The sequence below is a fragment of the Miniopterus natalensis genome, chromosome 2 (genome assembly GCF_054644295.1).
Source record: "Miniopterus natalensis isolate mMinNat1 chromosome 2, mMinNat1.hap1, whole genome shotgun sequence".
In the NCBI taxonomy this organism is placed as follows: Eukaryota; Metazoa; Chordata; class Mammalia; order Chiroptera; family Miniopteridae; genus Miniopterus; species Miniopterus natalensis.
Genome location: NC_142082.1, coordinates 165,718,343 through 165,790,431, shown reverse-complemented (window position 1 = coordinate 165,790,431; position 72,089 = coordinate 165,718,343). Strand labels below are relative to the sequence as shown.

The 72,089-nt window shown below is 36.0% G+C and overlaps 2 protein-coding genes across 3 annotated transcripts in view; both read right to left on the bottom strand.

Annotated features, from left to right (window-relative positions):
• Positions 1-7,441, bottom strand: part of KLRK1 (killer cell lectin like receptor K1) — a 13,490-nt gene extending 6,049 nt beyond the window's left edge. The window contains exons 1-2 of one of the 2 annotated variants that reach the window (XM_016221767.2): positions 7,387-7,441; positions 5,992-6,099 (exon numbers count right to left, since the gene is read on the bottom strand). In XM_016221767.2, coding sequence (XP_016077253.2) covers positions 5,992-6,099; positions 7,387-7,426 — 148 coding nt within the window. In that variant the 5' untranslated portion in view covers positions 7,427-7,441. Of the gene's footprint in view, positions 1-5,991; positions 6,100-7,386 lie in introns of those variants that run through there. The other variant, XM_087813952.1, reaches the window with a different exon arrangement.
• Positions 7,442-26,074: 18,633 nt separating this feature from the next.
• LOC107544001 (uncharacterized) lies at positions 26,075-62,288 on the bottom strand. The gene is made up of 13 exons (XM_087813788.1): positions 62,102-62,288; positions 61,638-61,733; positions 61,086-61,139; positions 60,536-60,708; positions 58,802-58,902; positions 37,914-38,225; positions 32,747-32,757; positions 30,057-30,134; positions 29,477-29,575; positions 28,921-28,974; positions 28,240-28,391; positions 26,504-26,604; positions 26,075-26,186 (listed from the first exon to the last, which is right to left on the bottom strand). Exons 1-13 carry the CDS (start codon positions 62,286-62,288, stop codon positions 26,075-26,077), a joined length of 1,530 nt encoding a protein of 509 aa, XP_087669914.1.
• Positions 62,289-72,089: the final 9,801 nt, after the last annotated feature.

Below are 72,089 nucleotides of genomic sequence, written 5' to 3'. Positions count from 1 at the left end.
CATTACTCTTTTTTTGATATTAATAAAAATGCTTTCCTTATTTTGGGTTTATAAAATAAATTATCCATCATAAGCTATATAGTTTCTTATTTTTATTGGATTTATTTGGTGTGTGTGTGCAATAAATGAGGCAGAAACTCAAATTTACAAAAAATTTTCTTTTCCAAATGGTTAATAAATTTTTCTATCACTGTTTAGTGAATAAATCACTGTATCTCATTGATATGAAATACTACCTGTAGCATATAATACACTCTTATATGTGTTTACATTTATTGCTATATTATCTAATCTGTCTTTCTACTCAAACTATATGTAAAATATCTCTACTTTTATAATATGCTTGAGTACTTATAGTGCCCATAATATTATATTACATTTCTTTTAAAAAATATTTTATTTATCATTACATTTCATTATGCCTTAAGAACTTAAAAATGAGCTTTACAAGAACCTGCCACATTTAAAATATACTACATTAGCCCGGCTGGGTGGCTCAGTTGGTTGAGCGTTGTTCTGCACACCAAAAAGCTTGTGGGTTCCATTCCCAATCGAAGTGAGTGCAGGAGGCAAGCAATTGATGTTTCTCTAGCACATCGATGTTTCTCTCTCTCTTTCCCCCTTCCTTTCTCTCTAAAATCAATTTTAAATATGTATATATATTTCAACAGAATCACATTAAATATATAAATATAGAGATATAACTTATATCTTTAAAATGTCTTATCATTGAATAGTTTCTTTTTCTATTATATATGTCTTATTTTATATTCATTAGTACAACTTTAAAGTAATAAAATTTTTTCCAACATCTTTAATTAGTTTATTTCTGAATTTTGGTATTATAAATATGGAATTTTCCTTTTATTACATTTTCCTTGCTTTTATGGTTTTGTAGATAGTTGATTATTACATACTGTTTTTAACCAAGTCCACGCATCAGATTTCCTTATTGTTTTGGGGAGTGAAGCTATTAAGGGTTTAAAAATATTTTAAATCACTTTGTGTATGATGTAAATTGGTGGTCCAGTTTCATTTTTTTGCATGTACCTGTCCAATTTTCCCATCACCATTTATTGAAGAGACTGTCTTTACTTCATTGTATGTTCTTGCCTCCTTTGTCAAATATTAATTGACCATAATAGCATGGGTCAATTTCTGGGTTTTCTGCTCTGCTCCACTGATCTATATGTCTGTTCTTGTGCCAGTACCAAGTGGCTTTGTAGTATAACTTGATATCTGGTATTGTGATCCCTCCAACTTTGTTCTTCTTTCTCAAGATTGCCATGGCTATTCGTGGTCTTTTTTGTTCCATATATATTTTCGAAGTGTTTGTTTTAGATCTGTGAAATACGCTATTAGTATTTTAATAGGGATTGCATTGAATTTATAGATTGCTTTGGATAGTATGGACATTTTAATGATGTTAATTTTTCCAATCCATGAACATGGTATATTTCCTCATTTGTTTATATCTTCTCCTATTTCTTTTTTCAGTGTCCTGTGGTTTTCCAAGTACAGGTCTTTTACATCTTTGGTTAAGTTTATTCCAAAGTATCTTATTTTTTTAGTTGCATTGGTAAATGTGATTTTTTTTTTTTAGTTTCTCTTTCTGAGAGTTCCTTATTGGTGTATAAAAATTCCATTGACTTTTGGGTGTTAATTTTGTATTCTGCTACCTTGCTGAATTCATTTATTAAATCTAGTGGTTTTTTGATGGAGTCTTTAGGATTTTCTATGTACAATATCATGTCATCTGCAAATAATGACAGTTTTGTTTCCTCCTTTCCAATTTGGATGCCTTTTATGTTTTCTTCTTGTCTGATAATTGTGGTTAGGCCTTCCACTACTATGTTGAATAAGAGTGGAGAAAGTGGACACCCCTCTCTTATTCCTGTTCTTAGGGAAAATGCTTTTAGTTTTTGCTCATTAAGTATGATGTTGGCTATAGGTTTGTCATATACGGCCCAAATTATGTTGAAGTATGATCCCTCTATTCCCACTTTGCTGAGAGTTTTTATAAAAAATGGGTGTTGGATTTTGTCAAATGCTTTTTCTGCATCTATTGATATGATCATGTGATTTTTGTCTTTCAATTTGTTTATGAGATGTATCATGTTTATTGCTTTGTGAATATTGTACCAGCCTTGCATTCCTGGAATAAATCCCACTTGTTCATGGTGTATGATCTTTTTAATATATTGCTGGATCCAATTTGCTAATATTTTGTTGAGGATTTCAGCGTCTATGTTCATCAGGGATATTGCTTGTAATTGTCTTTCTTTGTAGTGTCATTATCTGGTTTTGGAATTAAGTTAATGCTGACCTCATAAAAAGACCTTGGAAGTATTCCTTCCTTTTAGATTTTTTGGAATAGTTTGAGGAGGGTAGGTGTTATTTCTTCTTTGAATGTTTGGTAAAACTCCCCTGTGAAGCCATCCAGGCCAGGGCTTTTGTGTACTGGGAGCCCTTTGATTATTGCTTCAACTTCATCAGCAGTTATCTGCCTATTCAGGTTTTCTGACTCTTCCTGATTGAGTTTAGGAAAGTTGAATTTTTCTAGGAATTTGTCCATTTCATCCAGGTTATCCAGCTTGGTGGCATATAGTTGTTCATAGTATTTTCTTATAATCCTTTGTATTTCTGTTGGGTCAGTTGTTACTTCACCTCTTTCATTTCTGGTTTTGTTTATTTGGGTCCTCTCTCTTTGTTTCTTGATTAGTCATCAATCTTGTGTATCTCTTCAAAGAACTATGTCTTGGTTTCATTGATCTTTTGTATTGATTTTTTAGTCTCTATGTCATTTAGTTCTGCTCTGATCTTCATTATTTCCTTCCTTCTACTTACTCTGGGCTTTTCTTGTTGTTCTCTTTCTAAGTTTTTAAGTTGTAGGGTTAGAGAGCCTCTAAGAAGTTTTTCTTGTTTTTTTTCTTGTTTGTTTTTTGTGGTAGGCTTGTAGTGCTATGAAATTCCTGTCGGGACTGCTTTCATTGTGTACCACAGATTTGGAGTTGTATGTTCATTTTCATTTGTGTCCAGGAAGTTTTTGATTTCTTTCTTGGTCTCATTTGGTAACCTATTCTTTGTTTAATAACATGCTATTTAGCCTCCATGTGTTTGAATGTTTTTTAGTGTTTTACTGCAGTTTATTTCAAATTTCATGCCATTGTGGCATGAGAAGATGTTTGATATGATTTCAATCTTCTTGAACTTATAGAGACTTGTTTTGTGTCCTAACATGTGGTCTATCTTTGAGAATGACCATGTGCACTTGAGAGGAATGTATACTCTGCCACTTTGGGGTGAAGTGTTCTGTAAATATCATTTAAATCCATCTGACCTAGTGTCCCATTTAGCTGACGTAGTGTGCCATTTAGTCAATGTTTCTGTGTTGACTTTTTGTCTGGAAGATCTATCCAGTGAAGTCAGTGGGGTGTTCAAGTCCACAACCATGACTGTATTGCTGATGATCTCTCCCTTAACATCCTTAAGGTTATTATTGATAGGCCCTTATTTATTGCTATATTAATCCTTTTACCTATGTTTCTCTCTCTATTTCTTATTATTACAGCAGTCCCTTTAACATTTCTTGCAATGCTTCTATTTCTACTACTAATTACAGCAGTTCCTTTAATGTTTCCTGAGTTGCTGCTTTGGTGGTGGTAAACTCCTTTAGCCTTTTTTTTGTTTGGGAACTTCTTTATTTCACCACCTATTTTGAATGCTAGTCTTGTTGGATAGAGTAGTCTTGGTTTCAGATCCTTGTTCCGCATTATCTTGAATACTTCATGCCATTCCCTTCTGGCCTGTAGAGTTTCTGATGAGAAGTCAGCTGTCAGCCTTATGGGAGCTCCTTTGTAGGTAACAGGTTGCTTTTCTCTAGCTGCCTTTAGTATTCTTACTTTGTCATGAATTTTTGGCATTTTAATTATGCTGTGTCTGGGTGTGGGTCTCTGTGGATTCTTCTTGCTTGGGACTCTCTGTGCCTCCTGAACTTGTGTGACTTTTTCCTTGATCAGGTTAGGGAAGTTTTCTGCCATTATTTCTTCAAACAGGTTTTCTAATCCTTGCTTACTTTCAACCTCTTCTCACACCCTTATGATGCAAATATTGTTATGTTTCATGTTGTCCCACAGCTCCCTTAGACTGTCCTTCTGCTTTTTAATTGTTTTTTCTTTTTGAATATCTGATTGATTTTTTTTTTTTTTTTTTACCCTGTCTTCTAATTCTCTGATTCGATCCTTAGCTTCTTCTAATCTGCTGTTTATTCCTTTTAGTGTATTCTTTATTTCTGCCATGACAGTCTTCATTTCCTTCATAGTTTCCATTTCTTTTTTCATGCTGTTGAGCATCCTTACAATCAGTATTCTGAACTACATATCTGATGGATTGCTTATCTCTGTTTCATTTAGCTCTTTTTCTGCAGTCATCTTTTGTTCTTTCATTTTGGTCTTGTTTTTTTTGTCTCCCCATTTTGGCTGCCTGTTTGGGTTTGTTTCTATGTATTGGGTAGGCCTGATAGGAGTCTCGGTCTTTTTGGATGGTTTCTGGTTCGGGCCAATGTTAGTAGCTATTTGTGACTGGCTTTGTGTACTCTGTTTGGAGCTATCAACAACTCACAGCTTGAGGTTCCCTTTGCTGGGGCTGGGTGTGGTTGGACAGGGCCAACATGCACACCAAAGACTGTTTTACCAAGGCCCGAGTCTAGAGGCAGATCAGGTAAAGACTCAAAGCACTCTGAGGTCTGCCTCTGCCTGCAGGTGGATTAATCTGATTCTCTTAATGAGCCTCAGGCTGGAGAAACTCCTCTGGGTAGGGAGAGAGGTTTTCCAGGAGGATGGGGAAATTGTTTTCTCTCAAGCAAATGCTGCTTGGAAGGTAAATGTCTGCCTCTGTAGTTTGGTGGAATGACTCAGCACAGGAATCCAGAGGGGTGCCCTCTGAGCTCTATCTCCAGAGTCCACAACCCTAGATTCTTCTCAAACAGCTCCTATCCACTCTGTCCTTTGTCTGCTGGAGCCCAGGGTAGTGGCTGCACATGAAACTTTGTGTGTTGGCTCTTTAAATGGGTGCCTACATTTCCAGCTATCTCTCCCAGGCAGACAGAAACCATGCTGCTTTTCACAGCCAGTTGTTATGTGGGCACTTTTCTCAGTTCTGGTGCTCTTGGCTGGGAAGCCCAGACTGGGGTTTAGGCCCCAGAGTCCTCAGTGGGACCCCCCCTTCCCACAGCTGAGCTATCCCTCTGGACCTTCAGCTGCTACCTGTGGGAGCCCAGCTAGCCCTCTCACACCTCCACACTTCCTGCCAGTCTCAGTGTGTTCTCTGCTTTAGGTCCTTGGTTATGAGGGTGCTTGCTAGTTCGCCTTCAGTTGCAGTTATTTAGGATGGTTTTCCTATATTTTAGTTATAATTCCAGTTTTCCCCCGGGAGAGTGTCAGTGTAGCTTCCACTCAGTCCACCACAATCTTTCCATCTGAAACATTTTCATTTCCATATTTAACTCTTGAAATCTGTGCCATTTGATAATTATCTTTTTTTAACATTTAATCAAAATTTATAAGTGAGAGTAGTCTGTTTTTTTCCTTTTTGTTTAAACTATTCCAGGCCTCATTTTTAATCATATTCTGCATTGATAAAAGACAGAGAGCATATCCTCACTGCACGGACACCTTTCTGTGAGTAGCAGTCAAGTCATTGCTGCCAACTGTTTAAAAACATAACACTGAAGGATATTTTGTATTTCTTTTCTCTTCTATTTTCCATTTCTTACAGCTAGTTTTCAGTAACCCCTTAGAAACTGCAGTCTCAATTGTCATTATTATGATAATCTCATCATTTTTAGGGCATGAAAAGATTCTAAACTCAACAGTTTTAGAGTTAATCTCATTTCTGCTTTTCTTATAAAGGAAAAAGAAACTGAATGTTTATTGCTGATAATCATAGTTTCCAATTTTCACCTCATGATGACAAATGGAACATATTACTTACGTTTTTCTCCATGTATGTTTGTGGTTAATGTGGGTCTTTTTTTTTGCCATGGTGTAGAAGTAGCATCATTTATGAGTTTAGATTTGTAATTATGGGATTCAGACATATCTGGAGAAAAACAATTCAGGTCAGTATGAGTCACGGACTTTTTGCCATTTGGGTCATAAATTTTTAAACTTTAATTTGCCATTTCTTTTAAAGCATAAGATCAAGTTAGTTTTGTTTTATATTATTTCATTATTATGATTTTTACACTTTGTAGTATAAATAAAATTATATTTATTCTATAGCAACATATCTTTAGCAAGATCCTATATGCTAATTCTTAAAGTATAATAAAATCTATCATTAAAATAAAGACACTGTTCAGTGAAAAAGACAGGGCCTTACTTAGGGAGTTAGACATGTTTAACTTACAAAGCCACACTTACTAAGTTAATAACTTCACAAATTGAATAAAAATGTAAAAAGAAAGGAAAGAAATAATAAAGGATATCAATACAACCTGGCTATTTTTAAAAGTGAAATAAAAGAATATGCACTTAATATCAATAAAGTCAATCACATATTAAACACTTAGTAAAAGCTAGTGTGTCTAATTTTCTTCATAGTGAAGGATATACAAAGAATAAAGTAGTACAAGGTTTTATTTAGGATAATGACAGATAAAAAATCTTGTCTCTGAACAAAAAAGTAACTCTCCTTAAAATACTAAAAATTACTAAATATGTAAAAGCCTTTTACAAATGAAATGCTAAAGTTAATTACCTTTCACACCTAAAATTAAACTAAAATGTTGTTCAGACAATATGTAATTTAATTATTAAACATGTGAAGGGAGGTATTATTTTATGAATGAAGAAATGAATCTTAGAGGTGGCCAATGATATATTACTTACTTAATATAATGCTATAAACTGTGAATAATTTATAATACTTTTAGCTTTAGAAATACTTTCAAATATACGTCATTTTATTTGAATATCATAGAAATCCATTAAGATAAATATAACTTGTTTTATATCTCTACTTGACACGAAAGAGAACTTAAGTATGTAGAGGCTGGGAATTGCCCCAGATCTCAAAACTAGAGACTGGTAAAAGTTTAATTAAAATTCAATTCTTTTAACTCCAAATTCTGACGCTTTCACTATTTCAAGTTGCCTCAAATTGTGAGTTTACTTTAGGTAGTTAATGAAGTAAAGGGGAAAACACTTTCAAATTTTTTGAGACTTGATTTAAAATATAACATTAACATAATGTGAAATGAACATAAAATGAACATAAGTCAATTAGAATAAATTTATTTTCTAAGCCTTACATACTTGTATCAGATTCTAGGTATACTGAAATTATATACAGGCCAAACTACACATCTCTGTGGAAAGCACATACCCATGTTGCGAAGAGCCCACTGATCTTGGACTAACTCCATCTTACAGTTATGACTGCTTATCTACCACAAAGATGAATCCAAAGTCTTCATTTATAAATGTTCCTGAATAAAATACAATCACACACATTTATTTATTTATTTATTTATTTATTTATTTATTTATTTATTTATTTATTATTTTCTGTGTGGTGAGATGATCCATTTTTATCAGAAAAGTGAGAATACAGAAAAATTTTTCCCATGAATATATAAAAAAAGGAAAGAATGAAAGCAAGAATTCATATAAAGCCATGTAAAATTCTTTTTTAAAACATATTTTGATTATAAAAGAATAAACAATTATTTCAAAAGTGTAAAAATACATAATGAGTTCTTTTAAATTTACCTTCCTTAAGATCTTTAATCAAAAATGTTGCCATTACTGATATTGAATGACAATACATACAGTTTTGTATTATATTTTATTTTAGTTATATTTTATTTTATTTGGTGATAAGTACTTTCTTTGCAAGGTAAATTTGGGTAGATACATAGATGAATTTTTGTTGAATGTTTTTTCTTAGTGCATTTTAGTTCCACTTCTGTTCATATCATCCTCCTCCTCATTTACAAGTTATTATCAGCATTTTCATTAACAAAAATAATCTCACATTTGTTTATACAGTAACATTTTACCATGTCTAGCAGAGCTCCCAAAAAATAGCTATTTAATAAATATGCATAGTCCTTAGATTTTAAAAACAAAACCTGTTTCATATTTAAACATGACAGTTGAAAGCAACGGAGGTAATTTATTTATAAATAAGTTGTGTATCACATCAGATAAGTGCCTTGCATAAGAGCACAAAACTCATAAAGGTGAGAATTCAAATTGAAATTTAATTTTTTATTCCCAAATGTAGAGTCATTCTTCTGGTTTTGTTTAGAGAAAAGGTTCACCTTATAGCTACATCATAACTTCTGATTCTTTAAAAAGTTTATCCTAATTATCTATCAATGAAAAAAGTGAGAAAGAGCACACATCAAAAGTAATAAGCATTCCTTGCCTTCTATTCAAACACTTAAGAAACAGAATTATCTCACTTGTGTAAATATTTTTAGAAACTTTCTTGAGGTTCAAACCTCAAGAGTTCCTCATTTCTTAAATAACAGTGATTAGAAACACACACACAGACACACACCTGATCAGAGAAGGAATGTCCTGCTTCTTGTGAAAAATTTAGACGTGTCCTGAGTTTCCAATTTAGGATTGAAACAAGAGATCCTGGAGAAAAATATGACTGTAATTCTAATCTACTTCTTCTGTTGAAAAGACAGCACAAACCACAGTACTTCCTCCCACCTCTTTACTACGCAGTAGATTTTGCTAATTGGTGAAAGAACTGTTAGGTTCTAACATGATTTTATGACTTTAAAATGCTGAATTCAGTGATAAAAAGTGTCCCATTTGAGAAACAAATGGTAAGAGTGCATAAGCTCTTTCTGAATCAAAAGTAAAAAATTATTATAAAAAATGGCTGTAAGTACTGTGTAAAAATTAAAAAAATAAAAACAGAAAGGAAAATTAAATAAGCTTTTAAATTTTTTTTAAATTTTAAATTTTTATTTTTTTAAATTGTTCAAAATATTACAGATGTCTCTTTTTCTCCCCATTGACCCATTCCACCCCATCCCACAACCCTCCCCAGTTTCTCATCACACCATTGTCTGTGTCATTGGGTTATGCATATATGTTCTTTGGTTAATCTCTCCCTCTCCAGCCCTCTGAGATTCATCAGTATGATCCATGCTTCCATGTCATTGAGTCATTTCTTTTTTTTTTTTTTAAATATATATATATTTAAATATATCTTTATTGATTTTAGAGAGAGAAAGGGAGAGGGAGAGAGAGAAATAGAAACAACGACGAGAGCATCATTAATTGGCTGCCTTCTGCATGCCCTCAACTGGGGATGGAGCCCATAACCCCAGACATGTGCCCTGACCAGGAATTGAACCATGATCTCCTAGATCCTAGGCCAATACTCAACCGCTGAGCCACGCCTGGCTGGGCACAGAGTCATTTTTGCCCATCAGTTTATTAAGTTCCTCAGATTCCATATATAAGTAAGATCATGTGATATTTGTCTTTCTCTGCCTAGCTCATTTTGCTTAGCAAAATATTCTCCAGGTTTATCCATACTGTCCCAAAGGGTATGAGATCCTTCTTCTTTATAGTTGCATAGTATTCCATGGTGTAAATGTCCCATAGCTTTTTATCCACTCATCTACTGATGGTAAATAAACTTTTTAATCATCCTATGCACATGCTACTATAAGTTTGAGTGGAATCAAATATGCCGTATCAGGCAAGTTGAAATTATAGAAAGATTTTTTCAAGTATATAAACATACATACATATGCACACAAGCTTAAAAGTGGAACTCAGGACGTCTAAATTTTTCACAAGAAGTAGGGTGTTCCTTCTCTGATCAGGTGTGTGTGTGTGTGTGTGTGTGTGTGTGTGTATGTGTGTTTCTAACAATTATTATTCAGTAAATGAAGATATCTTGAAGTTTGAACCTCAAAAAAGTTTCTAAAAATATTTACACAAGAAGGTAATTGTTTGTTAAGTGTTTGATTAGAATTACTGAAGGCAAGGAATGTTTATTACTTCCAAAGTGTACTATTTCTCACTTTATTCAGTGATAGATAATTAGGTTGAACTTATTAAAGAATCAGACATTATTTATTATTTTTTATTGAGGTATAATTGACATATAGCATCATATTAGTTTTAGGTATATAACATGATTCTCTCTCTCTATATATATATAGAGAGAAATGATCACCACAGTAAATCTAGTTAACATTCAGTTTTAAGGATTCTGAAAGAGACATATTCTGAGTCTGGGATATTGAATTAAAAAAAGTTAAAAGGGAGGGGTGGAGATAAAAATAAACCTTACTTGTATAAAGAAATACTACATACAAAGAAATTCTAATTTCATTCTCAGTGGTGAGCATATACTCACTCTGCATCTGTCATAATGGAATATCTATTGAGGATTTGCTCAGCATTAGTGATGCTTCGGTGATACAAGAAATTGCAAAATGACATGACATAGCTTTCAGAAAACATACTTTCTAATAAATGCAATAAAATCAACAAAAATGAATTTACATAGAAACAATAATTTGACTGCAAAAATATATGTATGGGCCTCCTATGTGCATATTTATCTGACCTCTTATAACTACTGGAGAAAGAAAATTATGTTTTGCAAACAGCCTCAATTCAAGTTATTTGAGAACAACCATCACCACCTCAACAAAATATTTAGAAAATACTTTTCTTAAGTGAGAATACCACCAAGGTGTAATCAATTGGCCTTTGTGGCAAGTAAGATACAGGCTAACTTACATGGCTGAGCATGTGTTAAGTCCTTCCTGTTTATCCACCATAAGGGGAGGAGGTGACAAAACCACAGTGCAACTTTATAATGAGAGAGAGTCCTCCAGGCAGGATGGTCACTTCAAGTTGTGACACTAAAACTATGTGGTCAGAAGTGTTTATTGGATAGTTGACCAAAAATGAAAGCATAAGATGTATGGTATGAAAAAATTAAACTGTTGTAGCCTCAACTTTTCTGTAAATGTGTTTGAATTAATAAGGACATATCAAAAAGACAAATTCTAAAATTCATATGAGCAATTAAGTAAGTTAAATGGACTGGAAGAAACCGAGCTGAGTCTGGATATACATGGGCATACTGAAGCAGAAGTGACATGCTGAGAAATATAACAGTAAAAAATATGCAAACATACTTTAATAAATATGTATTTTGAATCTATTTATTCATAACCTAAACTATTTATTCAGAACATCCAGCTAGGTATAATGGACTGGGAGAGGGACATACAATGTCAACTAGAACATTGTAAGAAGATGAACACATGGCAGAGATCCTGTAAATCTTAAATGTATACTTTGGTGGGACAGGAGGAAGAACAGGTCACCATCTTGGCAACTAACTAATATTGCTTGGCACAGTTTCATGCACTAGTAATGGAGAAATAATTTCTTGGCCCCACCTCAGTTGAAAGTTTCTATATTTCTAAAAATAAGCAATATTATTGAGATGTCATTTCTTTCACGAAGAAATGTTTTCATTATATTAACTTAGCCCATGCTAGAAGACTTAATTTTTGTTTGTTTAATATCAATCTATGTCATATAGTGGAACAGAAAATAATTTTTTCCTCTATGGTGTTATCTTAGAATTTATAAAGAAACAGTCATATAAATAAAATAGTAAATCTTTTCAAAATAGCTCTGAAGTCACATTCATGACTTACAAATCCTTGAAAGCCACAGAATCACTAACAGTGATATTAAACACAGGCTCAGCTGCCTGCTGCCATAAAAGCCAATACCTGTGAGACAGGTGCTGATGACAAGGAAAGAGGTTTATTCAGGTGCCAGTGACCCCAGAAGATGGAGGGCTCCTGTCCTTAAAACCATCTTAACATCTCTGGTCAAGCCAGTGTCATTTATAAGAAGAGGGAAGGGAAGTGAGGATGTGCAGGCAACGTTCTTGTTAGTTCCAACAAAAATCTTGGTGTCAGCATATTGAACCCTTCTGCATCAGATGAATTCCTGCAGTCAATCAGCTCCTACCTGAACAGGAACTGGAACTGCTGGTCCCTGCAATGTATTAAAATAAAGGCTAAAATACAGGCTTTTAGCAAGAAATATGGTCCCTGTTTTTGTTCCAAGGGACTTGTTAGTTTGTTATTAAGTACATTTAATTCTGGTTAGTACAATATTGTATACAGATTATATGCTTTTCATTCTATGTTATAGGAGGAATAATGGAAGAGAATTCTCTCTCAGACAGTAAAGACTGGAGGAGCTCTTCTAGTCACAGGTGTTTTGGGAGTTGTGGGCTTTGGTGCAGGTATGGTCAAGTCCAAGAACCACACCACGCACAACCTGGACTCCATCAAGAAGCCTGCACATGAGACACTAGGAGTGTCTCATCTGTGGATCAACCCAAGCAGTCCATGGGAACCCCAAAGCAATCTATAGATTCAGTGCAAACCTATTAAAATTCTAATAGTACAGTACACTTAAGTAGAACAAACAATCTTAAATTTGTATGGAAACACAAAAGTCCTGAATAAAAAAAGCAATCTTGAGAAAGAAAAAGTGGGAAGCACCAATCTTTCTGATTTAAAAATATATTATAAAACTATAGTAATTAAAACATTTTGGTGTGGCATAACAGGAACTAAAATTAATGGAACAAAACGGAGAGTCAAGAAATAAAACCATGCATACATGCTCAAGGAATTTTCAACAAAGGATCAAAGAATATACAATGGGGGAAGAATAGTGTCTTCTTGAATGGTGCTGGGAAAACTGCATAGTCTCACACAAAGAATAAAATGAACTCTTATCTTATACCATACAAAAAAATAAATTCAAAATGGATTAAACACGTGAACATAAAAAGTGAAACCACAAAACTCTTTAAAGAAAGCATAGGGGCTAAACTCCTTGACATTGGTTTTGGCCCTGTTTTTTTTTTTTTTTTTTTTTTGACACCAAAAGCAAAGGCAACACAGTGGCAGGGCATTTGACTGCAAAAGAAAAGGCAACGAAATAAAAAATAAACAAGTGGAACTACATCAAACTAAAAAGCTTCTGTTTAATCCCTTCACCTTTTTCACCAGCCCTCCAAGCCCATTCCCTCTGACAGCTGTCCTCTGTATCCACGAGTCTGTTTCTATTTTGTTTGTTAGTTTGTTCATTGGATTCCACATGTAAGTGAAATCAGATATTTGTCTTTCTCTGACTGGCTTATGTCACTTAGCATAACACTCTCCAGGTCCATCCATGCAGTTGCAAAAGGTAAAATTTCCCTCATTTTTATGGCTGACTAGCATTCCATTGTGTAAATGTACCATAGCTTCAAAAAAACCAAAAACCCAAAAAACTCATAGACACAGACGACAGTATAGTGATCAGCAGAGGGAAAGGGGGTGGAGGAGGTAGAAGAGGGCGAAGGGGGGTAAATGGTGACAGAAGGAGATGACTTTGAGTGGTGAACACACAATACAGTATACAGATGATGTCTTATAGAATTGTACATTTGAAATCTATATAATTTTATTAATCTATGTCACCCCAATAAATTCAATAATTTTTTTAAAAATCAGGTATTAAAAAAAAGGTTCTGCTCAGCAAGGGTAACCACCAACAAAATAAAAGATAACCTACCAAATTAGAGAAAATATTTGCAGACCACATATATGAGGAGTTAATATCCAAAATATACAAGGAACTCATACAACTCAAAAGCATAAAAACAAAAAAGGGATATATCTGTAATACTTTCAACAATAAAGATAAATTTTTTTAAAGGGAGGGGAGAAAGGACCCAAATAGACATTTTACCAAAGAAGACATTCAAATAGATAAGAGGTTCATGAAGATGTACTCAACATCACTAATCATCAGGGAAATACAAATCAAAATCACAAGATAACACCTCACAAAAAGACAAAAGATAACAAATGCTCATGAGGAAGAGGGGAAAGAGAAACCCTTGGGCACTGTTGGTAGGAATTTAAACTAGTACAGCTATTATGGAAACCAGTATGGAGACTCCTCAAAAAATTAAAAATAGAACTATCCGAACTTCTGAAAATGTGCTCAAATTAAATGAAAATAGGATACCTGTACTCCCATGTTCATTACAGCATTATTCGCAATAGCCAAGATAAAAAAACAGCCTAAGGGTCTATCAACAATAAAATGGATTAAGAAAATGTGGGATATTTAAATGTATACAATGGATTATCATTTGGCAGTGAGAAAAAAGAAATCCTGTCATTTTTGTTTTTATCTTATTCTTTAAGTGTAACTTATAAAATCCCTGCAAACAAATGCATTACCCATTACCTGTTGTATTCTGAGAAGTATAAAAATATGTGATAAAAAATAGGGTCTTTAAACTTGTAATTCAATAACACAGAAGAACAGAAAAGCCAACACAAATAATTTTCCCTACATGATAATATGTTTGTTCATTTGTAAAAAGGGTAAGCAGAAAATTTCATATTTTGGGAGAAAAACAATGATTTTTAAAGTTGTAAGCTTGATTTTCATGCCATCAATTTTTAGTTTTCTTTACTAGATAGAATGAAAAAATGTGGTTATGGCATCAAGGAGATTATTTCCTTTGCAACATTGGAGAGAGAAATAATAATCTGACTAATGTTTTTACTTTTTCAGTTGGCTTAGCTGTGTAAATTAGTAAAAAATGAGTTATCTGGGAAGTACTGACTACAAAAATTTATGTAATCTCAAGTATCATGTTCACCCATTGTGTATTTTGCCTTTTTAAAAACTTTTTTATAGTTACTTTTGAAGTAAATAACAAGCAAAAATATTCTCCTAATATGATGGCAAAATAAATTAATTTTCAAGAAATTTTTTTAAATGTAGGGGATTAAATAGCCAGCAACTTTAACTAAAAGAAATATTTAAGAATCTTCTAAAAATGAAACACTGAAACAATCAGAAAGAATATATGCACCCCTATGCTCATAGCAGTGCTATTTATAATAGCTAAGATCTGGAAATAGCCCAAGTGCCCATCAGTAGATGAGTGGATTAAAAAAACCCTGTGGTACATTTACACCATGGAATACTATGCAGCTGTAACAAAGAAGGATTTCTTACCCTTTGACACGGCGTGGAGGGACCTGAAGAGTATTATGCTAAGTGAAATAAGCCAGGCAGAGAAAGACAAGTATCATATAATCTCACTTTTATGTGTAATCTAATGAACAAAATAAACTAATGAACAAAATAGACTCAGAGACAATGAAGCATGCAACAGACTGACATATAGCAGAGGGAAGGGGTGGGGAGAGATTAACCAAAGAATTTATATGCATATTTGCATAACCCATGGACACAGACAATAGTGTGGTGAAAGCCTGGGGAGGGTGCAGGAGGAGGGTGGAGGGGATCAATGGAAGGGAGAATAGGGGATATCCATAAAACTTTCAACAATAAATAAAAATTTAAAAGAAAAGATGAAACATTTATACTGGCTGAAAAGTTGGATTTACAGAAAAGAAAGAGTTGAAGAAAAGAAATTACATGGATATGTTTAAATAAATACTGAATGGGTAAAATGTTAATGGTAAAGTTTCAAATTTTAAAATATATATTTGCATTAGAATTCAAGGAAGCAAATATGGTATAAATAGTCAATAAAAGTAGATATTACTTAGGTCTTTTCCCTGTTTGAAAAAGGGTAGAACTACTAGTTCATTAGACTTTCATGAGTAAAGAATATATGCTATAAAATGTACCACACTAATAAAAATATTTAAAGCATGTTAAATTAATAAGTTCCTAAAGGAAAATTAAAATAAAAACACTTATTTTGAAAGATAAGAAAACAAAGAAAAAGTAGAGTTCAAAGACATGGCAATGTTAATCCCAAATTAAATGTCTTATGCTTAATCATTAATTATAACGATATATTTTCACACATCTATAAAATATATATGATACTATATTATAGTTATTTAATAACTACATTAAACATAAATAGAATAATTTTCAATTTAAATTTGAAGTATATCAATATTTAAAGTAACTTTGCTCTCAATAAGGCACTCTTTAATATAAGCATAAAGATCACAGTAAAAAGATGAAAAGAAATATACCATGCACTAAGAGTAATGATATCTGTACTTTTAAATGTGTATATTATTTTCCAAGAATTGTTATGGAAATTATTTCATTATTAGAACAAATAATATAATTCATTTGAAGACTTATGTGATCATAATATTATTTCCATTTCATGAAAAGTAAAGTTATCCAACAGAATCCAAACTCAGGTGTGTTAAATCTAAAGCTTATGCTTGCAGCTATATATTTTTGAAGATCCCCAATTCCATGATGTGGAGCCATATGGGTTTAGCAGAGCACAGTCACCTTTACCAGCTGATAATTCTGCTATCCTGTAATGAAGAAAGATGCATACTTTTGTTGTTACATCGTATGGGCAATCGATGAAGTGATAAATAGCAGTTTCCATGTAACTGCAATAGGAGAATATTTTAAAAAGAGTAATGACATTTTTCATACAAAGTTAGTAAGAGTTGGTTATAGAAAAAGTGGATAGCCGTTCCTTAATATTTATATCAACATTGCATTAACTTTGAACATCATTCTTCATGTATATAAATCAACTTAAACAAAAGCATTAATAATGCTCTTATGAATTTGTCTTTTTTGTATTTTCTTTTTATAAAGCATTTTAAAAACAACTTACTTCAGTTTGAAAGTTGAACCATTTATCCACATCCAAGGATGATCCCTGCTTTTATGAAAACCTCCAACCCATGATGGAGGTGACACGGGACTCAGAAATTTCTACCACAAAATAAACAATTTTTATTTAAATAATCATCATGAAAGTTTATAGTATTTTTTAAATGCAAGTAGTGTATTCTTTCATAGGATCCTTCATTTTCAGAACAATATAATGTATTGGATCCGAATCAATGTTAAACATAAAGTCATAAACCAAAAATTTATATTGCCAAAATTTTCAGCAATGATTGTACTTTGTCACACTAAACTTATTCAAAACCTAAAAAATATTGACACCAAAACAACAATGAAAGTTTTAAAGTACTTATGTAACACAAGAAATTGGCAATTGAGTTAATGGCAAAGATATAAAACTATAAAATGATTTAAAAAAATGTGAAGATCATTTATATTAGAACACTGTTGTTTCAAATTTCCAAAAATGTCCCATGGCTGTCAAAGTCAGCAAGGGTGCCTTTAGTTGTGTAAGCAATAGTAATGAATCAAACAATGTAACTTAATAATTCAATCAATGGGCTCTGTGGTCAGTGAGTTCTAGAATTAATTCTGGCTTTGAAGTTTACAATGTGTGATGTTTACACAGCTACTTAGTGCCTAGGAAGTGAGTTTACTAATATAAAGTGGGAATAAAAATATGCAGATGTAATGAATGTAAAACATTTAATATTTAACCTTGCATTTATAAGCTCTCAATAATATGTTAGTTATGCTAATTATTTTTTGAACATATCCATGTTGTTTCTGATTCACATTAGTTAAATGCTGTAACATAATTCATTAACCAAGAGTCTCCTTACCAATGTGGTAGAGTTTCTTGCAATGTTTGTTTGTTCAGTTTTTTAAAAAGTCTTTTTTTTTTTTAAATTTATCTTTATTGTTGAGAGTATTACAGGTGTCCCATTTTTTTCCCCCAATTGAACCCCTCCACTTCGCTCCCACCCCCTCCCAGGCCTTCACCCCATTGTTGACTGTGTCCATGGGTTCTGCATATATGCAGATCACTTTGGTTAATTTCTTCCCACGCTTCACTCCCCTTCCCTCTTTCCTCTGAGATATGATTGTCTGTTGCATGTGTCAATATCTCTGGATGTATTTTGTTCATCAGATTCTTTTGTTCATTAGCTTCTGCTTAAAGAAGACTCTTCAACTTTTCCTGTAGTGCTGGTCTGGTGGTGATGAACTCATTTAGCTTTTTCTTATCTGTGAGGCTCTTTATCTGACCTTCAGTTCTAAATGATAGCTTTGCTGGGTAGAGCAATCTTGGTTGTAGTTCCATGTTTTTCATCACTTTGAATATTTCTCGCCACTCCCTTCTGGCCTGCAAGGTTTCTGTTGAGAAATAAGCTGGCAGTCATATGGGTGCTCCTTGTAGGTAACTAATTGCCTTTGTCTTGCTGCTTTTAAGATTCTCTCTTTGTCTTTAACCTTTGACATTTTAATTATGATGTGTCTTTGTGTGGGCCTCTTTGGGTTCCTCTTGTTCTTCCCCGAGTGTCCCAGGTCCTTTCAGGCTGCTGCCCGGCGCTGGGCTCAAAGGGAGCATCCGAGTGAGTCCGTGCCGGGCCCTTTAGGAGGAGCTGCTGGGGCTCCCGCAGCCTCCGTGACCCTCAGGGACAGTCCCTGCTGGTTTCACAGCCCACAGTTGTGGGGACGTCTCTTCCCGGCCTGGAGCCCTGGGTTGGGGGCCTGTTGTGGGGCTGGGCCCCCTGCCTCCTCCGGGAAACCTCCGCCACCGAGATTCCCTCCTGGGTTTACCCCATGGCACCGGGTGTGGGCCCGCGGCATGTCTTTGTGATTCAGCCCCGATCCGCCCGCGTCCCCGCCCCTCCTCCCGGTCTCGGTGCTTCTTCAGCTCCCTGGTTGCGGGGCTTCTGTGCAGCCGGATCTCAGGAGGTGAGTGATGGTGGTTCTGTGTTTTAGTTGTAATTTTGATGTGGTTGCGGGAGGCGGCGGGCACAGCTGCTATCTATTCGGCCATCTTGTTTCTCTCCAAAATTGCTTTTATTTCTAAAAAAGGCTTTTGCTTGCTTATAATTAACCTTAAATTCACATATCATGGGAGCTGTTTCATCCTGATTTTTATGAAAAGCTAACTGCTTTTATTTAATCTAAGTAAGTGTATAAGGTATTGTGTTTGACTTTCATAATTTAAAGAATTTATTTAAAACATTTAATTTTAAAGGCTGAGCTAAATTATATATACCTATAACGATTTTAAAATAAAAAAAGAAACTCTTCCTTGTCCTGATTCTTACAGGATTTTACTTTAAATTGCTTTCATTGACACACTCAATTATGCATGTGTATATGCACTTGAGCAATTCTTCACAGGCAAGAATTTGAATAGTTTAAGATATCTTCCAACATATTTCATATTTTATTCTTGCTTTTTGTTTTCACCCTGAATTACTTAAACAAACATACGAATATTCTCTTTGATTTGATTGTATATCAGTTGACTTCACTTGCATCACACCTAGCATTTGTAAGCTCCCACTACATGAGATGGGCTAATAGAGACGCAGGAGAATCAAGACACACCTTCTGCAGGCCAGAAAGCCTGCATCCCTTAGTGGGAGACCAGGTCACCCTTGTCAACAATGTCTGTGGTCTTCACAGACCGCCCTCAGTGAAGACTGAGACTGAAGCATGAGTGGAAAAAGCAGATTTCTCATTAATGTGTCACTTAAAGTTTGCACAGGAAATTCTTACACCTGGGCTATTTTGAAGATGCTTTATCTCATCAAACACCTCCAGCATGTAGGATGCTTTGGGCTGGCAGTGTGTCCTTTAGTTTATCCATGGGCAGATGCTCTGAGAAGTTGTTTTATTATTCTAGAAGGTATCAGGGGACAAAAGACATGACCATCCATGCTGCTCGCTCACTTCTATCTTAATCACAAACTCTGCAAACTCAGGCTTTGTTAAGAAGTATCTCAGATGTTTAAATTCTACTCTTAGGCAGGGTTACTAAATCCTGGCATTACACACCTCTTGTCCTCATACTCTCATTATGGCATTTTTACCATAATGGGGAAAATTCTAAAATCATAGTCCCATTAGCAACAGGTATTTAATGATACTTATCGCCAACAGCCTGAAGAATTACTACATTCTCACGTCATGATAACTGTCACAGCCGCCACTAATTCCCAAACATAGCTTCTCAATTTCTCTGCCCTCGTTCTTAAAATTTCTTCTTTCATTTTATGATTCTTTAATGTTATTTAGACTTCCCTCGGCAAGAATAATGTCTCTGTGAGCATAGGACATTAAATAATATTGAACTATATCACCAAGGCAGAGATTACATTATTACATAACTACTAATTATATTTTTGGTTGATTCATTTTTCAGTCATGACTATTTGTATTTTAATAGAATTATGTGCTGTAAATGGCAAAGCCCAGTTCTAGCTATGTAGGGGAGAAACAAAGGCAATTAAAAAAATGTTTCCCTTATTAAAAAAATGGGAAGGGCAGAAAAATTAGACTTTAAAGGACAAGTTAAATGACACATAAGCATTGAAATAACGAAACTTTACAGTGTGATGGTTTGATTTACATATATTGTGACATGATTGCAACAGGTTCAGCTACATCCATCCTCTCAATTAGGGAAACTAAAACGACAATGAAGAAGGCACAGCGAATCCGCCCTGTGCATGCTGCCCGCCTGTTAACCACATCGCGGCCCCGGGCTCAGACAGGCTGTGCGGCAGAGCAGGGCTTGAGCTCAATAACCCTCGTTTTGCAAAACTTATGCATAAGATCACCCGATGGGATGCAGCGTTCAAGTTCCCCATCCGGTCACCAAGGATTCCCACTTTGCAGCGACACACTGGAGAGCTGAAGAGAAAGGCACAGCAGCTCCCAGTAATGTTCTTCCAAAGGCTCTGGGCAGCGACAGCTCCAGGTGGGTGCGTGGCGACAATGCAGGGCCGGGCAGGCGTCGGGGAACTTAGACCGACGGGGGTCGCTTTGGGCCCCGGGGGCCCTCATCTGGCCCCAGTGCGGGGATGATCCCCACAGGGGAGGCGGGTGTGCGGGGACCTGGAGACTATTTCTACCCCCGTCCGTGTGGTAACTTCTGCATCACCAGGGCAGACATGGAGACTGGGGAGGACTGGCAACGTGTCCCAGCCGCTGTCCTGGTAAAGCGGCTCAGGGCCCGGGCAGGGTGGCTCATTGGTTGCAGTGTGGTCCTGTAGGCCAGAGGCTGCAGGGTGGTTCCCGGGTCGGGGCACACGCCTGGGAAACTGGTTCAGTCCCTGCCTCAGTGCGTCTGAGAGGCAACGATGATGTCTCTCTCTCCCTCTCCTTTCTCTCTCAAAAACTCAATAAAAACATACCCTCACGTGAAGGATAAAAAAAACAAAAACAGGTTTGTGACCTGATCTTGCCCGCCAGCAGCCTGGCTCTGTGTAGCCATTAGCTGAGACATAAAATAAATCACCAAAAATGTGTGTGGGAAGTATCTGGCACATCATATTTTTATCGGAGAAAACGGGGTGTCCTTCCCCACTGGGTGCTGCTGGGGTGGAGTTCTTGTGATTCCCAAGGAAAGGAATTTTCTGAGACTCGCCTGGGAGAATGAGGGGTTTTTATTTGCACAGAAGTAAATCCCTGTGTTTCTAGTCCCATGTTCCTTAGTCAGTCGTGGAAGAAGTGTAGCTGGGGTTTCAGTAAAGCTGGAAGCAAAGCCAGTGCCCGGCGTCCCCTCTCCAGGCACCGACGGCATCGGGCTAGTTGTAGCCATTAGTCCATCGTGTGTGGGGATCTGCGTGGCTGGGGGCCGCACAGGAGGCCAGGAAACCAAGCACGAGCCAAGAGCCAAGTGTGCCAAGAGGGCTCAAGAGAGCCTAAAGCACAAGACAGGGAACTTCTTTATTCAGACTTAAGTATTCCAAACCTTTGTGGACGTGCAGTGGCCACACCCATTCTGGCAAATGACCTCTGTTCCCGGGTGTGGCTGACAGCAAACACCTTCCCTATGTCCCCCCAACTTTCCTGGGCATGCAATAGCTTCCCTTTCCTGGTTCCCTTACCCCAGTGCTTTGCAGGGAACATGCCTATAATGTCTGGGTCTGGCCTTTCCTTTCCTCCTTTTCTATTATTAATAATCAGCTAAATACAATGGTATCAATATATGACATATTCGTGATGTGATGAGAAATGTCATTACTGTTTGGGACACTGATGCCCCAGAAGTAATCCACACTTGCTCTGGAATCAGAGATGGATCAGGTGAATAGAGCAGGTGCTTGCTCTGTTAGAAATGAGCTACAGAGAGAAACAAGCTGCCCCATGTGCAAATGTTGGTGACTGTAGACATCGATGATGTTAGCTCCTGTGGTTAATGATAAGCTTCAGTCAAGAGCAGGGACTTTTGATATAGGCCTGTGAGCCCAGAAGAGCAGGAAGAAAAGTGGCCCGAGTCCAAACATCTCAGGAGAAAAGAAGCATAAAGGGCAATGGGTGATCAGTGATAAGCTGCAATCATGGGAATGATTTTGTTTCCAAGGCCACTTTCAGACATGACTAGAGTTCTGTGTGACATCTGTGCCTTGTTTAACTCAACAGACATTTCTGGAGCACCTCTGAGAACTGATTTGTAATCCAGCCTGTCTTTTACCAGCTTTGTCATGTTTGGCAAGGCCATTGGATTCTTTATCTGTACACTTAGGAGACTGGATCAGGTGAGTTTTAAACTGTCAGTTCAGGCTTCATAACATGCAGGAGCTGAAATGGTCACTGGAACCTTTGTAAACTCAAAACTATCTAAATCATGAAAGAGACTCCATTCTTCTTTGGTCACTTGATGTTCCCACATTTCTAGTTTGAAAATTATAGAGCCAACTGTAAATGATTCTGCATATCCTTTACACATCCAGAAGCATTTTCTTAGAAAGCACTAAATGTTTTTGTAGCTATATATATTAATTTATTACCAAAATAATTGTATTGGCATACTCAAGAAAGTAAGAAAATTCAAACACACACACACACACACACACACACACACAAACCCCCCCCCCCCCCCCAGAAAAGTATTTGGCAAAATACTCTTCAATTGTGGATCCCTAACCACTGACATGGTCTTCTCCTGACATCCAACCATTGACATCATCATGAGTTGATGATCCAGCATCATCCTACACAGATGATCCTCCATCCGACACACTGACAGATGGCCAACAGTAGCCTAGTGCTGTGTCACAGTACCTACATCATTCACCTCCTTTCATGTTATCATGTAGGCATTTTATCATCTCACATCATCACAAGAAAAAAGAAGGCGAGTAGAGGACAGTAAGATATTCTGAGAGAGAGACCACATTCACGAAACTTTTATTACAGTGTATTGTTATAATTGTTCCATTTTATTATTAGGCATTATTGTTAATCTCTTAGTGTGCCTAATTTATAAGTAAAACTTTATCATAGGTATGTACATACAGGAAAAAACATAGTATATGCCGGATTCGGCACTCCTCAGTGTTTCGGGCATCCACTGGGGGTCTTGTAATGAAGCAGACACCCAGCAGACACGAGGGGAACTGCTGTATCACCTACAGCAGTGTTCGCTATAGTCGCGTGCACATTACATCCCTAGTGCTTACTTATCTCATAGCTGAACTTTGTAGCTTTTGACCACCTTCCTTTAATACTTCTCTCCCCCAACCCACCACCTTTGGCAACCACAAGTCTGATCTCTTTTTTCTAGGAGTTTGGTTTTGTTGTTGTTGTTTTTAGATACCACTTATGAGATCATACAGTATTTGAGGACAATAGCTTTATAGTAAGCTTGACATCAGGCAGTGTGATACCTCCTGCTTAGTTTTCCCCCTTCAGATTTCTTTGACTACTCAAGGTCTTTTGTGGTTGCGTGTAAGTAGGAGTGCTTTTTCTACCATTGGAATCTTGATAGGGCCGACACTGAATCTATAGATGGTTTTTGGTCATATTGGCAATTTAACAATATTAATTCTTCCCATACATGAGCATGGAATACCTTTTCATTTATTTGTGTCTTCAACAAAATAGTGTGACTAACAAAATGGGTGCCAAGGCATGGATGCATGGAACATAATGACAGATGTCAGAGGAGAGTTGAGGGGAAGGGACAAGATGAGATTAACGAAAAGACACATATGCATAGATGCATAGCCTGAGGACACAGGCCATAGTGTGGGGACTGCCTGGGGAGGGTGGGGAAGAGGGGCCTGGAGGGCTGGGTGGAGGTGGGCCAAGGTAAGGAAAGCCGGGACACCTGTAGTAGTGTCAACGATAAAAAATAAGTTTGAAAAAAGAGACATCCAAGCATGCATCTCAAGAAACTAAAAATGGAAAAGCTAGGATTATGGGAAATTAAATCCAAATGAAGATGGACAAACACAAAAAATTCCAAATCAAGAAAAAGAAGAAAATTACAGCAGAGAGGATGAGCAGATCAAAGAGATTCTCAGTGAAAATTGTGAAATTGATAAGCGACTTTTGAAAAAACTGAGAAGACACAAATCTTTTCTATCTAGAGTAAACATGGGAATAGCATTATCGTATATACAGATACTAAGCAGATAATAAAGCCATACAGGGGGGACCAAAAGTAAGTTTACAGTTGTGTGTACTCGAAACGCAGAGCTTATTTTTGTATTATTATTTATTAATTATTATATCATTTTCCACATGGACAACTGTAAACCTCTTTTTGCCCCACCCTGTATTATGAATACATTTAAATTTTCATATTACATAGAAATTTATGCAAATGCAGCACAACAAATGGAAACCTCTGTATATCTTGTGGGTAGTACAGGAATCAAGTTCATTTTATAAACTTTCCTACAAAAGAATTCTTCAAACTCCAATGGCATCAGTAGCAACAATCACATTAAAACTGTAACACTACTCTTATCCAAAGGCTTCCAGGTAAAAGGAAAAGGGGAATGCTTTCCACATAGCCTTAAAGCAACAACCTGGCACTAGTTCTAAACTCTGTGAACATGAATGAAGATAAGCCACTTAATCTAAGTGTAGTGTATGCACTGAATTTTAAAGGACAATACAAAATAACCATTATTTCAGAAATGCAAGATTGGTTTACCATTTGAAAGAAATAAATGTAGTTTACTTCATAGACATTATGTAGAGAAAACGTCATTCCAACTGATGCAAAAGTCATAAAAATGTAACATCAATTGATTACAAAAATCTATTAGAAAAATTGCAATATTATGGAATTGCTTTAATATGAGAAAGGTATGACAAAAAAACTTTAAAACAAACCTCATACTTAAGGATGAAATATTTAAATATGTTCCCCTAAAATAGAGAATGATACATATAGAACTTTTACTGTCCTTAGTATTCAACATTGGAAATAAAACCCTAGCTTATGAAATAAGTCAAGAAGAGAAAATAATTGCACCATGGAAAAAGAAATAAAATAACTCTTTATATAAACTATACAGAAAAACATATATTTGAAATGATAGAATTAATACAAAGAATCAATAGTTCACCTCAATTGTTTTTATGTTTAAAGCAGCTAAAATCACTAAAGTTTTTAAATAAGTATGCCATTTAGAAAAATCATGACTATAGAATGCCCATATTTATTTAAGACTTCAATATAGAAAAATTTAAAATATAGTAGAGAAATGAAAGGAAACCTAATACATGGACGGATAAAGCATGATATTGGTTGGAAGAATCAATCCTGTAAAGTGACTGATCTTTATACATTACTTATGCAGTCCCAAACACAGCCCAAAATGTTTATTAACAGCTTCATCAAGGTATAACTTACAAAGCATAAAATTCACCCATTTAGAGTATATATATCAGTGATTTCCAGTAATTCACAGAGTTTGCAACCATCACCACTAACAAAATTGAGGAAGTATCCAGCCCTCAAAAGAAGCAGTGAACCAACTGGCAGTTGTTTCTCATTCCCACCTCCCTTCAGCCTTTGGCAGCCACTAACCTACTTTCTCCCCCTGTGGGTCTAGCTATGCCTGATATTACATGTAAATTGACTCACACAACATGTGGTCTTTTAGAAAAGCTGAATGTCACAAACATAACATAGAGCAAAAAACACCAGCCGTTAAAAGTAATGATATCCGTACTTTTGGATGTGTATATTATTTTCTAATAATTGTTATGGAAAGTATTTCATTATTAGAACAATAATATGATTCATTTGAAGGTTTACACGATCATAATATTATTTCCATTTCATGAAAATAAAGCCACCTGACAGAACCCCAACTCTAAAGCTTATGCTTGCAGATGTATAGTTTTGAAGATCCACAGCTCTCCGATGAGAGGCCATATGGGTGCATCACACTACAGTTACCTTTACCAGTTGAAAAATGTGCTTCACTGTAATGGAGAAAAATACACAATTTTGTTGCTATAGTGTATGGGGCCAACCCATGAGACAATAAATAGCATTTTCCATGTAACTGCAATAGGAGAATGTTTTGAAAATGGATACTGATATTTTTCACATAATATCAGTATGAGTTGGTTATTAGGAAAACTGGGCAGCCATTCTTTAATATTTGTATCAATGTTTCACTAACTTTGAATATCATTCTTCATGTATGTAAATCAGCTTGAACAAAAGAATTAATAATACTCTTCTGAATTTTTCTTTTTGTATTTTTCTTTTATAAAGCATTTTAAAAACAACTTACTTCAGTTTGAAAGTTGAACCATTTATCCACATCCAAGGATGATCCCTGCTTTTACGTAAAGCTCCAACCCATGATGGAGGTGACATGGAACTCAGAAATTTCTACGGCAAAATAAACAATTTTTATTTAAATAATCATCATGAAATTTTGTATTATTTGTAAATGCAAATAGTGTATTCTTTCATAAAATCCTTCACTTTGAGAAGAAAATGAGAGTGTTGGATCCTAATCTAACACTAAGGGTATATTCAAGACTTTTATAAAAGATATATTCAAATCATTTTTATATTCTCAGACTTGAAGCAATGTTTGTACATTTGATTTAATGTTTTCATTAAATGTTTCAACATTTGTTTAATGTTTTCATTCTTCTTCTTAGTTTAATAAGGAAAATTCTGATTCATGTACTTTAGTAGTTACGCATGTTGACAAAACTAACAAAACTTTAAATAAGTTTCCAAATACTTATTTAAAGTATTTGATAGCATGACTAAATCAATGTACTTTTCTACTGTTTCTCAGATACCAGGTTTTTGGTTTTTTGGTTTTTGTTTTTTAAAAAGGGGGAGGATTGTAATTAAGAAAATAAATGACATGAAAACCAAAAATTTGGTTTTCTGTGTCCCATACCATTCTTTAACCAGATAAGCCCCAAACTGATCTGTCTCTGTGTTGGTGGAATCCAGTGGTCCAGGTGTCAGAGACTCATCTCCCTGCTGATTACAACTATAAATTCCAGAACTAGTGGACGATACAAGTGAAGGAGAGCTCTGAAAGGCGGAAAGAGAAAGGGGAAATGCTTTGGGGCCCGCATTAGGGGACAGCAGAATGACAGGGTACCTCGTATCTTCACCCAACAGAAGAAAGTGGCCTAGGCCTGATGCTTCCCAAAACCCAGCCTAGCAATAGGAGGCGGCTGAAGGAGCCGTTCCCCCCAGGCTCTGGGGAGGGGATCCAGCCCAGCACCACCAGGCAAGCCTCCGAGGGTGATCCCTCAGGACACCTGCTGACGAAGCCACCAAAGGAATCGGGGTGGGGCTGTCGGAGGTGGGACCAGCAAAAGAGATCCTCTGACTAAAAGTAATGGACCCAACAAGGCTCTTTACCCCTGAGGCCATGACACTCATCCCCAATGAAAGACATCAGACAGAATGGATTTTAAAAGGTCACATTCATCTAGCTCAGCAGTGAAAATTAACAAACTGCAGACAAATACTATATAGATGAAATGCAACAATATCATATGGGAGCCAAAAGAGACAGGAAGAAAACATTACTGTATGATTTCATTGATATGAGGTTCAAAGACAAGCCAAGACGCTGTATAATATTACAAGTCAGCAGAGTGGGTAAGTGATGAGGGATCATGCAGGAGCAGGGCTGCGGAAGGCTGCAGATTCTGTTTTGTGGTCTGATTTGCAATTCTGTGGTTCTGGTGCCCTTGTCGTCAATGTGCTCAATTATATGTTTAGTGTCTTTGATATAAAGTAAAATTAAATAGCAAAGTTTATTTTGGAAACCAACCATTTAAGAAGTACAGTTTTCTATGAAAAGCAAGATCGAAAATTAGCAGATGTGCATTAGTGGTATAAAAATATAAAATATTATAAAGTCAAACAGTGGAATATTATACAGACTTAAAATGACTACAAGTATGTACAAAAATATGAATTCTACAAATATACTATTGACTGGAACAAGCCTTAATAAAGTATATGAAATGTTTAGCACCTTACCCTTTCTTCTTCATCATCTATACGAAGCAAGCTAGAGTTCTTGGAAGCACAGGCCATCAAACTCTCACGCCATGTTTTATTTTCAGTACTAATGTTATAGCAATTGTTGGAATATGTAAACCACTCCAGGGGACAACGACCACAATTATGTGCTAAAGAAAAATTATAAATTTTTAACTTAACACAATTTGATCTAAAAGATTACATATATGTCCACTTACATACACATATGTGCACAATATCTATGTACCTTCACAGGCTGATACATATAAAACAAAAGACACTCAGACACACACTCAGGGAGAAGGGTCACTTCTCATTGCCTAACTTATGTGCTCAAATAAAGAAAACACACAAACAAAATATTCAATTTCTAATGTCCCGGAAGCCAATGAAAGAAACCACCTTTTTTACAATAGCAATGTGATTTTTCCTCATCATAACAGAGTAGTAGGAAATTTGAGCTAATTGGCAACAGTGGGCACAGAGATTTTACATAAATACTTCTTCATATTGTTGCATAAGAAGAAACACTCTCCTATAATTATTATTTATAAATATCTCTCATTTTATAATTTATATTCTCTCCTCTCAAAAAAGTCTATTATCATTTCTGCCTAACCTAAGATAGAGACAACATATAAACTTGGTTAATATCAGAACTTTGAAAATTTCATGTACCTTTCTGGATCCTTGTTTTGGGGGATGAATTGGTCTTCTCCAGTATTACAGTACCTAAAAACATGAAGGTAATTCTTAAAAAATTAATTAACCTAAATAAATAATAATTTTTGTTTTTAAGTTTGAAGTTTTTTTTGCATTGTCTATTATGAGAATTATCTGTAATAAAACTGATTTTACCAAGAAAAATTAATAAAGCAATAAAGATTTAGGGGAAAAGCATTTAGGGGAAAAATATTTTAAAAGCCTAAAGGACAAAACTTTACCATCTCTTAAAGTATTGGTTTAACCAATACCAAGAATTAATTTATATTTCTCATAAGGTCTTTTGGGTTCCTAAACTATGTGTTTGAGTTATGAAACCAGAATATATAAATATATGTAAAATATTCTCTACAGTGATTATGTTAGGCATTTGACAAATTCAGAATAACATGACACATTTATCTAAATGCACACATTAAAATGAGAGTTCTGTTCATAATATTATGAAGTGTTTAGAGACACTGAGATTCATTGAAGTAAGTAGTTGCCTTAAAATCTTTCAAAAACTTACAAGGCATAAAATGTATCACTCTTACTATGCTGTACATCAAGATGAGGCAGATGACTCCCAGGATCCCAGCAATGACCTTCTCTGGAGGCGATGGTGAATCTGCAGGAAGAGAAAGGAGAGATGGGGACATTGTTTAGATAGTTTACATACAAGAGAACCCACAACACAAGGAATCATATATATAAACTGGAACCCCGAAACCTATCCAACACTGGACTCTTCCTCTCAGAATATACTATTGTATTTTCAGGAAATAAAGTGCTCCATGAGTTTTTGGTCAAAGACTACACCTTACAACAATGCCTGCATAAAATTTGTCCTCGATTTCATATTAGAATACTGTATTCCAGCTTTAAGCTCTGACCCTCAGATGGAAAATATGTGAGCGAAGCCCCCACTCTTTCCCGCTCCTCTGGGCCCCCGCAGCACATCCCAGAGTTGCACTGTGTGTCTATTAAACGCGTTACCTTTGCAGGGGTCATTCTTGTCATCCCATTGAAGATCCTGAGAGGCGTCTGAGCCTATCCCCACAGAGGGTATTCGCTGTTCAGTGACTAAACGGAGCTTCTCACGCCCTTACCTTTCACTTGCTGTCTTCTCGAGTCCTTGGCCAGGTTCGGTTCCGAGCCGTTTTCTCCCTGGGTATCCATCTCGGCCCCTGCGTAATGTCAGGGATGGGGCCTAGGCTAACGGTACGCAAGGAGTTAATAAATGATGCGAGTGACAAAATCACCGGGAGAGTCAATGTGGCTGGAGTTGAAGTAAGGAGCAGGGCTCACTTCGCGCTTGACCGATGTGAAGTCCTGTGCTAACTTACTTAGAGGTTTCAATGTGTTTTATGACAGAATAATAGTTCTTCAAATGATACACCATGTTTGACATGACATTATTGGCTGAAGCCATGAAAAGTGAGAAGTTAGGGAAGAATAAAGCAGCTCAGAATAATGATATCATTATTAAAGTCATATTCCACTGAAACATTTTAACACTGGTAGGATAACTGAAAATTAAAATGCTGTATAGAAGAAAAAAAAGTGATTCGCCAATTTTTGTGACAATTTTTAAATCCACTAATGATTAAATCTTGAGTATTCTAAAGTTGGGAGAATAGTAGTATTAGCATATATAGTAATTCCTGCAATACATTAATTTTATTTAGTCACACTTATTATGAAAAGGGCAGATGAGGTGCTCTCAAATGATATTTTATTTTGAATAATTGTGGAGTTCTGAGAAATCATTAAAATTTAATGAAGTATTTTATATGTTGAAAAATGTTACATGACACGCTAAAGTTATCCAAAACATACAAATAATAAAAGCAATAGAACATTAAAGGATTTTAAAAAATATTAACTATAAACAAGTAACTTATAATTTATTTAATGGTTAAGATATAAAACCATAAATGATAAATAAATGTGTAGATCTTTTATGGAGAAACATTGTTGGAGCAAACTTCCAGAAAGACCCTCTGGCTATCAAAGTAGTGTGTAGGCAAATACAATAAATCAGATAACACTTAATTCAGTCAATAGGCTCTACAGTCAGTGAGATCTAAAATAAATTGTGACTTTCAAATTTGTAATGTATGACCTTTAAAACTTATGTAATGTCTAACAACCTAGTTTACTAATCTAAGGTGGGAATGAAAGTATATAAGCTACAATGCATGTGAAACACTTACCATTCAATCTGACATTTCTAAACTCTCAGTATGTCACTTCTTTTAATGGTTTTAACACAACTGCCGTGCACTATTTCTGATTCACATCAGACAATGCAACATAATTCATTAGACAGGAGTCTCTTATCAGTGTGGCATCTCTTTTGGCAATGTGTTGTTCAATTTGTAAAAAGTCTTTCCATTGTTTGTAATTAAGTTTAAATAGACATTTTACAGAGGCTACTAAATCCTGATTTTTATTGCAAGTCACAATGCTTTCATTTCATCAAAGTGCGTGTATGAGGAATTATGTTTGACCTTCATGATTTGATGAATTCATTTTAAGAATCTATTTTTAAAGTCTGTGTTAAATATAAAATAATATACATATATACTTAAATCTATTAATTACAAAATCCAAAGTTGACTGTTCTTTTCTTGCTGCTTATGGGATTTTAAGCCCAAATATGCATGTGTATGCTCTTTAGCAATTCTGCACAGGTAAAAATTTGAATATTTTAAGATAGCCACCAACGTATTTCATATTTTATTCTTTTTACCCTAAATTGTACAAATAAGCATACCAATGTTTCCTTTGATTTGATTGTATATAAATTGTACTTCATTAATATCACGGCTAGCATTTGTAATTTCCCATTAAATGAATTAGGCCAGTAGAGAGACAGGAGAGTGCACATACCTCTGGAAGCCAGAAGGTCAAGAATCCTTTAGTGGGAGACCAGGTTACTCCTGTATACAAATAACGTCTGTGGTTTTCACAGACTACTCTGTGAAGACTGAGAGAGAAGCAATAGTAGAAAAAAGTAGATTTCTCATTAATGTGTCACTTAAAGTTTGCACAGGAAATTCTTACACTTGGGCAATTTTGAAGATGCTTCATTTCATCAAACACCTCCAGAGTATAGGAGACTTTGAGCTTGTAGTGTGTCATTTAGTTTGTCCATTGGTTAGTGTCTTGGAGAAATTATTTTCATATTCTAAATGGTTTCTGGGACAAAAACTTGACCACCCATGCTGTCAACTTATCTCATCTTAAAATCACAAACAGTGAAAACTTAGGCTTTGTTAAGAGTGTTTTAGATGCATAAGTTGTATTCTTAGACAAGGTTGCCAAATACGGGCATTACCTAATTTTAGTTATACTCTTATTATGTTATTTTTATTACAATGGAAAACATTTAAAATCATAATCCCATTAACAATTGGTACTTAATGATATTTGTCACTAATATTCCGAAGAATTACTACATTTTCAACTTATAGTAACTGTCACAAGTATTAATTCTCAGCCTCTCTGCCCTAGTTCTTAAAACTGCTGCATTAATTTAATTTTTTTATATAAGTAACCTATATTTCTCCTCATAAAAATAAATGTCTCTGTCAAGGAAAAACATTAAACAACATTTAACTATACCATAATGTAAGAGATTGGAATATTAAATTACTACCCATTATATTATTCATTAATTTATCTGCCAATCATAATTAGTTGTCTGTATTTTAATAGAAATGTTTGTTGTAAATGACAAAAGCCCAAGTCTAACTATGTAGGAGGAAAACAATTGTAGTGAAAAACAATTTACCTTCATCCAAACTGGAGAGGGCAGAAAAAGTAGACTTTGAAAACACATGCCAAATGACACCTGAATACCAGAAGAAATAAAACATTAAATTAGATGGAATTCTTTTTATCTTATATTATATCAAGAAAGGGGGAAATGTTTACCTATTATTGGTAAGTAAACTAAAATTAGAAGTACCATATGGTCCAGCAAACCCACTTCTGGGTATATATACAAAGAAAAAGACACAATTATGTTTGAAGAGATATTTGTACTCCCACGGTCACTGAAGCACTAGTCACCATAATTACGGGATAAAAGCAACCTAAGTGTCTTCAATGGATGAATGGATTAAAAAAATATTATACACACACACGCAGTGAATTACTATTCAGCCATGAGAAAAAGGAAATTTCTGTCACTTGCTTAGTGAATGAAGTAAGCCAACAGAGAAAGACAAATAGTGCATGCTATACTTTTTCTGTGGATTTAAAAAGATCAGGTTTGTAGAAAAGTGGTTGCCGGGGCTGGGTGGCGAAAGTAAGGGGAGGCTGGGAAAAGCATACGAAATTTCCGTTCTAAGTTGAATGAGGCCTAGAAATCTCATGTATTCCATGGTGACTACAGTCAGTAACACTGTATTGTATAATTGAAATTTACTAAGAGAAAGAACTTAAGTGTTCTCACCAAAAGGGAACAGAAGGTAACAAAATAAGCCACAGATTGTAAAAGTTTCCATTGATATGTAACCCTGCTGAATAAGAGAATTTCTAAAAAAATTCTGTATCTTGGCAGTTACCAAATTGTCATGGGGATGTAAAGCATAGTGGACACAGACAATAATATTGAAATAACTAGATATGGTGCAAGGTGGGTACTAGATTTACTTGGGGATCACTTCATAAATTATATAAAGGCCTAACCACTATGCTGTATATCTAAAACTCATATAGAATAATATTAAATGTCAATGTAATAGAAAAATAAAGCAAAATTGCATTTGCAAAAGATAAAAGAGATTCTATAATATGGCTTTATGCCATTTCCCAACGGCAATTTTTGAAAGCCCTGTGAACAGTGTCATTACTCACTACCTGTTATATTCTGAGAAGTATCATTGAAGTCAGAGATTATGGGATGAAAGTACGGTCTTCAAAACATGCACTTCATTCCCACAAAAGAACAGAAAAGCCAACACAAACAACTTGCCCCAAGAATATGATAAGCTTGTTCATTTTGGGAGCAAAAAAATGTTGGCAGAAGTTTTCCTCTTTTATGGGAAAAAGGCTAAATTATGTAAAGTTGAAAGCTTAATATTTATGCCATCAGTTTTTTGAGTTTTTTTAAAAAATTTTATTATTGTTTAAAATATTACAGATGTCCCTTTTTCTCCCCAATGACCCGTTCCACCCTGTCCCTTCCCCCTCCCCAGGCCCTCTCCCCACCATTGTCCATGTCCTTGGGTTGTGCATATATGCACATAAATTCTTTGGTTACTCTCTCCCCCTCCCCCCACCGCCTCCTCCAAGGAAGTAATGTGATTATGACATCAAGATTATTTCCATTACAGCATTGGAGAGATAAATAATAATCTGACTGATGTTTTTACTTTGTAACCAATTGGCTTAGCTGTGTGAATTAGTCTAAAATAAGTTATCTGGGAAATGTTCACTCAAAAGACAGTTACCTAGGGATCACATAGATTGCCATTCATTTTGTAGTTATTTTTCCTCCCTGCTTTCTCACTCTGTCCCTCAACTGTCAGAATCAGTAAATGTTATAGGATAGTGAAAACATGGCCTTTTGAACTCAAGCATTAATAGGTAAAGCGTCACCACTGGTCTGATCTCTCCACTTTTCAGGGGGTTAGTACAAAAGTATCTTTTAAACAAATCTTATCATCGACAGGTACTGAATGTTATGAAGACACTGTGAAAAGAGTAGCTGGGTTATATTAGGAAGGAAATAAAACAAACACATTGTAAACTATATAAATTGTGAGCCTATGCCTTTGAAAAATGAGGTATATTAAAGATAAGCTTTGCCTGTAAATCAAATTAAAATTATGACATTTTCTAATCTGAGGCCGACTCAAGTTAAGGAAATCACAGTGTGCTTAAGGAAATTCATACTGCAGTCTTTTGTATTAATAATAAAACAGCTGGATAACCTATGTGCAGATGAGCTCCTGTAAGTATACATCATCGGATATCTTGTGGATTTTTACATTTCTTGTAGATTTTCCCACCCCTTTATGGTAGCAATTCTACTTAACTGGTCTCTATTACCATTCATCTTTTGTGATGTGTTTATATATTGGTTTGTGTCACTTAAATTTTATATACAGTACTCTGTCTTATTGACCCCTAAAAGAATGAAAGAATTTAATTTGTAGAAAGAATTATACAATGTTGATAAAATTAAGGAATTTAAGTGTCATGCAAAATGTGATATATGTGTACCTGTATATGAGGTAATTATTTCAAAATCATTATTGTTACTCTCTAATAAAATCAGTTTATTTGGGGTTTTGGTTGCTATGTTTTAAAGTGTTAAGAATGTTGAAAGATTTGAAATGTCATGGGGAGATGAATTCTAAGTGAACTGTTGCTTCTGATTTTAGGCCAGGACATCCCCCCCCCCCCCCCCTTCTGAGAGCCTTCACATCACACTGCCAACCTTTCATATACACATGGTTGAAATTGAGTTTTCACAAACACCAAACCAAAAACTATTTCCAGTTACAGTGATACCCAGACAAAAGATATGGACATTTACCTGCTATTTTTAGTAATTTTCTAGCATAACATGCCCACATTCCTCCTACTCCAAATTTATGTCAACTAGAGCCCATGAATGTGGCCTTATTTGGTAATAGGGCCTTTGCAAATGTAATCAAGTTAAGATGAGATCATACTGGTGTAGGATGGGACTTAATTAGTCATATGATATTCTGTAAGAAGAGGGACATGTGGACACAGAGACAGAGACATACAGGGAGAACAATGAATTTCTGAGGCAGAGATTGGGGTAACATGTCTGTAGGCCAAGGAATGCCAAGCATTCAGTGCCAAACCCCAAACTAAGAGAAATACATGCTACAGACTCTTCCCTAGAGTCTTCAAAGTGGACATAGCTTGTTGACACCTTGATTTCAGACTTCAGCCTACAGAACTGTGAGAGAATAAATATTTCTGGTGTAAGACAACATTAGACTGTATGATGTTAGGAGGTAATAAATGTTACGTGAAAAACATTTTGAACAAAGCAAGAGGAATTGGAAGTACCATCTGTGAGAGGGAACTGGAATTCCATTGGGATCTACTGAGAATGTAATATTTGGACAAAGACATGAAGTTGGTGTGAAAACCAGCAGTGCTGATAAATTTGTCCCTAATCGTCACAAAATATCAGTCTTCCTTATGGTCTCAAGAAGATTTTCCATCTCTCATCCATTGTTTGAATTTCTCTTTTTGTTATTTATGCTGAATAACTGTGAAGGGGAGAGTGGTTCAGACAAACTCTTCAGTCACCGTGACTCTCCTTGTCGTAGTCATTTTATGTAAGAGAAGTAGCTGTTGAGATGAACGGGGGTGTCACTACTTACACAAAAGTCACTATTTGCCAAAGACCATCCCAGAAGTCGGGTTACTTTTATTTGGAAATATTGGCTTTGATCATCTAATTTCTTATTCAGAATTATTCTCCGGATTATTTAATTTGGTGACTTGTCCTCAAAATTTGATGATTTCTGTTTGTCTCTCCATATTGATCATTTGTACTTTAAATTTGAGAAATCTTCTCTATCAAGAAATAATATTTCTATTAATTTGTTAATTAATGTAGTTAAAATACAAAGAAACATATCTGGTAATACTGAAGTTATGTGAGGAACCATGTGGCTGTGCAAACCATGTGAGTATTTTACATTGTGGCCTCTGGGATTTCCTTAACTCCTACAGGCGGTCATACTGCTCGTACACTCCTCTCTTCCCCACATCTTCCTATCCTTATTATTGTAGATGAGATTATCTTGGGGCGAATCTACATTTCTTCCCTCTGACCAACATGAGAAGAGTACACTTTGCAGATAATTAATAAGGTGGCCATGTGACTTGTTTTCATAATACACTGTGATTGGAAAAATGACACTTTACGAGTTCTGAGCACAGGCTTGAAGAAGCACGTTTCTGATAGACCAGCTGAGAGTTGCTGTCGCTGCTATGAGAAGGTCATGTTCCAGGTAGCTCCCTGTTCAGAGAACCAAAGATTTAAAAGAGATATGAACTGAATCTGTGGTCTGAAGCTGAGCCCCCATATGCCCAGCCCGTATCAACTGAAAGGCGACCAAACCGCAAGTGGGTAAATGAGAGATAAATGACTAAAATAAATGCTTGCTGAAATTGTCAAGGCTACTGGGTTGTTTGCAACACAACTTCAGCGATTAGATACAGCTACAACATATGCATGATATGAAATTTATTATGAATATTGACATGTTTCCTCTATGGGAATCTAAGGAATAAATGTATACAAGAGAAAGACTGCACCTATATTCAAAGAGATAAATGTATACAGTAACTCATTTTGTAAGTAATAAGCACATATAGGGTCTCTCCCACTTATAATTGAATTACAGTAAAATTATCACTGAATGGTTGTCAAATTGCTAAAGTTTATCCCACATTCTGTCAAATAACTAACAGTTGGACTCACATGGATATTTTATCCTTTTAATTGTTATTTTCTTCATTACTTAACACTGTTTTCCCCAATCAAAGCATGCTTCTAAGCATAGTAATTAAGAGTTTCAAAAGGGGGAGATAGAGAATTTAATAAAACAAGGTACCTTCCAAAATATCTAAAATCCAGTAGGGAAAAAACCGAAAGGGTAAAAAACACCAAAGGGCACTGATTATTACCCAGTGTAATCACCAGCTGCACCAAAAAATGCAGCTAATCATTGCTAATGCTGCAGCAAAATAGATTTAGAAGATATATGTGTTGCTTCCATTCTCTGAGCAAGCGAGGCATATTTAAAAGTCTTTTATGTAGAAATCTTGGGGCTGTGGATAGTAACCTTGAGTGCCAATTAGGAATTTCTTCCTCTGGGCTCCAAATCCACCTTTAATGCCCTTGGTGAGATAATGGTGCCACATCCCATACAACCTTTTCCCTTTTAGCTCACTTGATGTTTGGCCAGTAAAAGGCACTAGAGAGGTCGGCCAGAGAAAGGGCTCTGCTGGGTTTCACGGGGCGTTTGCTTCGTGGGCCCCAGCGCTGTGGCCGATAGCCGCATGCCTGCAGGAAGCGCTTGTGGTGTTCACCCTGCAGCAAGTCCCTGTGGCCTGTCACAGTCAGTTTCCTCTCCTGCGGCCTCTGCCTGCACACACTTAGGCAGGGTGGCTTCCCTCTGGCAGCCACAGCACGAGAGTCAGCCTCACCAGTACTGGCCAGAGACCTGGAACCGCTCTGTCCTAGTGCCATCCGGTGAACACACCTGCCATAGAGTTTTCTGTAGTGACACTGTCTTCAGTGAAGTCCAAAAGCCATCCTGAGGAAGCAGACCTGGCACCCATGTGATTCCACATTTTGGTAACCTTCTTTAACCCAAGGGTACATTTAAAAAATTTCTACTATTCCCGTCTCTGCAGGCTAACCCCAACAAATAGCTAATAATTCTATAAATCAAACTTCCCCTGTTTTTTTCTCTCCTGACTCAACTGACTTACTCACCTTGCGATCCTGGGATGTTCAGTCCCCATTTTCCACATTCAAGGGCTAGGTCAAATCAATGAACTTGAAATATGTGTGAAGTTATTCACATTATTATAGGCTTACAAATAACAGTTCTTGATATTATAACTCATAACTTATACATAATTTATGTTCATGAATAGCAGAAGTTTTAGTGTATAATATGTACCTGGATATATATATTTTTTAATTAACATAAATATAGAGTTAAAAAAAATTCTGCAAGAACAAGGGTGAAGCCTCAGATAAACTATGGACTTTAAGTGACAATGATGTGTCAATGCAGACTCATCCTCAGTTACAAATGTACCACCCCGTTGGTAACAGGGAGGCTGCTGATAATAGGGAGGCTCTGCGCTGGTGGGGGCAGGAGGAACATAGGAAATCTCAGTACCTTCTTAATTTTGTTGTGAACCTAAAACTCGTCTCAAAACAATACCTTAAAAGATAACTCTACAAAAATAATTGCAGTGTTTTTGAAGAAACTAGAACTGTTTCTTTATAGATGGTAAGAGTACCATTATACCAAATTTAGGTAAGCTAATGTGCCTGGTGCTTACAAACATGCTTTTTTTTCTAAACAGGATTCAGAAGAGAAGTAGTGTTTGTCAGGCACTGCAAATGTACCATTTTTGTCTAACCCTGAAGTTACTGAGAATCTCAAGTACAGAAATAATATATCATTAATCTAATCATATATAACTTAACACTTTAATGAATAAACAATTTATTTAGAGTAATATTTACATATCTAAGTCAGAATATTTCTCATAAGTTTTCAGTAGAAACAGTTTAAGGTAAACCCTTGATTTCGCAGACCTCAATTTAATGGACTTTGGATTTTATGGACAAAATTTCTGGTCCATATGTCATATGTGAAAATTAACACCCTGCTAATTTTAAAATGATTTTAACAAAGATCTACTTATAAGTAAATTAACAGGCTCTTTTTTTGATATTAATTCACTGTTATTCTTAACAAATTTTAACAAATAGACCATATGTGGGAAAAAACACTGTAGTAATTTTGCCAACATAAATAAATATTACATATCTACAGCTAGAGTGTACATATTTAAGTCCCTGGGGTGCTGCTCCCACAGTGCTCCGGGGATGATTAGCGTGTGGTCACAGCGCCCAGCTCTGGGCTATTGGTTCTGTTGGCCTCGGAGTGACTTTCTGGGGCAGTTTTCTCACCTGCCGGCTGATGTTCCCGCAGCACTAAGCGCACCCCAGCCTGTCATTTGTTTCCTCCTGGTGACTGGCGAATGCGTGCATTGACTAGAGCTATTCAGTATACATTTCAAATTACAATAACACATATAGAAAAGTTTTCTGTGAAATTAAACTTTTCATACATACTTAATTTTAGTTACACAAACGTGTCCACATAAGTAAAAACAGGCAAACTAACTAATTTGTCAATCATTTAACATACACATTCAGAAAACCTACTTTATTATGTGACAGACTTTTGGCTTTACTGGATCACCCCTTGCCTGAATTAGTTCATTATATCAAAGTCTTACTATGTTCATATAATTGTTCACACATTTATTTTTATTTCTAAGATTAACTCCTGACTTAGAAAGCATGAAGGCCTGAAATACATGAGCCTTCAGGCCACACCAAAAATTATCCTTGTTTCTGTGGGAGAGTCAATCCCTGGACATTTACCAAAAATGCTCAAAAATTCTATGAGAAACACATTTTATAAGAGATTAAGCAAAAGCTTGTATACTCCCTTGAATCTGTAACAGCCAGTGAAGTTGGCCTGCGGCGCTGAGGGGGTCCGGGTGGCGGCTGAGTTAAGTGCACAGGCCCAGCGTCTGCTGCGCTTAGTGACCGAGCAACTTAACCATGTCTCGCGCTCCGGGGACCCCCGGGGACCCTACCCCGGCCCAGCATGTCCAACATCCACAGGAATTGAGGCAACAGCTGCAACAGAAGCAGCAGTGCCCTAACCAGCTGGGCAAAGGTACAGAAAAGGGCCTGAGAGCTCGGATCTCTCCCCAACCCGCAGGGAACAGCATCAAAGGCAAATACACAGGGATCGCCTAGTGGCTGAGTCACAACTTCACGGCCAAAGGTCCAGGGGCAAGCTGCCGGGAAAGAGCCCCTGTTGCTGGAGCGGGAGCCAGTTCCAGGGGATCTGGTGGTTTTCCTGCGGAGAGCTCAAGAGAAAGGAATTCAGTTTCCCGGGAAAGCCCCCTCAACCTCAAGAGCAGGTGCAGGGTGAGGAAATTACTGAGCATCACCTCCCCTTATTCATGAAAGACAGTCTTCTGTTAGGCAACTTGAAGCCGATATTATGGGTATTAGTGACTTATTTAAAGATCTGGGAATGATAACTCATGAGCGAGGGGATGTGACAGCATAGAAGACAAAGTTGAAAATGCGGGGTGCACGGCCAACGAGCCAACGGGCCAAACTGTCAAGGGCAGCGGGATATCAGGAAAAGGGTCCCTGCATGTTGCTGTGAGACGCACAAGCCTTAAAGAAATGTAGACATCTACAAGTGGGCTAGCAATGAAGAATGGAACAAAACTCTCCACCCTTATATTTTAGACGAGTATAGTATAATTATTTTACCTCTGGTTTTAATTTGTATGTTGAGATTTTGGATGTAGTTTTTGGTAATATTAAACACTTAGAATGATTTTGAAAACTAATAAATTTGCCTTAGAAAAAAAATGCCAAATTGATACTTTTAGACAACTCATTTTGAAGAGCAACTTAAAAAAAATTGCTGGTTACAGTTGATAGTCAATGGTGTTTTGGTTTCAGGCATACAGCGTGTTGATTGGACCTATGTATACCTTAAAAGGTGATCACTTCAGTGGGTCCGGCGCCCATCTGACACCATGCAGGGTTATTAGAACATTGTGGACTATATTCTCTATGCTGTGCTTTGCATTGTCATGACTGTTTTTATAACTGGCAATTTAAAGAATACCTTTTGGATAAGAGTTTCAAAATGTACAAGCTTGTGAGCCGGTCTTCATTTTCAGGCATAGGTAACCGTTTTGTACCATTCTTCATTAAAAAAGGAATTACATGTTTGTCAATTAACTCACTCGCCTTTTTAATCAATCTTGTTTGAATGCGCTAGTCTGAATACTGTAAAGAGAATTATTTTAGTTCATAGTTCCTATTTCATCGTATTCTTATATAGCAGGTTGATCGTGAAGGCAATGTTTTATATGGCAAGCTATGAGACTTCAAATGGAAGCAAATATAGTATTGAGTAACTAAGTAAATTGTATATTTGCAACCAAACTAATGATGATTTAAAAAAAAAACAAAAAAAACACAAGTAAACTTAATTCTAATTTATAGTTTTTCAATTTACATTACATTGCTACACATTGGACACATTAGGAAAATGTATTAGCACCATTAAGTGAAGAAAACAAATGGACAAAAATACCAATTTCACAGCTCTGAGAGTTGATTGAAAACTAATAATAACTTATGATTATTAATTATTGGAAAAGCTGCTAGAGATTTCAGGTTAAGAACAGAGTAAATTTGTAGTCTTCCCGTCTAGGACTGCTCCATGTCTCCCCAACCCCCATCTCAGCATGGTGAGTAAGAATTGTAATTTTTACAATTCGCAGAAGTCTTGATTAGCAGTGGAAGGGGTTGTTAGATTGCCTGCTACTTTTTCAGCTCAAAGTGCTGAATTTACTAGGTAATAAATGAGGAAAACCATCCTTTTTCTAGTTTGAGGTTGTGTCTCCTTGTGTCAGGTGCAGTGCCAGCCATAAATCTAAGAGGAAGGCACTAAAAATAAGAGTGCAATGAAGAGATGACACTGGCTCTCTGCACAGGCTTGACTGATGGGGGGGAAATGTGCGCATGTGTAGAAGAAACAAAGATATTCCAGTAAAAAAATAAAAGCCAAAGGGGACTTGAGTACTGATTTCAAACTCCCTGCACACACTCACACTCACACACACACACACAATTATATCAAATAGCAGAGGGTGGAAGCCATACCGACTTGAGGTATTTGAATACATTTTACAAAAATTATTGGTTGTCAGCTAAGCTATGCATACACAAGGATAATCCCTAGTAAGCCAGGCTAAATATAAAAATAAATAAAAAGAATTTTTAACTGGGTAAGCACACTTCCAAAGAAAAGATTCTACAGTAAAGCTCATTAAACTTAAAGAAATACCTAAGGAAGATGAAGCAGAATCCATATTTACTATATTATATTATCAAAAATATGTACTTAAAAAATATTAGAGAGCATGCAAAGAAATTGAAAAATGTCTCCCATACTTGGTGGGAGGAATGTATGGAGATCAGTATAATGAACCTAATTTATACTGGGATATGATGTTGGATGTATTAGAAAAATATTTTAAAGCAATTATTATAAATGCATTTATGAATAGGTTATAAAAATACTATGTTTAAATTACTATATGAAAATATGATGGCAGCTAGTGATGCTCAATTGGTTGGAGCATATCCCTAGCACCAGAAGGTTGTGAGTTCCATTCCCTGTGAGAGCACATATGGGAGGCAAACAATGGATGTCTCTCTCACATCACTGTTTCTCTCTCTCTCTCTCTCTCAATCTCTCTCTCTCCCCTTCCCTCTCTAAAACAAAAACAACAACAACAAAAAAATATATGATGGCAGTGACAGAACAATTCAAGAAATAAAAACTATATGAATGAACAAAATTAAAATTCTGAGTTGAAAAATACATGGATTACTTTGAAAAATTCAGTATATTTACTTAAATTTTGAGATGCAGAAGAAAGAATGGACTCAATTAAAGATGGAGTAATGAAATTATTATTTTATTTTTTAAACTTACTTTTCTTGTTGAGAGTATTATAGATATCCCTCCTTTTTTTCCATATTGATGCCCTCCACATCACATCCAGCCCACAATGCAGGCATTCACCACACTATTGTCTGTGTCCATGGGTTATGCATATGCATATATGCATATAAGTTCTTGGATTAATCTCTCCCCACCCACTCCACCACCCCCACCTTCCCACTGAGACTCGTCTGTTCCATGCTTCAATGGCTCTGGATCTATTCAGTTCCTCAGTCTATTTTGTTTATTAGATTCCACATATGAGTGAGATCATGTAAAACTGAATCAGGAAGAATCAGAAAACCTGAATAGGCCAATAACAACTGATAAAATTAAAGCAGTAATAAAAAAACTCTCAGCAAACAAAATCCCTGGTGTGGATGGCTTCACAGGGGAGCTTTCTAATTCTTTAGGTTGTAGGGTTAGATAGTTTACTAAAACTTTTTCTTGCTTTTTGAGGTAGGTCTGTAGTGCTATGAACTTTCCTCCCTGGACTGCTTTCGCTGTGTCCCATAGATTTTCGGTTGGTGTGTTCACTTTCATTTGTTTCCAGGAAGTTTTTGATTTCTTTCTTGATCTTATGGGTAACCCATTCATTGTTTAATAACATACTATTTAGCTTCCATGTGTTTGAATGTTTTTGAGTGTTTTTACTGTAGTTGATTTCTAATTTTATGCCATTGTAATCTGAGATGCTTGATATTATTTCAGTCTTCTTGAACTAGTAGACTGGTTTTGTGTCCTAACATGTGGTCTATCTTAGAGCAGTACCATGTGCATTTGAGAGGAATGTATATTCTGTAGCTTGGGGTGAAATGTCCTGTAAATATCAATTAAATCTATCTGATCTAGTGTGCCATTTAGAGTCACTGTTTCTATGTTGACTTTTCGTCTGGAAGATCTATCCAGTGAAGTCAGTGGGGTGTTCAAGTCCATGACTATGACTGTATTGCTGTTGGTATCTCCCTTAAAGTCCTTAAGATTATTATTGATACGTCCTTATTTATTGCTATTTTAATCCTTTATGCCTATGTTTCTCTCATTATTTCTTCCTATTATTACAGCAGCCCCTTTAACATTTCTTGCAATGCTGGTTTGATAGTGATAAACTCCTTTAGCCTTTTTTAGTCTGGAAACTCTTTATTTCATTTCCTATTTTGAATGATAGCCTTGCTGGATAGAGTAGTCTTGGTTTCAGATCCTTGTTTTGCATTATCTTGAATAATTCATGCCATTCCCTTCTGGCCTGTAGAGTTTCTAATGAGATGTCAGCTGACAGCCATATGGAAGCTCCCTTGGAGATAACAGGTTGCTTTTCTCTAGATGCCTTTATGATTCCCTCTGTCTTGAATTTTTGGCATTTTAATCATGATGTGTTTGGGGTGGGCCTCTGGGTTTTTCTTGCTTGGAACTCTCTGTGCCTCCTGAACTTGTGTGACTTTTTCCTTGACCAGGTTAGGGAAGTTTTCTGCCATTATTTCTTCAAACAGGTTCTCTAACCCTTGTTCACCTTCAACCTCTTCTGGCACTCCTATGATGTGAATATTGTTATGTTCATGTTGTCCCACAGCTCTCTTAGACTGTTGTCCTGTTTTTTAATTGTTTTTTCCTTTTGGATCTCTGAATGAGTGCTTTTTTCTACCCTGTCTTCTAATTTGCTGATCTAATCCTCAGCTTCCTCTAATATGCTATTTATTCCTTCCAATGTATTCTTTATTTCTTCTATTTCATTCTTCATTTCTGACTGGTTATTTTTCATAGTTTCCATATCTTTTTTCATGCTGTTGAGCATCCTTACAATCAGTATTCTTAACTCTATATCTGATAGGTTGCCTATCTCCATTTTATTTAGCTCTTTTTCTGGAGACTTCTCTTTTTCCTTCATGTGGGGCTTTTTTTTTTTTTTTTTTTTTTTTTTTTGTCCTCCCATTTTGGCTGCCTATTTGGGTTTGTTTCTATGTATTAGGCCGGCCTCCTAAGACTCTTTTTTGGAGGGTCTCTGGTTCATACCAAAGTCAGATGGTCTTTGTGGCTGTCCTTGAGTACCCTGTTTGGAGCTATCAACAACCCACAGCTTGAGGTCCCCTCTGTTGGGGCTGGGTGCATTTGGACAGGACAGAGATGCACACCAAAGTCTGCTTTTCCAAAGCCCGGGTCCAGAAGCAGGTCAGGCAAAGACTCAAAGCACTCTGAGGTCTGCCTCTGCCTGAAGGCTGATTAATCTTATTCTCTTAATGAGCTTCAAGCTATTGAAACTCCACAGGGTGGGGGCCTGGTGGTTATCAGTCTCTTAGTGAGCCTCAAGCTATAGAAACTTCTTGAGGTAGGGTGAGAGGTTTTCCAGCAGGGTGGGGCAGTTACTTCACCCTCAGGCAAAAGCTGCTTGGAATGTAAATGTTGCCTGTGAAAGATGTCCTCTACAGTATGGGGGAATGACTCGGCATAGGAATCCAGAGAGGTGCCCCCTGTGCTCTATCTCCAGAGCCCACAACCCTAGGTTCTCCTCACACAGCTCCTGTCCACTCTGCCCTCCCTCTGCTGGAGCCCAAGGTGAATGGCTGCAAATGAAACTTTCTGTGTTGGCTCTTTAAGAGGGTGTCTGCATTTCCAGCCATGTCTCCCTGGCAGACAGATACCCTGCTGCTGTTCACAGCCAGGTGTTATGTGGGCTCCTTTCTCAGTTCTGGTGCTCTTGGCTGGGAAGCCCAGCCTGGGGCTTAGGCACCAGAATCCTCAGGGAGAACCCCCACACTGAGATATCCCTCTGGATGGCTGTGGGAGCCCAGCCATCCCTCTTACTCCTCTGCACATCCTACCAGTCTCTATGTGGTCTCCACTTTTCCTCCTTGGTTATGAGGGTGCTCTCCAGCTCATCTTCAGTTGCTGTTGATTATTGAGGATGGTTTTTTTATATTTTAGTTGTAATTCCAGTTTGGTCCCAGGAGAATGTCAGTGTAGCTTTCACTCAGTCCTCTGCCATCTGTAATCCTCTGTTAAGTAATGAAATTATTAATTCCAGAGGCTAGAGAAAGCAAGAGAATAATTAAAGGAGTCTCAGAGACCTTTAGAACAGTATCAGGAGAATTGACACAGCATAAATATTGTCTGAGAATATGAAGCTAGAAAGAGACAGCAAAATAATTTTTGAGACATAATGAATGAACTTCTTAAATTTTATGCTAAAATATATATAGACACATGTATAGAAAGTTATTTATGAAGAAGAGAGCATCTGCTATAAATTATAGTCCATTAATTAGATAATGATGTAGAAAAGTATAAATTTCACTTCTACCACAAGCATCAAACATACAGCATCATAAAAATATAAATTCTCAGTGTATTATAGACCTAAATTTAAAAGTTAATCAATAAAGAAAAGAGGTAAACTCTAAAGAATTATATAGCAGATTATCTTCATGACCTTTGACTAACTTCTGAAATAAACCTAAAATAATCAGTAAAACCTAAAATGAGATATTAGATTATGGTAACATTAATAAATTCTGGTCATTAAAATACTCCAGTCTGAGACTAAAAATGTAACTAACAGTCAAAAAGCTATTTGCTTCTTATAAATTTTAAAAAGAGCTCATATCCAAAATATAACAATTTATAGGAAGGAACAGAACAGGCAACATACAGGAGAAATGGTCAAGAGATACGAACAGGCATTTCCCGTTCTCATAATAAAGACTTTCATGAGGAATAGTGCCCAGAAAGATGTGTTCAGTCTATCAGTGATCAGGAAAATGCCCCAAATGTCATAATGATACTTTTATATTACATTCAGAACATATAACATAGAAATTTCTGACAGTACTAAGTTTTTGATCATGGAACTATACAATAAAATGTGCATTTACATAATAAACAAGAAAATGCTGGGATAATCTAATAAATTTGGCATATACATATATTTATGACCCTGCAATTTCATTCTGATGCATAGAGGACAATAAAGTATAACTTTCTACATATACAATTATAATAATATACTATTTATAATAATTAGATTTATATTATTATATTATATTATCATAATTATAATAATTATTATATAATTATAAATATAATATTTACAGTATATGAATATAATATATGTAACATTTATATATAATATAAATTGCTTGAAATACAATATAATATTAGGATGAAAGACAGACAAAAGGATTTTTATAAAATCATTATTCATAATACCCACACATTAAAAGACAACTGTATTCTGCATAGAATAGATTAAAAATGTCATGAACATACAATATAGCAGTGAAAAGTAACAAATTACAGATAAATGCTATAATAGGGGTAGATTGCAAAAATATCATGTGAGAGTTAAAGGATACACATAAAATGCATAATGAATGATTCCCATTATATAAAGTTCAAAATTAGGCAAAGATAATTTATTAAATAGAAAGTCAGAATAGTGGTTAAGTGAGGAGGGAGGAGACGTTATGAGAGAGTACACAGGAAAGGAGCTATGTGGACTGGCAACTTCTATTTCATGACTTTTAATTATATTGATCTTTCAAGTTTGTAATTAATCTGCACAATAACAATATCTTAGTTTCCTTGATGTATAGTAAAATTAAGCAGCAAAGTTTGTTTTAGAAAAAAAGCATTTATAGAAGCTTGGTTGTCTATGGAGAGCAAGAATTGAAAATTATTAAATGTGAACTAATGGCATAAAATATAAATAAAATATTGCAGTCAAATAATGGAATATTTACAGCCTTTAAAATAAATAAACTACAAGTATATACAAAAACATGAGTGAATTCTATAAATATAGACTAAAATAACCTTTTAAATAAAATGTTGGAAGCATTTAATCTCTTACCATTTCTTCTTTATTATCTGTGTAAAGCTGGTTAGAGTTCTTAGAAGCACAGGTGGTCAAACTCTCATTCCATGTTTTTCTTTCAGTACTAACATAATAGCAATTGTTGGAATATGTAAGCTACTCCATTGGACAACTACCACAATGATATGCTGAAGAAAGATTATGAATTATTATTAAAAAATTTTTTAATTAAAAAAAGTAATTCAGATATTTGCATAGGTATAGACACATTTATGCTTAACATATGTACATGCCCTCACAGACTGGTCCATATGAAAGAAAACACACTCACACACCCACAGAGAAGGGTTAGTCTCTTATTCCCTAATTTATGAGCTCATATTAAGCAAACACACAAGCAAAAATATCCACTCTCTACATGTCCTGAATGTCAATGAACAAAACCACTTTTTTAGAATACCAAAACTTTCTTTGAGCCCATCAGCAGCAATGGGTATGGTGATGCATAAGAAAACACTCTTGCATAATCATTATTTATGAACATGTTTTGCCTGGTGTTATAATTTATGTCCCCACCCCAAAATCACTATTATTTTGACTCCCCTATGTTAAGACAAAGTATGAACTCTTTTAATATCAGAAGTTAGAACATAATTATGTACCTTTCTGATCCCTGTTATCAAGGAAGAATTATTCTGCTCTAGCATTACATTAGTTAGGAAAAATAGTAATTCTTATTAAAAAATTAATGTTGATGTAAATACATCATAATATTTTTTTTCTTACTTTGAAATAGGTTGTATTGTCTAAGATTAGAATAATCTGGAATAAAATTGAATTACCAATGAATATTAATGAAGCAATGATAATTTTGGGGAAAAATATTCCAATAGCCTAGATAACTAAACTTCACCATCTCTCACAGTATTTGGACTAACCAATCTCAAGAATTAATTTGTATTTCTCAATAAGGTGCCCTAAAGCATGCCTTGAGTTATTAAATCAGAATAATATATGGATATATGTGGACATATATATGTATATATATTTATAAACTACTCTCTAAAATTGTTTTGATATTTATAGCTTGGACAAATTCAGAGTAACCATTTTGCACTTAGTCTAAATGTATACTTTAAAATCAGAGGGGTTTTTTCCTCCATTTAAAAAAATTTATCTTTACTGTTGAAAGTATTACAGATGACCCCCCTTTCCTCCTCAATGATCCCCTCCACCCCAAACATGTCCCCCCCACCTTCTCCACACTATTGTCTCTGTCCATGGGTTATGCACATACGCATATAAGTTCTTTGGTTAATCTCTCCCCACCCACTCCTCCCCACCCCACCTTCCCTCAGATTTGTCAGTCTGTTCCTATTCTAATAATAACATTATGACATGTTCAGAGGCACTGATGGACATGAAAGTGAAAAGTTCTGTATAGCCTTACAAAAATTTACTTACAGGGAATAACCAGTATGGTCACCAACAGTGGACATCAAGACAAGGCAGATGACTCCTAGAATCCCAGCAATGAGCTTCTCTGGAGGTGATGGGGAATTTGCAGGAAGACAAAAGGAAACACTTAGAAAGTAGAGAGAAAATTGTTTAGACAGTTTACAAACAGAGAATCATATACATAAACTTGGACTCCAAGCCCTTAGGAATAAATGACATATGCAATAACGAGATCCCTAGTACAGTAAAACCGGGCTGGCTGGAGAGCACATTTCCGAGTTGAAAAATCTAAAGTTCTGGTTTTAAATTTCTTAGCTCTTTAAACAAGTGTTTCATAGTATATGCAATTTATCAGATATTCTACATTTGACAATATATTACTTGTTTAAGCAATAAATCAGTGAGGAATAAAGAATATCATAAATAATAACATGCTCATTAATTTAAAAACAGGTTTTTTGGAAATATTTTCACATTATGAGAATGTTTGTATTAAAAATGAAAATGGTATATTAGAGAAAAGGAGACTCACAATATTTTTGATAAATTTGAAATCCAGTAATGATTAAAGATTGAGTGCTCTAAAGATGGGGCATTAGTTGTGTTGGCATATATAGTGATTTTCTGAACTAAATTAATTTTATGTAATGACATATATCTATTAATTAAAGGAGCTGAGTTGTTATCAAATGATCTTTTATTTTGAATGATTGTGGAGTTATGACAAATTATTACAATTAAAAAATGTTTCAGGTGTTAATAAATCTTACAGTCACACCAAACTTATTCAAAACATAAACAATATTCACACCAAACAACAATGAAACTTTTAAAGTACTTATGTAACACAAGAAATTGGCAATTGAGTTAATGGCAAAGATATAAAACCATAAAAAAATAAATAAATGTATAAATCACTTACGTTAGAACACTGATGCTTCAAACTTCCAAAAAAGTCCCATGGCTGTCAAAGTCAGCAAGGGAGCCTTTAGTTGTGTAAGCAATAGTATTGAATCAAATAATGTAATTTAATAATTCAATCAATGGGCTCTGTGGTGAGTTCTAGAATTAATTCTGGCTTTGAGGTTTACAATGCATGATGTTTACACAGCTACTTAGTGCCTAGCAAGTTAGTTTACTAATATAAAGTGGGAATAAAAATATGCAGATGTAATGAATGTAAAACATTTAATATTTAATCTTGCTTTTATAAGCTTTCAATAATGTTAGTTATGCTAATTATTTCCTTAACACAATTTCCATGTTATTTCTTTTTTTTATTTTAAATATATCTTTATTGATTTCAGAGAGAGGGAAGGAGAGGGAGAGAGAGAGAATCAATGATGAGAGAGTCATTGATTGAGCCCGCAACCCGGGCATGTGCCCTGACTGGGAATCGAACCCCGATCGCCTGGATCCTAGGTCGACGCTCAACTGCGGCCAGGCTCCATGTTGTTTCTGATTCACATCAGTTAAATGCTGTAACATAATTCATTGACCAAGAGTGTCTTTACTACAGTGGTAGCGTTTCTTGCAATGTTTGTCCATTTTTTAAAAAGTCTTTTGATTGCTTATAATTAAGCTTAAATTCACATTTTATGGGAGCTCCTTCATCCTAATTTTTATGAAAAGCTAACTGCTTTTATTTAATATGAGTAAGTGTATAAGGTATTATGTTTGACTTTCATAATTTAAAGAATTCATTTAAAGAATTTAATTTTAAAGGCTGGGCTAAATTATATATACCTATAACGATTATAAAATAAAAAAACTAACTCTTCCTTGTCCTGATTTTTACAGGATTTTACTTTAAATTGCTTTGATTGACACACTCAGTTATGTATGTGTGTATGCATGTGTGTGAATTTGAATAGTTTAAGATATCTTCCAACATATTTCATATTTTTTCTTGCTTTCTGTTTTCACCCTGAATTACTTAAACTTTGATTTGATTGTATATCAATTGACCTCACTTGCATCACACCTAGCATTTGTAAGCTCCCACTACATGAGATGGGCTAATAGAGACGCAGGAGAATCAAGACACACCTTCTGCAGGCCAGAAAGCCTGCATCCCTTAGTGGGAGACAAGGTCACCCTTGTCAACAATGTCTGTGGTCTTCACAGACCGCCCTCAGTGAAGACTGAGACTGAAGCATGAGTGGAAAAAGCAGATTTCTCATTAATGTGTCACTTAAAGTTTGCACAGGAAATTCTTACACTTGGGCTATTTTGAAGATGCTTTATCTCATCAAACACCTCCAGCATGTAGGATGCTTTGGGCTGGCAGTGTGTCCTTTAGTTTATCCATGGGCAGATGCTCTGAGAAGTTGTTTTATTATTCTAGAAGGTATCAGGGGACAAAAGACTTGACCATCCATGCTGCTCGATCACTTCCATCTTAATCACAAACTCTGCAAACTCAGGCCTTGTTAAGGAGTATCTCAGATGTTTAAATTCTACTCTTAGCAGGGTTACTCAATCCTGGCATTACACACCTCTTGTCCTCATACTCTCATTATGGCTTTTCTACCATAATGGGGAAAATTCTAAAATCATAGTCCCATTAGCAACAGGTATTTAATGATACTTATCGCCAACAGCCTGAAGAATTACTACATTCTCACGTCATGATAACTGTCACAGCCGCCACTAATTCCCAAACATAGCTTCTCAATTTCTCTGCCCTTGTTCTTAAAATTTCTTCTTTCATTTTATGATTCTTTAATGTTATTTAGACTTCCCTCGGCAAGAATAATGTCTCTGTGAGCATAGGACATTAAATAATATTGAACTATATCACCAAGGCAGAGAATAAATTATTTATAACTACTAATTATATTTTTGGTTGATTCATGTTTCAGTCATGACTATTTGTATTTTAATAGAATTATGTGCTGTAAATGGCAAAAGCCCAGTTCTAGCTATGTAGGGGAGAAACAAAGGCAATTAAAAAAATGTTTCCCTTATTAAAAAAATGGGAAGGGCAGAAAAATTAGACTTTAAAGGACAAGTTAAATGACACATAAGCATTGAAAGAACGAAACTTTACAGTGTGATGGTTTGATTTACATATATTGTGACATGATTGCAACAGGTTCAGCTACATCCATCCTCTCAATTAGGGAAACTAAAACGACAATGAAGAAGGCACAGCGAATCCGCCCTGTGTATGCTGCCCGCCTGTTAACCACATCGCGGCCCCGGGCTCAGACAGGCTGTGCGGCAGAGCAGGGCTTGAGCTCAATAACCCTCATTTTGCAAAACTTATGCATAAGATCACCCGATGGGATGCAGCGTTCAAGTTCCCCATCCGGTCACCAAGGATTCCCACTTTGCAGCGACACACTGGAGAGCTGAAGAGAAAGGCACAGCAGCTCCCAGTAATGTTCTTCCAAAGGCTCTGGGCAGCGACAGCTCCAGGTGGGTGCGTGGCGACAATGCAGGGCCGGGCAGGCGTCGGGGAACTTAGACCGACGGGGGTCACCTATGGCCCCGGGGGCCCTCATCTGGCCCCAGTGGGGGGATGATCCCCACAGGGGAGGCGGGTGTGCGGGGACCTGGAGACTATTTCTACCCCCGTCCATGTGGTAACTTCTGCATCACCAGGGCAGACGTGGAGACTGGGGAGGACTGGCAACGTGTCCCAGCTGCTGTCCTGGTAAAGCGGCTCAGGGCCCGGGCCGGGTGGCTCATTGGTTGCAGTGTGGTCCTGTAGGCCAGAGGCTGCAGGGTGGTTCCCGGGTCGGGGCACACGCCTGGGAAGCTGGTTCAGTCCCTGCTCCAGTGCGTCTGAGAGGCAACGATGATGTCTCTCTCTCCCTCTCCTTTCTCTCTCAAAAACTCAATAAAAACATACCCTCACGTGAAGGCTAAAAAAAACAAAAACAGGTTTGTGACCTGATCTTGCCCGCCAGCAGCATGGCTCTGTGTAGCCATTAGCTGAGACATAAAATAAATCACCAAAAATGTGTGTGGGAAGTATCTGGCACATCATATTTTTATCGGAGAAAACGGGGTGTCCTTCCCCACTGGGTGCTGCTGGGGTGGAGTTCTTGTGATTCCCAAGGAAAGGAATTTTCTGAGACTCGCCTGGGAGAGTGAAGGGTTTTTATTTGCACAGAAGTAAATCCCTGTGTTTCTAGTCCCATGTTCCTTAGTCAGTCGTGGAAGAAGTGTAGCTGGGGTTTCAGTAAAGCTGGAAGCAAAGCCAGTGCCCGGCGTCCCCTCTCCAGGCACCGACGGCATCGGGCTAGTTGTAGCCATTAGTCCATCGTGTGTGGGGATCTGCGTGGCTGGGGGCCGCACAGGAGGCCAGGAAACCAAGCACGAGCCAAGAGCCAAGTGTGCCAAGAGGGCTCAAGAGAGCCTAAAGCACAAGACAGGGAACTTCTTTATTCAGACTTAAGTATTCCAAACCTTTGTGGACGTGCAGTGGCCACACCCATTCTGGCAAATGACCTCTGTTCCCGGGTGTGGCTGACAGCAAACACCTTCCCTATGTCCCCCCAACTTTCCTGGGCATGCAATAGCTTCCCTTTCCCGGTTCCCTTACCCCAGTGCTTTGCAGGGAACATGCCTATAATGTCTGGGTCTGGCCTTTCCTTTCCTCCTTTTCTATTATTAATAATCAGCTAAATACAATGGTATCAATATATGACATATTCGTGATGTGATGAGAAATGTCATTACTGTTTGGGACACTGATGCCCCAGAAGTAATCCACACTTGCTCTGGAATCAGAGATGGATCAGGTGAATAGAGCAGGTGCTTGCTCTGTTAGAAATGAGCTACAGAGAGAAACAAGCTGCCCCATGTGCAAATGTTGGTGACTGTAGACATCGATGATGTTAGCTCCTGTGGTTAATGATAAGCTTCAGTCAAGAGCAGGGACTTTTGATATAGGCCTGTGAGCCCAGAAGAGCAGGAAGAAAAGTGGCCCGAGTCCAAACGTCTCAGGAGAAAAGAAGCATAAAGGGCAATGGGTGATCAGTGATAAGCTGCAATCATGGGAATGATTTTGTTTCCAAGGCCACTTTCAGACATGACTAGAGTTCTGTGTGACATCTGTGCCTTATTTAACTCAACAGACATTTCTGGAGCACCTCTGAGAACTGATTTGTAATCCAGCCTGTCTTTTACCAGCTTTGTCATGTTTGGCAAGGCCATTGGATTCTTTATCTGTACACTTAGGAGACTGGATCAGGTGAGTTTTAAACTGTCAGTTCAGGCTTCATAACATGCAGGAGCTGAAATGGTCACTGGAACCTTTGTAAACTCAAAACTATCTAAATCATGAAAGAGACTCCATTCTTCTTTGGTCACTTGATGTTCCCACACTTCTAGTTTGAAAATTATAGAGTCAACTGTAAATGATTCTGCATATCCTTTACACATCCAGAAGCATTTTCTTAGAAAGCACTAAATGTTTTTGTAGCTATATATATTAATTTATTACCAAAATAATTGTATTGGCATACTCAAGAAAGTAAGAAAATTCAAACACACACACACACACACACACATACACACACACACACACACCAGAAAAGTATTTGGCAAAATACTCTTCAATTGTGGATCCCTAACCACTGACATGGTCTTCTCCTGACATCCAACCATTGACATCATCATGAGTTGATGATCCAGCATCATCCTACACAGATGACCCTCCATCCGACACACTGACAGATGGCCAACAGCAGCCTAGTGCTGTGTCACAGTACCTACATCATTCACCTCCTTTCATGTTATCATGTAGGCATTTTATCATCTCACATCATCACAAGAAAAAAGAAGGCGAGTAGAGGACAGTAAGATATTCTGAGAGAGAGACCACATTCACGAAACTTTTATTACAGTGTATTGTTATAATTGTTCCATTTTATTATTAGGCATTATTGTTAATCTCTTAGTGTGCCTAATTTATAAGTAAAACTTTATCATAGGTATGTACATACAGGAAAAAACATAGTATATGCCGGATTCGGCACTCCTCAGTGTTTCGGGCATCCACTGGGGGTCTTGTAATGAAGCAGACACCCAGCAGACACGAGGGGAACTGCTGTATCACCTACAGCAGTGTTCGCTATAGTCGCGTGCACATTACATCCCTAGCGCTTACTTATCTCATAGCTGAACTTTGTAGCTTTTGACCACCTTCCTTTAATACTTCTCTCCCCCAACCCACCACCTTTGGCAACCACAAGTCTGATCTCTTTTTTCTAGGAGTTTGGTTTTGTTGTTGTTGTTTTTAGATACCACTTATGAGATCATACAGTATTTGAGGACAATAGCTTTATAGTAAGCTTGACATCAGGCAGTGTGATACCTCCTGCTTAGTTTTCCCCCTTCAGATTTCTTTGACTACTCAAGGTCTTTTGTGGTTGCGTGTAAGTAGGAGTGCTTTTTCTACCATTGGAATCTTGATAGGGCCGGCACTGAATCTATAGATGGTTTTTGGTCATATTGGCAATTTAACAATACTAATTCTTCCAATACATGAGCATGGAATACCTTTTCATTTATTTGTGTCTTCAACAAAATAGTATGACTAACAAAATGGGTGCCAAGGCATGGATGCATGGAACATAATGACAGAAGTCAGAGGAGAGTTGAGGGGAGGGGACAAGATGAGATTAATGAAAAGACACATATGCATAAATGCATAGCCTGAGGACACAGGCCATAGTGTGGGGACTGCCTGGGGAGGGTGGGGAAGAGGGGCCTGGAGGGCTGGGTGGAGGTGGGCCAAGGTAAGGAAAGCCGGGACACCTGTAGTAGTGTCAAGGATAAAAAATAAGTTTGAAAAAAGAGGCATCCAAGCATGCATCTCAAGAAACTAAAAATGGAAAAGCTAGGATTATGGGAAATTAAATCCAAATGAAGACGGACATAGACAAAAAATTCCAAATCAAGAAAAAGAAGAAAATTACAGTAGAGAGGATGAGCAGGTCAAAGAGATTCTCATTGAAAAATATGAAGTTGATAAGCAACTTTTGAAAAAACTGAGAAGACACAATCTTTTCTATCTAGAGTAAACATGGGAATAGCATTATCATATTTACAGATACTAAGCAGATAATAAAGCCATACAGGGGGGACCAAAAGTAAGTTTACAGTTGTGTGTACTTGAAACACAGAGCTTATTTTTGTATTATTATTTATTAATTATTGTATCATTTTCCACATGGACAACTATAAACCTCCTTTTGCCCCACCCTGTATTATGAATACATTTTAATTGTCATATTAAATAGAAATTTATGCAAATGCAGCACAACAAATGGAAACCTCTGTATATCTAGTGGGTAGTACAGGAATCAAGTTCATTTTATAAACTTTCCTACAAAAGAATTCTTCAAACTCCAATGGCATCAGTAGCAACAATCACATTAAAACTGTAACACTACTCTTATCCAAAGGCTTCCAGGTAAAAGAAAAAGGGGAATGCTTTCCACATAGCCTTAATGCAACAACCTGGCACTCGTTCTAAACTCTGTGAACATGAATGAAGAAAAGCCACTAATCTAAGTGTAGTGTATGCACTGAATTTTAAAGGACAATACAAAATAACCATTATTTCAGAAATGCAAGATTGGTTTACCATTTGAAAGAAATAAATGTAGTTTACTTCATAGACATTATGTGGAGAAAATGTCATTCCAACTGATGCAAAAGTCATAAAAATGTAACATCAATTGATTATAAAAATCTATTAGAAAAATTGCAATATTATGGAATTGTTTTAATATGAGAACTGTATGACAAAAAAACTTTAAAACAAATCTCATACTTAAGGATGAAATATTTAAATATGTTCCTCTAAAATAGAGAATGATACATATAGAATTTTACTGTCCTTAGTATTCAACATTGGAAATAAAACCCTAGCTTATGAAGATAAGTCGAGAAAAGGAAATAATTGCACCAGGGAAAAAGAAATAAAATAACTCTTTATATAAACTATACAGAAAAACATATATTTGAAATGATAGAATTAGTACAAAGAATCAACAGTTCACCTCAATTGTTTTTATGTTTAAAGCAGCAAAAATCACTAAAGTTTTAAAGAAAGTATGCCATTTAGAAAATTATGACTACAGAATGCTCATATTTATTTAAGACTTCAATATAGAAAAATTTAAAATATAGTAGAGAAATGAAAGGAAACCTAATACATGGACGAATAAAGCATGATATTGATTGGGAGAATCAATCCTGTAAAGTGACTGATCTTTATACATTACTTATGCAGTCCCAAACATAGCCCAAAATGTTTATTAACAGCTTCATTAAGGTATAATTCACAAAGCATAAAATTCACCCATTTAGAGTATATATATCAGTGATTTCCAGTAATTCACAGAGTTCACAACCATCATCACTAACAAAATTGAGGAAGTATCCAGCCCTCAAAAGAAGCAGTGAACCAACTGGCAGTTGTTTCTCATTCCCACCTCCCTTCAACCCTTGGCAGCCACTAACCTACTTTCTCCCTCTGTGGGTCTAGCTATGCCTGATATTACATGTAAATTGACTCACACAACATGTGGTCTTTTAGAAAAGTTGAATGTCACAAACATAACATAGAGCAAAAAACACCAGACGTTAAAAGTAATGATATCTGTTCTTTTGGATGTGTATATTATTTTCTAATAATTGTTATGGAAAGTACTTCATTATTAGAACAATAATATGATTCATTTGAAGATTTACGTGGTCATAATATTATTTCCATTTAATGAAAATAAAGCCACCCGACAGAACCCCAACTCTAAAGCTTATGCTTGCAGATGTATAGTTTTGAAGATCCACAGCTCTCCGATGAGAGGCCATATGGGTGCATCAGACCACAGTCACCTTTACCAGCTGATAAATGTGCTTCACTGTAATGGAGAAAAATACACAATTCTGTTGCTATAGTGTATGGGGCCAACCCATGAGACAATAAATAGCATTTTCCATGTAACTGCAATAGGAGAATGTTTTGAAAATGGATACTGATATTTTTCACATAATATCAGTATGAGTTGGTTATTAGGAAAGCTGGGCAGCCATTCTTTAATATTTGTATCAATGTTTCACTAACTTTGAATATCATTCTTCATGTATGTAAATCAGCTTGAGCAAAAGAATTAATAATACTCTTCTGAATTTTTCTTTTTGTATTTTTCTTTTATAAAGCATTTTAAAAACAACTTACTTCAGTTTGAAAGTTGAACCATTTATCCATATCCAAGGATGATCCCTGCTTTTACGTAAAGCTCCAACCCATGATGGAGGTGACATGGAACTCAGAAATTTCTACGGCAAAATAAACAATTTTTATTTAAATAATCATCATGAAATTTTGTATTATTTGTAAATGCAAATAGTGTATTCTTTCATAAAATCCTTCACTTTGAGAAGAAAATGAGAGTGTTGGATCCTAATCTAACACTAAGGGTATATTCAAGACTTTTATAAAAGATATATTCAAATCATTTTTATATTCTCAGACTTGAAGCAATGTTTGTACATTTGATTTAATGTTTTCATTAAATGTTTCAACATTTCTTTAATGTTTTCATTCTTCTTCTTAGTTTAATAAGGAAAATTCTGATTCATGTACTTTAGTAGTTACGCATGTTGACAAAACTAACAAAACTTTAAATAAGTTTCCAAATACTTATTTAAAGTATTTGATAGCATGACTAAATCAATGTACTTTTCTACTGTTTCTCAGATACCAGGTTTTTGGTTTTTTGGTTTTTGTTTTTGAAAAAGGGGGAGGATTGTAATTAAGAAAATAAATGACATGAAAACCAAAAATTTGGTTTTCTGTGTCCCATACCATTCTTTAACCAGATAAGCCCCAAATTGATCTGTCTCTGTGTTGGTGGAATCCAGTGGTCCAGGTGTCAGAGACTCATCTCCCTGCTGATTACAACTATAAATTCCAGAACTAGTGGACGATACAAGTGAAGGAGAGCTCTGAAAGGCGGAAAGAGAAAGGGGAAATGCTTTGGGGCCCGCATTAGGGGACAGCAGAATGACAGGGTACCTCGTATCTTCACCCAGCAGAAGAAAGTGGCCTAGGCCTGATGCGTCCCAACACCCAGCCTAGCAATAGGAGGCGGCTGAAGGAGCCGTTCCCCCCAGGCTCTGGGGAGGGGATCCTGCCCAGCACCACCAGGCAAGCCTCCGAGGGTGATCCCTCAGGACACCTGCTGACGAAGCCACCAAAGGAATCGGGGTGGGGCTGTCGGAGGTGGGACCAGCAAAAGAGATCCTCTGACTAAAAGTAATGGACCCAACAAGGCTCTTTACCCCTGAGGCCATGACACTCATCCCCAATGAAAGACATCAGACAGAATGGATTTTAAAAGGTCACATTCATCTAGCTCAGCAGTGAAAATAACAAACTGCAGACAAATACTATATAGATGAAATGCAACAATATCATATGGGAGCCAAAAGAGACAGGAAGAAAACGTATTACTGTATGATTTCATTGATGTGAGGTTCAAAGACAAGCCAAGACGCTGTATAATATTAAAAGTCAGCAGAGTGGGTAAGTGATGAGGGATTATGCAGGAGCAGGGCTGCGGAGGGCTGCAGATTCTGTTTTGTAGTCTGATTTGCAATTCTGTGGTTCTGGTGCCCTTGTCGTCAATGTGCTCAATTATATGATTAGTGTCCTTGATATAAAGTAAAATTAAATAGCAAAGTTTATTTTGGAAACCAACCATTTAAGAAGTACAGTTTTCTATGAAAAGCAAGATTGAAAATTAGCAGATGTGCATTAGTGGCATAAAAATATAAAATATAAAGTCAAACACTGGAATATTATACAGACTTAAAATGACTACAAGTATGTACAAAAATATGAATTCTACAAATATATTATTGACTGGAACAAGCCTTAATAAAGTATATGAAATGTTTAGCACCTTACCCTTTCTTCTTTATCATCTATATGAAGCAAGCTAGAGTTCTTGGAAGCACAGGCCATCAGACTCTCACGCCATGTTTTATGTTCAGTACCAATGTTATAGCAATTGTTGGAATATGTAAGCCACTCCAGGGGACAACGACCACAATTATGTGCTAAAGAAAGATTGTGAATTATTATCCAATAGAAATTTTAAGTTTTAAAAATGAAAATTAACTTACATACTTGCATAGGTATAAACATATAGGTACATAATATATGCATACATCCTCACAGGCTGGTACATATAAAACAAAATGCACTCATACACACAGAGAATGGTCAGCCCGATATCCCCTAATTTATGTGCCCCTGTAAAGCAAACACACAAACAAAAATATCCACTCTATCCTTGTCCTAAAAGTCAATGAATGAAAGTACTTTTAAAGAATAGTAAAATTCTTTATATTATACTCTGTGTCTCATTATATTATAGCAGTAGGAAATTTAAGCCCTAAGATAGAGACAACATATAAACTTTGCTAATATCAAAACTTTGAAAATCATTGTGTACCTCTTTGGATCCTTGCTTTTTGGGTCGAATTGGTCTTCTCCAGTATTACAGAAGCTATAGAAATGAAAGTAATTCTTTAAAAATAATTAATCTAAATAAATCATAATAATTTTTGTTTCTTAGTTTGAAGTTTGTTGTTGTATTGTCTAGGATGCAAGTTACCTGTAATAAAATTGAATTTATGAAGAAAAAGTAATAATGTAATAAAGATTTAGGGAAAAAATATTTTAAAAGTCTAAAGGACCAAACTTCACCATCTCTTACAATATTGGTTAAGCAATCTCAATATGAATTTGTATTTCTTTATAAGGTCTTTCAGACTCGTAAAGCATGTCTTTGAGTTATGAAATCAGAATATATGACTACATGTAAAAATACTCTTTAAAAATATTCTGTTATTTATGCCTTTGTTAAGTTCAGAATAACCATTCCACATTTATTCTAAAGGCATACTTTAAAATGAAAGTCCTATTCCAAAATAATATGACATGTTTAGAGGCACTGATGATCATTAAGGTGAAAACGTCTGTATAATCTTTAAAATTTACTTACAGGGAGTAACAGCTATTGTTACCACAGCGGACATCAAGACAAGGCAGATGACTCCGAGGATCCCAGCAATGACCTTTTCTGGAGGTGATGGGGAATCTGCAGGGAGAGAAAAGGAAACACTGAGAAAGGAGAGAGACAATTGTTTCGACAGCTTACACACAGAGAATCATATACATAAGCTTGGACCCCAGCCCATACCCTGCATTGTAATCTTCCTCTCACAATACACTGTGGCATTTTCAGTAAATACAATGCTCCATGAGTTGTTGGTGAAAGACTATACCTTACATCAATGCCTGAATAAAATTAGCCCTGAGCTTTCATCTGAAATACTGTATTACAACTTCAAGTTCTGATTTGTACAAAAGAAAACTTTGTGAGCTTATTTCCTACCATTTCCCCCGACCTCTGCAGCCCAGCCGCACGACCCAGAACGGTGACACTGTGTGTCTATTGAATGTTACCTCTGCAGTGCTCATGCAGGTCATTCCTCTGCAGATCCTGAGGAGCATTGTGAAGGTTTAATTCTGCATAGGTTATTTCCTGCTCAGTCACTGGCACGGAGCTTTTGGTGCGCTTAGGTTTCATTCGTTGTGTCTTTGCATACTTGGCCAAGTTCAGTTCTGTGTAGGTTACTCTTTCCTTACTCATCTTCGCAGCTGCTGGTGTCGGAGCCTGCGCTCTGCCCTAGGTGTGCTTACAGATAAATGCTGCATGCACTCGAGAGATCCCTCACAGGAAAACTGGGAGGGGCAGAGGGCCGGCAGTGTGCTCATTTTCCAGTTGAAGAATAATATAAAGCTCTGGTTCTAAATTCCTTAGAGGTTTCAACCAGTGTCTCGTGGTAAAATACATTCTTAAAATATATTCTGCATTTGTTGATATATTTATTAAAGCAAAAAAAGGCATAATTAGTGAGTAATATAGAGTTACATGAATAATAACATACTCATTAATTGAAAGTCAAGTTCCACAGAAATATTTTGACACCATTAGAATGACTATCTTAGAAATTAAGTTTTATTTAAAAAAAAAGAGACACAATATTTATGATAATTTTGAAATCCAATAGTAAAGACTAAGTGCTCTAAAGATGGAAAATAATAATGTTGGCATATATTAATTTCTTGCACTGAATTATATTTATTTAGTGACTTACATTTATTTGGTGAAATGGTTACCAAAAGGTTCTTCATTTTGAATGGTTGAGGCATTCTGAAAAATAAGTAAAAATTTAAATAAATATTTTATATGTTGGAAAATGTTACATGACACATTAAACTTACCTATAACCTTAAAAATAATGAAAATAAAAGGACAAGAAAAAGATTTTTTTTAAATAATTATTTTATAAAAACAATTGATAATTGATTTAATGGACATGATATGAACCTATAAGATGATCAAGTATAGATCATTTATGGAATAACATTGTTGGTTCAAACTTTCAGAAAGATCCTTTGGTTGTGAAAGTCACTTTAGTTGTATAAGCAACTGCAATCATGCAGATAATGTAATTTAATAATTCAGTCAATGACTCTGTAGTCAGAGAGACAGGAATTAATTCTGGTTTTGAAACTTATGCGTGACCTTTAAAAACTTACTCAGTGTCAAGTAACCTACTTTACTCATCTGAAGTGGAAATAGTATGTAAGATATATTGCAAGTAAAATTTAGCACTCCACTCCACACATAAACTCTCAATAAATGTGAATTACCTTAACTATTATTTTAGTCACAATTTGTAGGTTATTATTTCTGATTCAGATCAGTTATACCCTGTAAAATAATTCAATAAGCCAGAGTCTCTTTAATCAGTATAGTAGAACTTTTTTGCAATGTTTGTTCAAATTTTTAAATAGCACTTTGACTGTTTATAATTAAGTTTAGTTTGGCATTTTACGGAAGCTACTTCATCCTGATTTTTAGTAAAAATCAAGCTGCTTTTATTCAACCTAAGTAAGTAATAAGGAATTGTGTCTGACCTTCATCATGCAATGAATTCTTTTTTAAGTATCTATTTAGAAAGGTTGAGCAGAATATAAATTAATATACTGTTATACCAAAACAAACACCACCCCCCCCCGACAAACCCTTGTACTGATTATAAAATCCAAAACTAATTATTCCTTGCCATGATATTCATGGGTTTCACTTTAAATTATTTTGATTTACAAACCCAATCATGCATGTATGTATGCACTTGATTAATTTCCTATAGGCAATAATTTCAACACTTTAAGAAATATTTCAATATATTTTATATTTTATGGTTGCTTTTTACCATGAATTACTCAAATAAAAACATTAATGTTCCACTTCGATTTTGTTGTATAGTAATCATCCCTCAGTTGCATTGCACCTAGCTTTTGTTTTTTCCCACTGGATGAGATGGGCTGGTAGAGAAACAGGAGAGTAGGGACACATACCTTCTGTCAGCCAGAAAGTTGTGCATCCGTTTTTGGGGAGGCCAGGTGACTCATAAAAAAGGACTGCTATACCTGAGTAATAAAAGGAGAATTTAAAAACATAAATTCAGGACCAAAATAAACAATACCTGTCACCTCCACAGACTGCCCTGTGAAGGCTCAGAGTGAAGTAATAGTGGAAAAAGTAAATATCAATGTGTCACTTAAGGTTTGAACAGGAAATTCTCACACTTTGGCTATTTTGAAATCAGTTTATCTCATCATACGCCTCCAGAATACAGGAGACTTTGGGCTCAAGCTGAAAGGACAAATAATCTCTATGTGTGTCATTTAAATTGTTCATTTTCGAATGTATCTGAGAAATTGTTTTCATATTCTACAAAGGCTTAACCACCATTGCAGTTAATTTGTTTCCATCTCAGTCACAAACACTGCAAACTTATGCTTGTTAAGTATCTTAAATTTAAATTTTAGAACAACATTGCTAAATCTTGGCATTAAATACTGCTTTTCCTCATATCCTTATTATTTCATTTGTACTATCTTAGAAAAATTCTAAAAAGCACAATCCATTATCAACACGTATTTAATGGTATTCATCACTAATTATTATGAGAAATTACCAAATTTTTAACTATATTGTACCTGGTACCATCATTCCCAAAATAGCATCTCTATTCCTCTGACCCATTTCTGTTTTCAATTTTATTTTTCAATTACAGTTCACATTCAGTATTATTTTTGTATTAGTTTCAGGTGTATAGCATAGCGGTTAGACAATCATATACTTAAGAAAGTATTTCCCTCAATATTGAAAGTATAGTTAAAGAATATTGAATTAACAACCTTGGATGGAGGGAAGTGGAAAAATAAAAAAATATATGTTTAATTTTAAAGAAGGTTTTAAATATACTTATAGTTACAAATAGCACGAAAAAAGTAAATGATAGACTTTGACTCAAACAAGTAATATTAAATATAAATAGAATAATTTTCAATTCAAATATGAAACATGCACTCTAGGTATATCCATGTTGTCACAAATGGCAGGATTTTCTTTTCTTTTTTTTTTACATTTACATTTTTAAAATTGAATTTATTGGGTTTACATTGGTTAATAAAATTACATATGTTTCAGGGGTACAATTCTATAATACATCATCTGTATATTGTATTGTGTGTTCACCACCCCAAGGCAAGTCTCCTTCCATCACCTTTCACCCCCCGCATACCCTCTTCTACCTCTCCCCACTCTCCCCTTCCCTCTGGTAATCACCAGACTGTTGTCTATCTATGAGGGTGTTTTTTCTTCTTCTTAATTCCTTCACCTTTTTCGCCCAGCCCTCAATGCCCTCCCCTCTGACAGCTGTCCCTGTATTTATGAGTTTGTTTTTACTTTATTTGTTAGTTTATTTTGTTCATTAGATTCCACATATAAGTAAAATAACATGGTATTTGTCTTTCTCTGACTGGCTTATTTCACTTAGCATGATACTCTCCAGTATCCGAAGAAATCTGAAACACTAATTCGAAAGGATATATGCGCCCCTATGTTCATTGCCGCATTATTTACAATAGCCAAGATTTGGAAGAAGCCAAGTGTCCATCAGTAGATTAGTAGATAAAAAGAGCTGTGGTATATTTGCACAATGGAATACTACCCAGCCATAAAAAAGAAGGAAATCTTACCCTTTGTAACATGATTTCCATATTTTTTGTCTGTATATTATTCAATTATATATGTATATATTTTATATTTTCTATCCAGTCAACTTTCTGATATACACCTTTAATATAAGCATAGAGGGAAGATAAAAGTAAAAAGAAAATATATTCCATGTAACATAAATCGGTAGAAAATTGCTATACTAAAGTTATATTAATTTTAGTTTATTAAAATTAAATAAAATTTAAAAAATGATTCATTGGTTACATTAGCCACATTTTAACAATTGATGTAGAATATTTCATCATTACAACAAATTATCTGACCACAGTTTACTTTAAATTAAAATAACTAACAAAAATTTTGAAAATCCTTATATGATTTTAATTAGTAATATATTGATAACATATGGACAGATTAAAAATCAGGATGCATGTTCATAATTTTATATTAGTTACAATAAAAATATAACATCAAATGTCTTTATTGAAAAATTGATTGTCTTAAATGCATATATTAGAAAAAAAGAAAGCAGAATATCAGTACCTGAGCATCTAATAAGAAATTAAAACTGAAGAGCAAATTAAATCAAAATAAAATATATAGAAGAAAACAATAAAGATTAGTATTTAATGACAAAAAGAAAAATTACAATAGAAAGGATCAACAAGGCCATAGGTTTTTCATTGAAAAGACATACTAAAATTGATAAATTCATTATGAAATGGTTGAAGAAAAAATAGAGGCACAAATAATTTTTATCTAGAAAGAAATATGAACACTGTTATAATTCCTGAAGATATTAGACACTAAAAGCATTTTATTTATAAATTATTATTACCTATATGAAATAGAAAATTCTTAGAAAATATAAATTACCAAAATACAGTACAACAAACAGAAAATCTGAGAAGTCCTACATGTATGAAAGAAGTTTAGTTGTTTTCTATAAACCATTTTATTGTCATATAATTGACATACAAAGAACTGTACATATTTAATGTATACAAATTGAAGTGTTTGAAGATAAGAATACACCCATGAGACAATCACCAAAATTAAATCCATAAACTAATCATCACCTCTAAAAGTTCTACCACCTTTATTTTTAAAAATATTTTCTTATTTTGTGGTAAGAGTACTCAACATAAGACCTACCCTCTTAACAAAATTCACTTATACAAAAAATAGTGTGAACTATAAACTCTGTTTTACAGTGTAGAAATTATAGATCTTGCATAACTGAAATTTTATTCACTTTGAACAGTACCTCCCCATATTCCCTTCCTCTCAGTCCCTGGTAAGCACTATTTTATACTGTGGTTCTATGAGTTTGACTATTTTAGATTCCTCATAAAACTGGGATCATAAAATATTTATTGTTCCGTCTGGTTTCTTTGACTTAGCATAAAGTCGTACAGGTTCATTCATGTTGTCACAAATGGCAGGCTTTTTTTCTTTCTCAAGGCTGAATAATATTCCATTATGTGTACATGCCACATTGTTTTTATCTATTAATGTGTTGATGGGCATTTACATTGTCCTATGTGTGTCTTCCATTTGGCTGTTTCTGAGTTGCATCTTTTATAATAAGCTGGTAAACATAAGCAAAATGTTTTCCTAAAGTTTTGTGAGTTATAGTGAATTATCAAAACTGAGGAAGGAGTTATGAAAAACCCCTGAATATATAGCCACTTGTTTCTGGTGGCCCCTGGGACTTGTTACTGGCATCTAAAGTGGAGGCAGTCTGGTGAGACTGAAGCTTTAACTTTTGGGCCCTGAGCTAGCTTTAGATGGCTAGTGTCAGAATTGAATTGTTAGACACTCAGTTGATGTTGGAGAATTAGTATTAGTAAACATCTCAGTTATTTTTTGAAATATATGTGCATTTTTCATATATACACATGTACATAAAGTCTTCATGTGCTCCATTCTCTTTTTCTTTAGTGTTTCTTTTAGTATTTAGGAAAGCTTATATATTCTTAACGGTTGCCTTTTAATAACATTTATATACAACCTGTTCCCTTCTTTTATAGACACCATCCATTAATTTTGTACTTGAGAAATAACTAAATTAGCTAGCAATTTTTTCTTTTCATTCCCTCTTTTTCTAGCATTGTTTTAAAGATATTTTGATTCTCAATAAATACCTATAATTATTATATTACAAATGAAATTAGTCATCTGTTTCTCTCTATCAGTGTCTGAGAAGCCAAGTGCTTTTAAAATGGGTCATATTTATTGCAATATAAATTCATTGTTACCAATATGAAATTGCTTTAGTTGTCTGGTCAAGTTGGTGGCATAGGTAAATGATGTACTCAAATTCTCCCACATGTACATCAAAATTACAACTAAGCTATAGAACGACTATGATTCAGAAACACCTAAAATCTAGCTTAATTGAAGTCCTACAACTAGGGATTTAAAGAAGAAGCCACATTGAGACTGGTAGGAGGGGCAGAGATGCAGAACAGGCTGGTCCCACACCCATGTGAGGGAGATAAAAATTGGGAGGGGATCTCACCTGTGGAGGTCCCCCCTGAGGAGAAAGCCTCCCAGCCTAGTGTTCCAGTGCCAGGAAGAGAAGTCCCCATAACTTCTGGCTCTAAAAACTAGTGGGGATTGAGGCTGAGGAAGATAGAGGCTGCTGGAGTCTCAGGCAGTTCTTCCTAAAGGGCCTGTGCATGGATTTTCTTGGACTCACTCCATCTGATCTCCAGCACTGGGGCAGCAGCTTGAAAGGAACCAGGGACATACAGGGGAGAAATTGCAGTGTCTGGCACCAGGGTGAGAGCTGGGGGGCAGCTTTCTGCCAGACAAAAGTGTGGCAGAGGCCATTGTTTCTTTCCTGAGATCCCCTCCCCCAGAGTTGGCATATCTAAGACTCCATCAATCTGGCTCACAGTTTTCCCAGCCCTGATGATTACCTGAGACCCTGACCCACCCAACTTGTAGGCCCCCCTAAGCCTTTTCCAGTGGTTTTTCCATACAAATAGCCTCTCTTGCCTCATGGTTCAGACTTTCTTAAAATATCCCAAAGAAGCAGCATCTGACCACTGTGTACTCCATACCTCTTGCTAAGTGGCCCCAGGCCTGGAACTAGCAGCAGCCAGCCTTGGTTTGCAGCGTGGCCTCCCTTGGGCGCCTCCAATCCCAGCACAAGTAGCAGCCATCTGCAGATCACCCTGTAGCTCATGCTGGGTAGTCTCAGGCAGGGCACAGGTGGTGGCTGACCTTGCACCTCCTGGGAGGCCTCAGAACCAGTGCACCAAGTGGACAAGTTCAGACAACATCAGATACAACCCTACCACCTCCATGAGAAATACACTAAAGGGATGGACTTGGTGAGCACCAAAGCCCCACTGAAACAAGTCCTGCTCCATAGGGTTGAGTCATGCACAGCAGCTCCTCCACTTTAGTCACAGCTGGTCCTCACAGATGATGGTCCTGGGGGTCAATCGCTCTCAGTGATGCCAACAGCAATCAAGTCTCAACTATAGCTGGACAGCTGACACAGGGGCACACCTGGAATGCCCAAGTCAGGTGACTGAGGAGACTGTTCCACTGGGCCCTACAGGATACTCACTACATGAAGCAGCTCTACCAAGGCTGGGAGGCATAGCAGCTCTACCTAATACATAGAAAAAAAACCATATGGAAGCAGTCAAAATGCGAAGACAAAGAAACAGGTCCCAAATGAAAGAATCCAAGAAATCTCCAGAAAAAGAACTAAATGAAACAGCGGAAAGTAAACAACCAGATACAGAGTTCAAAACAGTGGTTATAAGGATGCTCATGGAACTTAGTGAAAACTTCAAGAAACTTAGTGAGAACATCAACAGCATGAAAAAGGACATAGAAGCCATAAATAAAAACAATCAGAAATGAAGAATACACTAACTAAATGAAGAATACTTTATAGGAAATCAACAATAGAGTGGATGAAGCTGAGAATCAAATCAGTGATTTGGAATATAAAAAAGCAAAAAACACCCAATTAGAGCAGCAAAAAATTTAAAAAATCCCAAAAGAATGAAGATAGCGTAGGAAGCCCGTGGGACAACTTCAAGCATTCCAACATTCATGTCATGAAAATACCAGAAGGAGAAGAGGGCAAGCAAGAAATTGAAAACCTATTTGAAAAAATAATAACGGAAAACTTCCCTAATCTGGAGAAAGAAATAGACATAAAAGTCCAGGAAGCACAGAGAGTCCCAAACAAGACGAACCCAAAGAGGCTCACATCAAGACACTTCATAATTAAAATGCAAAAGGTTAAAAACAGAGAATCTTAAAAGCATTAAGAGAAAAGCAGTTAGTTACCTACAAGGGAGCTCCCATAAGAATGTCAGCTGATTTCTCAACAGAAACTTTGCAGGCTAGAAGGGATTGTCAGGAAATATTCAAAGTGATGAAAATCAAGGACCTACAAACAAGATTATTCTACCCAGCAAAACTGTCACTTATAATTGAGGGACATACAAAGAGCTTCCCAGACAAGAAAAAGCTAAAGGAGTTCATCACCACCAAACCAGTATTATCTGAAATGTCAAAGGGTCTTCTATAAGAAGAAGAAGATAAAAAACATGAACAATAAGGTGCCAATAAATACATATCTATCAACAATTAAATCTAAAAAACAAAATAAACAAGCAGAACAGAAACAGATTCATAGATACAGAGAACATTTTGGTGGCTGCCAGAGAGTAAGGATGAAAGTTAACAACTCTATATTAAGCTTTGGACAATTCCCTTCTCTCTATTCCTGGCTTTTTTTTTTTTTTTTAAATATATCTTTATTGATCTCAGAGAGGAAAGGAGAGGGAGAGAGAGAAATAGAAACATCAATGATGAGAGAGTCATTGATCAGCTGCCTAGCCCACAACCTGGGCATGTGCCCTGGCCGGGAATCGAACCCCGATCACCTGGATCCTAGGTCAACGCTCAACCGCTGAGCCATGCCCGGCCAGGCAACAAGTTGGTTGTTAACAGAAAATAGTCATGGGTGTATAAAGTACAGCATAGGGAATGTAGTCAATAATATTCTAACTATGTATGGTGTCAAATGGGTATGAGATTTATCAGGGTGGTCACTTAAAAGCTATATAATGTCTAATCACCAGGATGTACACATGAAACTAATACAATATTGTATGTCAAATATAATTGAAAAATTAAAAAATGGTGGGGAAAAAAAGAAATTGCTTTAACACTGCTATGAGCCCTATTACTTTTCTCAGGTCTCCACTCATTCACATTCTCCGAAAATAATATTATCACACATTCTCTATTCTTAACAAATCTCTGACTCTCCCACATCCTCTCTTGTTCTCAGAAGATGACCTACTTCACAGATAAATAGAAAACATCAGATTATCAGACCGAAACTCTGTTTTGTCCCTATTGTGCATGAGTCTTCTCTTCTCCTCTGTTAGAAAAGTGTGCTCTTCTCCCTCTTCCATAAGGCCAATGTCATCTGTATTTGGATCCACCTACTCCTGCCACCCAAGATTCACACACTATACATCACTCCTCTTTCCTTTTGAATATTCAATGTTTTCTTAGTAGTATCCTTCCTACCAACTTACCTACTATCCTCACCCTCTATCACTCTTAAAAAATGAAAAGTTCTGAAGGTGCTGTCTGTGTTTCATCTCTATTACTGATATTTTACTCTCATTATTCAAGCCATTACAACCTGGCTTCTGCCCCAGTAACTCCTGGCATCAGCACTTTTTTTGGTCATAAGTCACCTCACTTTACTAAGTGGATCCTTTTATTTCTCTTTTAACTGAGCTCTTAATAGCATTCAACACCATGTATTACTCCCTTCTTCTTCTTCTTTTTTTTTTTGCATATATTCTTTTTTTCCTAATTTATCTTTATTGTTGAGAGTGTTACAGGTGTTCAATTTCCCCCCCAGTGATCCCCTCCACCTTGCTCCCACTCCTTCCCCAGGCCTTCACCCCATTATTGTCTGTGTCCATGGGTTATGCACATATGCATATAACTTCTTTGGTTCATCTCTTCTCACCCCCCACCCTCCTTCCCTCTGAGATATGAATCTGTTGCATGCCTCAATGTCTCTGGGTATCTTTTTACTCCCTTATTCTTAACCATGTCTTTCCTTATTCTGTATTTTCTTGGTCTCTTCATACTCATTGTTTCACTACCTATAAGCAAGTGTTTATGTATGTGTATGTGCTGAAAATAGTTGTTCAGGTTTCACTCATTTATTTCCTTGTCAATTAACATCTCTTCTTGTTTCAAATATTAACAACTAAAACTCAACACCTCCAAAATAAAAACAAAGTAAACAATATCATCTTCCTATTTTTTATCTTGTTCAAAGAG

What these genes read in the sequence shown, in the direction of transcription:
- LOC107544001 (XM_087813788.1), bottom strand. Translation starts at nt 62,288, where the DNA reads ATGAGTAAGGAAAGAGTAACCTACACAGAACTGAACTTGGCCAAGTAT. An exon ending in AACAATAGCTGTTACTCCCT is followed by an intron (nt 61,140 to 61,637) that starts GTAAGTAAATTT and finishes TCATTTCTATAG; the next exon opens with CTTCTGTAATACTGGAGAAG. An exon ending in AGTGATACATTTTATGCCTT is followed by an intron (nt 28,975 to 29,476) that starts GTAAGTTTTTGA and finishes TCATGTTTTTAG; the next exon opens with GTACTGTAATACTGGAGAAG.